The 71,340-nt window shown below is 51.4% G+C and overlaps 1 long non-coding RNA gene across 1 annotated transcript; it reads right to left on the bottom strand.

The window, feature by feature from the left end:
* Nucleotides 1–28,822: 28,822 nt before the first annotated feature.
* On the bottom strand, nucleotides 28,823–33,730 carry LOC111765291 (uncharacterized). The gene is made up of 3 exons (XR_002797678.2): nucleotides 33,497–33,730; nucleotides 29,713–29,947; nucleotides 28,823–29,215 (listed from the first exon to the last, which is right to left on the bottom strand). It is a non-coding gene; the product is annotated as an uncharacterized lncRNA (long non-coding RNA).
* Nucleotides 33,731–71,340: the final 37,610 nt, after the last annotated feature.

Here is a 71,340-nt window from a genome sequence, read left to right on the forward strand (position 1 = left end):
TCCACCGTCTGACCAGGCTGTGACCCTGCTTTGCATTGCAGCCCCGTTGGCAGCTCTGGGCAGCGTCTCGGGTAGTTCAGCCTGAAGTCTGTAGGTTTACCCGTTGCCCCGCACAGCACAGGGGGAGGGCCAGGGCCGGGCAGGCAGACCCTAAGCCCTCCTTAGGAAGGGGCAGTGAGGGCTGGGGGACCCTTACTCCTGCCCCCACCAGGGCGGAATCCTCTCTTCTCCGTAGGAGGGGCCCGGGGGCAGCTTCCCCTGGGCATCGCCTCAGAATGCAGTGCTCAGGGGCAGTGCCAGGCGTTCTGCCGGGGGCTGGAGGAAGAAGGCTCTCGCGACTGAGGCGCCTGCCGCCCCAAGCCTGGACGGTGTGGCCCACGGGGGTCCCTGCCTCCCCCGGGCTCTGGAACCTGGGCGTTGCACTTCCTGAGCGGCCCTGGGCCAGGCCCTTGCCAGGTGCTGGCAGCCCGGCTGGGTTCCCGCCCTCCTGGGGAGCAGACCACCAGGGCCTGAGCAGGGGGTGAGGCGGCCGGGGGCAAAAGGAGAGGCCAAGCTTGGGGGTCAGGGGCGCTTTCCACAGGAAGACGCACCGCGGGGAAGGGCAGGAGGAAGAGGAGAGGGAAGGAGCTGCAGGGGGAGGCACAGCCTGGGCAGGGGCCTGGAAGGAGGAAGGGGGTGGGTGCAAGGAGCTGGAAGTGCTCCCACCTCCCTCCACAGGTGCGGTTTTCCGAACAGTCGTGAGCTCCAGCTCCCTGGACCCCAGCACAACAGCCAGAGGAGAGCGCAGGAACTCCTCCCAGGTCACAGATGCGAGCCCAGCTCCAGGAGAGCGAAATGTCTGGCCTGGACTCGAGCCGCGTGTCCCGACTCCTGGCTTTGGTGGGAGAAACCGAAATGTGAAGCTGGGCCCAAAGCACCTGAGCGGTCACCCCACACCCCCCGGCCCCTTAAACTGCTCCCGCGAGCGCCAGGCCAGGGCCTGCTGTCACCTCCCATTGTACAGGCCTGCTGAGGCCCCGCCACGCGGGCAGCCAGTCCCTGTGACCGTCTCCGCGGGGGTGCTGAGATGCCTTTCCTAGGTGGAGCAGGAAACGGAGCCCGAACGGGTGGCTCCGGCTAAGGAAGGAGGGGGACCCGGACGGGTGGTGGGGAAAGGCCGAGAATGTGGGTGGGGATAGGGGTGGGCCTCACGAGGCCAGTCCCAGAGGGGCCCACAGCCCCAGGCAGCACCCCACCACTGGCCCCCAGGTGAGACCCTAACCATCCCGGAAGACACCCCTCCCCGCTGGGCGGGGAGAAGGACCACCGCCTGCTGGCTGCCCAATCAGATACATTCCCAGTCTGATGGTGGAGGCAGGCAGGGCGGGGAGGCTCCCAGGGCCTTCCCGGGGGAGCCCTCCCCACGCAGGGACCCGACCCGAGCCGGGGCCTCCCGCCGCCCGTGGCCCACCCCCAGCCTCATTAGCACCGAGGCTCGGAGTCCTCCCCTCGGTTTCCGGTGGCTCCAGAATTTAAAGGTTAAATCCTAACCTCGTCTCAGCAGTTTCTCCCGGCTTTGCCTACCCAGCGCCAGTTGCTGGTAATTATATGCATCTCCAAGCAGCCAATCAGCTGTCAGACTGACAGATACTGATCTTTTCGTTTTATTTTTAGCTCTGTGCTTCCCCCTCTAGTTGCAAAAAAAAATTCTGTTTGTTCTGTGTGCTGCTGCCTGGCTCCCAGCCCTGCAGCCGGCTCTCATCTCTGCCAGCCGGGGGAGCGCAGGAAGCTGGAGGGGCTGGAGCCTCTGTCCCTGCCTGAAAGGGAGGGCCAAATGTGCCCCGCCACCCCAGAGCTGCTCACGGCCCTGCCCGGTGCAGCCCTCCGGGCAGCAATGGGGAGGAGAGGAGACTGTGGCGCTGAGGGCAGAGGGGCTCTGGGATGCAGAGGGAGTGGAAATGGGGCTGTACTAGGCTTTGAGGGCCGCACATGCGAGGGAAGAAAGTCTGTACCTCTGGGCTGGAGGCAGGCGGAGAGACAGAGGTGCCCGAGAGACAGCAGAGCAGAGGCTAAGCAAGACTAAGAAAAGATAGACTAGGGGAGTGGGGGTTGGAGGAGACAAGCGAGTTGCCCCCTGAAGGTACTCCAGCCTGGGCCTGCAGGGCTCAGCCCCTCATCTGGCACGTGGAGTGGGGGGAAGTGTTCCTCAGAGTTCTTTTTTTTTTAAGGGGGAACCTGGGGTTGAACCCAGGACCCCGTACGTGGCAGGCCGGCACTCAACCACTTGAGCTACATCCACTCCCTTCAGAGTCCTTTGTGGGCCGTTCTGGGAAGGCTCTGGTGGCCTCCGTAACCTGTGCTCCAGAGTCTGGCTGGCTGGGGACCCAGCCGATGGGCAGCCCCGTCTTACACAGGGTCACTGGGAAGGAGAGTAGGAATCTGAATCTCCCAGAAAGTTCAGGGGCCTGATCGAGAAGAGCAGTCAGAGCTAAAGAAGGATGGAAATGACTACTACATTCTTTTCGGGCCTCTCAGCACTCTTTGGTTTGCATAAGCCCTTCCCCTCATCCCACAGGCCCTCTGTTCCTTCCCCAGGGCTAGCCCCCGGATGAACTGGGATGGGGCCGGGAGTCCTGGCTAGGCCACCTGGCCCTGGGTGGGGGGAGGCAGTGTCTCCCCCCGCTTGGGCATTGCAGTGCTACCGACCCGGGTGCAAGCCCCAGGGCTGCTGTGACCCTGAGCAAATGTCGTCCGCGCTCTGGGCCCCAGTCCCCCCTGCAGAGCAGGCCTGAGTCCCGCGCTCCACCTCACGAGGCTGTTCTGAGGAGTGAAGCCCCAGGGACAGGTGCCCGTCATGGCCCTGGCATCCGCAGGTCTCTGCTCTGTGGATGGGGAAACTGAGGTTCATGTGCCTTGTCACTGGCAGAACTGGGACTAGAACCTTCCTTTTTGGCTTTTTTTTTTTTTTTTTTCCTGACACCACAGATGGTGTCGAGAAAAAAGAGAACAGAGAGTGGGGAGAAGGGAATTAGGAGACCGAAGGAGATGGAGGGAGGCAGCAGCACCGCGATCAATTACTTGGGCTATAAATTTCTGCTGTTTTGCAAAGTGAGCACACAACCTCGGAGAAGCAGAACTTGCTGGATATGCTTCGGAGAAACCAAACAGCGGACACTTTGGATGGTGGAGCTGCAGAGGGGAAAGGGGTGAGGGTTCAAGGATGGGGTCAACAGACTGGGCAGCCCTGGCTGCAAGGACCCATGTGGCACAGGTCACAGAGGCCCAGAGAGCAGTGAGAGCGAGCCCGGGAACTGCCCGCAGCCTCCTCGCCTCTGCCCCACGGCAAGTGGGACACCCCTGCTGGGCAGCAGGAGCCTGCCTCCCACAACACACCTGCCTGGCCAGACCCCAGCAGGCAGCCTTCACAGCTGATCCTGGAGGCTGGGGGGCCTCTCTGAACCTCAACATCCTCATCTGTAAAGTGGAGATGAGGATGGCAACTGTCCTCAAGGGCCAGTGTGAGATCTAGGATATAATGACTTAGTATGGAGCCTGGCACACAGCCAGTAGAGCTAATATTATCATTACTATTATTCGGAAGATAACCAAAGCCTAAATGGTTTGACCACTGATATTTTGGAGACAATTTTGATTATTAAAAAAATAAAAAGGTGGGGGCCATCCTCCCTGTGAGTAAGAGTGGCAGAGAGGGTCTCCCACAGTGCTGGCATAATGAGCACCGACCCCTTCCTCAGTTGCCAGCAATAGAGGGGCTGGGGGCAGGGGCTGGGCTGAAGTTTGTGGTTGAGAAATGGGGCCAGAGCTAACCCGCCCAGGATCGCCGGGTCCTCGGCCTTCCTGCAGCCTTGCTGTAGCTCACTTAGGCCATGAGCCAAAGGCAGAGGCCAGCCTCTCTCCCTGGAATCCAAGTGCCCCAGTGTTTTAGTTTCCTTTCCGCTAAAACAAACACCGCACAATGGGTGGGCTTAACAGCAAGAATTTATTGGCATAAGTTTCCAGAGGCTAGAAGGCTTGCTTCCCTCCCGGTCGGTATCTTCTGGCCGGCAGTCCTCCGGCTCCTTGGCCTTTCCATCACAAGGCAGTGCACATCGCACGCCTTTCCCTTCTGGGGTCCCCTGACTTCCGGCTTCTGGATGCAGCCTGTGCTTCTCTTTCAGAAGCCGATTTCCCTTGCTTATGAGGTTTTCAGCCGTGTTGGACGAAGGTCCCCCCCCCCCCACATGTTCAGTTTGGACACGCCTTAGCTTTGAATTTCTTCAGACGTCCTATTTACAAATGGGTCCACACCCTCAGGGGTTGGGACCTGACAAGCCTTCATCAGAGCCATGGTCCAATCCCTAAAACCCAGGAGAATGGGAGTCTGCCAGCAACCCTCGGAGGGCCTTCCGGCCCCCACGTCGCCAAGACCATAGCGTTTCACAAGCCCCCCACCCCCATAGCGTGCTCACCCTCTGCTGGGTACGAGAACAGTTACCAGTTAGCCAGACCCCAGCCCCTGACCTCAAGGAGTTCCCAAGGAGCTATTTGTTGGGGGAGGAAAGCAAAGAGATATAGCTGAGTTCGAACCCTGGTCTCTGGACTCCAGACCATGGCCAAAGAAAATGAGAGGCCCAGGGATGAAACGAGAAGGCCATAGAGCACAGACAGGGTGAAATGGGGAAAGCTGGGGGGTCCTCGGGCCAAGGGCTGGACCCCAGATTTGCCACCGTCCCAGGGTCCTGGAGAAGATGCCTTGAAGGTCAGGCAGGCACCAGACACCAGGCCAGAGGTGGACACTCTCCAGCCTCAGGGACCCCAGCCTGAAGGCAGTGGAGGAGCTTGCCACTTTAAAGGGAACCTAAGATGGATTCCTTTCAAAATGAAAAGGGCCTCCCTTGGAGATAACAAAAACTTTGTATTTGTCAGGAGGGGCTATTGGATATAACAAAGAGCCCTCAAGTCAAAGTTCATATATTTTGCTCACGTTACAGTCTACAGGGGGCTGGTGGAGGGGAGGAACAAGGGTGCTGCTCCATACAGCTACTGGGAGACCCAGGCTCCTTTCTGTGGCTCTTTCATCTTCTGGTTCTTCTCCTCTGCAACCATCTCGTAGAAGGGGAAAGGGAGAGTATGGAGAGTGGCATGGGAGATTTTTAATGGACCAGGCTAAAATGGAGGCACATTTAGCCCACATCCCATCAGCCAGAATCAGTCACATGGCCACACCTAACTACAAGGGAAGCTGGGAAAGGTAGTCTAGCTGCATGCCCAAGAGGAATATGAGCTGGGGTTTGGTGGAAACATAGTAATTGCTCCCACAAATGCCAGACTTTTTGGGTGAATGAGCTGAAAGGAGCTGATGCTCATGAAGTACCCAGTATAGGATCTGGCCACTGAACTTCTGTGCTAAGGCTGGCTATATTTCTATTAAACTAGAGGCCACTCACATGAAGGTTGTTTCTAACCATGCTCCTGAAACTGAACAGTAATGCACCTGTGTGTGTGTGTGTGTGTATGTGTGTGTGTGAGAGAGAGAGAGAAAGAGAGAGAGAGAGCACATGGCTGGAGAGAGCATCCAAAACTTTCTCCAAATTCTCAGAAACTTGAGGCACAAGGTTTAAAGAGAGGTGGACACTGCTCTATTAAAGCAAGACCTTAGCTGTGCAAAGTCAATACCGTTTGGGACTTAGGAAGGTCTCAGTACCAATTTCACCAATTCCGTATGACCCTACCACACACGGCAGATGGTACAACCAAGGAGTCCCCAACTGCTATCTCATCTCTCCCACCAACCAGCCCACAGACCTCTGGAATCAGGGCAGAGAAGGCCGTACTTCATCCCCAACAGTGGACAGTCCAGTCCAAGTCTATTGTAATGGCCAAACCAACAATGGGGCCATGGGGTATCAGCCTTGGTGGAGATAGAGAAACTGAGTCCAGAGGGGGCCCATCTTACCCAAGGTCACACGTCGAGTTAGGGACAGAACCTGTGTTGGGAGTTGGTGTTTAATCACTCGGGTGTCTATGGTTGGAAGCAACAGAAACTGGCTGTTTGCCTTGACCAGAAAAGGAACTTCCTCACAGCCAGCCTGGGGGACCTCGGAGAATGGAAGGAAGCACAAGAGAAACCAGTAGGCCCCAGGGAGGGTGCAACCAGGGCCCATGTGGGAGCTGGGAAGGGGTCAGGGCCACTCTCTGTGACTGGCCACCGGGATGAGGAATGAGCTCCATCCTCAGCAAAGGAAGCTGGTGGCCCAGCTAGGACTACAGGCCTGTCCTTGGTGGGGAAGGGCAGGGGCATCTGGACTGACAGCCCAGCCCCCCCGGCGGCACACAGGGGGGCACTTCCCCATGAAGCAGTTAGGGAGCCCTTGCCAGAATGGGGGATGGGGGAGCAGGGGAACGATGCATGGGTGCTGGGCCGGCCAAAACAGCAGATGTCCACTCTGACCTCCTGCACCAGCGTTGTGCAATTGAAACAAAACAACCACGGGACCTGTTTCCTGCAGCCCCAAGCTGTGGCCTAACCAAGAATCCGGCTGTCAGAGCACTGCCAGGAGTCCAGGAAAACAGAGGCTCTCGGCGAGTCCACTCCGCAGAGCTGGAACCAATGCTGGTTCTGAGTTCTGCTGGCTCCGCTGGCAGCCGGCAGCTCCCTGAGGGCAGCGAGGCAGGTTGGTCCCTCCGTCCCAAGCTGGGCTCCCCCCGGGCTTGCCTGGGCCCATTCGTGGAGGTTTCGGAAGCAAGGCATGCGCCGCTGGAGGAGCAGCTAGGGCCAAGGGCCCAAGCTTCATCTCAGAGGGGCTGGGAGCCAAGAACAAGGAGAAAGCCCGGCAGGATCCGGGAGAACAACCTAGCTCGAGAGCCGAGACGACTGCTGCCCTCACGCCCCCTTGACGGGGCTGAGTGAGACTCAGTGTTCAAGCTGGAAGGGGCAGGAAACCTCAGGGGACAGGAGGGATGGTGCGCTCGTCAATTTCATGCATTGACGTGGCTAAACTACAGCCTCCAGTGAGCCAATCAAACACGACTCTAGGTGCTGCTTTGTAGATGAGATGAAAAGCCATCATCAGTTGGCTATGAGTAAGCGGGATGATACTAGGCAATCTGGGTGGGCCTGATTCAATCAGGTCAACAGTCTTAAGAGCACTGGGCAGGCTTCTCTGAAAAAGAAGATATTCTTCTGCGGACAGCCAGGGCGTTCCAGCCTGCCCTTCCTGGCAGCCTGTCCTACGCAGCTGGGGCCTGCCTTGCTAGCCCCCGCAATCACCTAAGCCAATTCCTTGCAGCCAATCTCTCCACGTCTATCTCCAAAGGCTGATACCGAGGGGGAGGGGAGGGGCCAGCACGGAGAAGGGCGTGGGTGGGAGGTGCCCAGAGGGTCCCAGGCCTCTCGCTGGGTAGGGGGATCCACGCCTTTACAAAGAAGCTGCTGAGAAACAGGGACAGCATCCCCAAGGGGTGGCACTGCTCAGAGAGCAGCTCTGGGGCAGGCCTGGCCGCGGCCTGGCTGTCCTTTACCCACCCCGCCTCGTGCGGTCCACACGTGCCCTGAGCTGCAGAGACTTGCTGCACATTCTTTCCCGGAGTCTCAGAATCCCGGGGAGGAGGCCAGCGCGTGGCCCTTGATGGACAGCAACGGGAAGCCTGCGATGCCCCCGCCTCTTTCAACGTGGACCCCGCCCAGGCCAGCCCACAGGTGCTGCAGGTGCGGGCCGAGGCCGAGGCACCTGCGCTCCCGGCCGCCCCCGGGGCTGCAGCAGGGGGTCTGAGCTGAGCCGCGGGCACCGAGGTGGAAGGCCGCCTGCCGCAGGCTTCCCATCCGCCCAGGCAGAAACGTGCCCCGCTCCAGCTGACCCTCCTCGGGGAAGGCAGGGACTTAACAGGAAAGAGGCCCCGTCAGTCTTTTCCCCCGAATTTGCTGGCCTTGGTCCGCCCACCCGTTAGCAGGAATCCACAGGCAGAGGCTTAGAAAGCACCCAGGCACCCACCTTCAGGCAGGGCCTTGGACCATCGCTAAGAGTGGGCACAGCGTAAAGTTCCCTCTGCGTCTTCCTCCTCCAGGTTTACGGGAGGTGGGGGTGGGGGGGAAGGGGAGGGAAAGTTTAAAGTTAGGAGAGATGAAGCACAGGCAGCTCCAACCCGGCCTGCAGATGCCTGGGGGACGCCCGTGGGTGGGGGGATGCCCACTCTTTATTTATGGGTCGATTGAACATGAATGTAGAACCCGTGGCACTCCAGTCTGTGCCAAGCACTGAGGGTCACGCGTTCCTTTAATCCTTGACCAGAGGAGGAGGGGCTGTGCTGTGAACTCCCCTGTCTCCACTTCATTTCTCAGAGGGGCCCAAGGCGGAGGCAAACACCTTGCTCAGGGCCACCCAGCCGGTGAGTGGAGGGCCCGCCCTCCTCACCAATTCCAGGGTCCAGCAAACCTCTCCTCTTTTGTCCTCAGAACAGTGAACTCTCCCCAAAAAGCCTCCCCTTAGAAGCAGAGGTGGCTCAAGTGATAGAGCTTCTGCCTACCACATGGGAGGAACTGGGTTCGATCCCTGGGGCCTCCTGGTGAAAAAGAAGAAAAGAAAGCATGCCCGTGTGGCAAGCCAGTGCCCACGTGGTAAGCCAGTGCCCTCACGGCAAGCCAGTGCCTGTGTGAGTGCCCACATGGTGAGCCAGTGCCCGTACAAGCGAGTCACGCAGCAAGATGATGACACAACAAAAGAGAGACAAGGGGAGAGTCAAGGTGAAGCGTAGCAGAGACCAGGAAGTGAGGTGGCACAGCTGCCAGGGCACCTCTCTCCACATCAGAGGTCCCCAGGATAGAATCCCAGTGAATCCTAGAGGAGAGAAAATGACAAGAGGAGACAACACAGACAGCAAAAATAGCAGGGTGGGAGGAGGGAAAGGGGGAAAAAAAGCCTCCCCCTTCTCAGACACCACCTAAAAACCCCATCTAGAACATTCTCTCTGTCTTCTGTCGTGGCACACGCCACCCTGGCCCCCCTGCCCGCCCTTCTCTTCCCCCATACACAGTCTCTCTCCTCACTGTTTGTTTGGTCTTTTGGGCTCCCGCCCCCATTATCAGAGCAATAAACACTCATGATGGAGAGTTTGGAAAGTACAGAGACCTCACACTGCCGGGTAACCATCTGCTCCCACAGCCCCGGCCCCCCACGCAGGGCCGCATCACCCTCAGGCCCCTCCTCGGGGCCCAGTCGAGGCACAGGGATCGTCTTGGGTTTGTTTTTATAGTCCGGGGCCGGGTTGGGGCCTGTCATCACTGGCCCCTGGGGATGGCTTCATCTTCCTAGGACCCTGGGATGTGCTGACTTTTCAGATGAGGAAACTGAGGCTCAGAGATGTTGGGAAATGTGTCCAAGGTCTTGAGTGTGTTGGGACTGCGCCCTGTGCTTTTCACGGGGGGGGAGGGGGGCTTGTCAACTGCCTCTGGTGTCCAGCACAGCCAGGCTCTGCCCCATACCTTACAGCGCTAACGGGGAAACAAGAGGCCTTAAGTCACTCCATAAAGCAACAGCAGCGTGCATGTTGGGGTGGGGTGGGGGTCACTGAGGGCGTGATGTGCGGAGCAGACCCTGAGGCTGAGCAAGTACCTTCATCTTCATCTCAACTGTGGTCCCAGCGACTCCCATAGACCTTGTTTGCCTAAAGCAAGGGAAGCAGGAATGAGCCCAGTCTGGGCAGTTTCCATGGAGCCCAGCTTGTGCGAAAACGACACGTAACTCTCCTGGAGAAGAGGGGCCATGGGCCACGCAGAGGAGGCACCTGCAGCATCCGGAGAGGCGCCTCGCCCCCCGGGCAGCATCAGCAGGACTTCTGGGCCCGTGGAAGATGCAGCAGGCAACGTGGCGCCCATGGGCACCATCCTCACTTGCCAAGCACCTGCCTGGTTGGGGGACGCACCTCTTACGCCACCCTCACCCCTGCCATCCCCTGGCTCGGCAGCAGTTCTGCCCAGTGAGTGCTCTGTACACTGAGATACATCTTGAGGCAGGAGAGGCCAAGAGACAGAATTTTACTGTGAAACAAGAAATTCCTCCAGGTCTCTAATTCATCCATCCATTCATTCAATCGTGCATTCACCACAAAGCCTTTAATTGTTGGGTCCTTTCTCATCATTGCCAGAAGGGTCCGGGGCAGCCAACCCGCTCCCCAAATCACCTAGACATCACTGACCCAGCTTCTCTCCAGGATTCACTGGGGCTGGGTGATGGTATGAAATGAGTCATACCCACACCACACTTTCGCTGTGCATCAGCTTCCATTAGACAATACCTTCAGTAAAAATAACAAGATCTAGGGAAGCTGGATTTGGCTCAACTGATAGAGCGTCTGCCTACCACATGGGAGGTCCAAGGTTCAAACCCAGAGCCTCCTGACCTGTGTGATGAGCTGGCCCACGCGCAGTGCTGATGCACGCAATGTGCATGCAGAGGTGTCCCCCGATGTAGGGGAGCCCCATGTGCAAGGAGTGCGCCCTGTAAGGAGAGTCGCCCAGTACACAAAAAAGCACAGCCTGCCCAGGAGTGGCACCGCACACACAGAGAGCTGACGCAGTAAGATGATGCAACAAAAAAAGACACAGATTCCCAGTGCCACTGACGAGAATACAAGTGGACACAGAAGAACACACAGTGAATGGACACAGAAAGCAGACACTGGTGGGTGGGTGGGAAAGGGGAGAGAAATTTTAAAAAATAAAATAAAATAAAAGATCTAGCCCAGCGTTCTTACCACATGCTCATATGTCACACATAATCCCATTTACAACCGCCCTAAGAAGTAGTGCTAGTATGATAAGACACTGTACTCGTTCATTCATTCTTCCAACAAACCCTTATTCAGCACAGACTCCATCCGCCACCCTAGGCCTGAGAGGACCTGCAGAAACGCAAAAGTGCGTACACAGGTGCTGGCTCCCGCGGAGCTCAAGGATGCGGTTGCCGGTTTCCAGAACGGCCCTTCTGGTGCCCACGCCCTTGGGCAATCTCCCCCACAGTGAGTCAGGCTGGTCCCCAGCCACTCTCCACCGACCAAGGCGCCATCTGCACCAGGCAGCTCTAGAGTGCAAGCAAAGGAAGCATCATTCATTCCTTTTTAAAAACTGAGATATAATTCACATATCAGAGAACGTGCCATTTTGGAATGTATAATTCAGTGGGTTTTAGTATATTCATGAGGTTGTACAGATATCACCACTGTCTAATTACAAAATATCTCCACGATCTAAAAAGAAACCCCATATTCCTTAGCAGTCACTTCCCATTTCCCCTCTCCCTAGCCCCCGGCACCACTTTGTTTCTCTATGGATTTGCCTATTCTGGACATTTCAAATAGATAGAATCATACAAAATGGGGCCTTTTGTGACTGGCTTCTTTCCTTTAGCATCATGTTGTAGCAGGTGTCAGTACTTCATTCTTCTTTGCTGCTGAATAATGTTCCAAAGTATGGCTATGTCACATTTTGTTCATCCATGCCTCAGTTGATGGACGTTAGGATTTGTTTCCACTTTTGGCTCTTATGATTAATGCCACTAGAAAAAAGCATGTATTAGTGTTTGCATGGACGTATGTCTTCAGGTCTCTTGGGTATGTACCTAAGAATGGTATTGCTGGGTCACGTGCTAAGTCTCTGTTCCACATTTTGAGGGATTTGAGAGACTGTTTGATGGCCTCCTTAGTTCTTTCAGCCGGCGTTGGTTGAAGGCCCACCACGAGACAGTCCTGGTGGGGCACTGAGGTTAAAATGGTGCCAAGGGGGTGGGGGGGATCAGAAGCTACGCCCCACTGGGAAAAAAATGTGGCCCTTGTTAAAGTTTGCACAATTTATTCAAACGAGTTCCAATGATTGAAAGAACAATATACATTTAAATTAATCAAGTAAAATGAAAATCTTCCTTGGTGAGAGAAAAGCAAAAAATGGTACCCAAGGTGGGCAGAGTCCCTCCCTTCATGGAGCATTTCTAGTCCAGCAGGGAGAGAGGCAGTGAAGCAATGAGTCACAGACTGTTTCCTCTTTCAAGAAACAGCTGTGCACTGGCTGTGGGCTTGGTGCTGTGCTAGGTGTGGGCACTCCGGTGTGAAGGAAACAGACCCAGGCGCGATTAAGTCCAGTGGGGGAGGTAGATGCTAAACAAGGTCACAGGTGAATGTCTGATTCCAGAAGAGAGGAGGGCCGGAAGAGGAGACCAGGGCGGCCTCGCTGAGGGCCATGCAACGGGCCGGAAGGATCTGTGGAAGCTGGCCCCGTGACGCCGGGGGGAGGCAGCATCCTAGGCCGGCGGCCCAGCCTGCACACAGGCCCGAGGTGGTGAGAACCCAGGGGGAGAAGACAAAGCTCACGCTCAGCGTCGTGGCAACAGAGAGGGCTGTGGGGTGTGGCTGGAAAGGTGGCACAGGCTTTGTGACGGCCAAGGCTTTTAGCCTGTGTGCTCAGCAGAATTTCTGCAGGGAAGATTGGGTGCGTGCCTGACTTCTTTCATCCTTACCAATGACAGAACACCTGACCCGGGGTGGCTTATACCACAAAGTTCACTCAACAAGGATAATTGAGGTAAGAAGTCCTGGGGTTGGTCCAGTGGATCAGCAGCCAAGAACCTGGGTGCCTTGCACCTTTTCATGCTGCCATCCTGGTTTATTTGTTGTTGTTGACCTCAGATTTTATCTCATCATCTTAAAATGACTGCCATAGCTCCAGACATCACATCTTCACGTGCCAGCATCTAGAATAGCTCTGTCTTGATTGGGTGTGGGGTGTGTGTGTGGGGGGGGTGGAGGGAATCTTCCCAGAAGTGCCCAACAGACTTCCCTTTCTATCTCATTGACTGGAATTGAGTCACGTGCTCACCCCTACTCCAATCACCAGCAAAGGGGAATAGATTGCCACGAACGGCTCGGACCTCCCGTGACTGATCCTTGTGACTGGCCTGAGTGTGGTCCAAACAAAACTGGGCTTCTGTGAGCAAAGAGAAGTGGCATGGTTACAAAACTGCGATGAGTGCCTTGAAAGAGAAGAACTGGCCTCTCCTAAACCCAGCACGCATTTGTTGAGAGCGGGCTGTGTCCAGTGCTGAGGGACAGCCTCAGGAAGCAGAGTGAGGCCCATCGAGACAGAGGCCATCAGCAGCCTGGGAGAACGAATCAGTCTTGAAACCCGGCCCGCCTCCGAGCAGCCGCTCCAGGACAGGAGGCAGACCCTCCATCACCCAGATGGCTTCTCCAGCCAGCCTCTTGTTCAGCAAGACCGGCGGGCGTTTCAGCGGCCCGGCCACTGGCCCTTGGCAGGCTGCCTGCTGCTCTCGTCTCAGCAGCTCAGCATGAGAGGAAACCCATGCTCTTATACTCCCAGATCTTCACTGGGCGCCTCGCTGCCTCCCACTGCCATGTCCCCGGCCTCTAAGGAAGCTCAGTTTCCTCTAGTATATGCTTGGAAGCCTCTTACAACCTGAAAACACCACTATGGCAGAGAGTAATCTCTGTTCTCTTCTTTTATAGTAATAAAATTTTGGGGGGGTCCACGATCATTCAACAAATGACCACATTTCCCAACCTCCCAATTAAGGTGTCCATGTGAGCAGATTCAGACCAGTGGGATGTGAATGGAAATGAGGTATGCAATATTCAGTAGTGCACATTATAGGAAGAGTGATCCTCTTTCTTTCCCCACTTTCCCGCTAGCTGGAATGAAGACACAGTGGCAGGAACCAGAGCAGCCATCTTAAATCACGAGGTGGAAGCTGTGTATTGAGGGCAGCAAAGCAGCAAGCAAGCATGAGTCTGGGTCCCCGTTACTGGGGAACCACCCTATCAACCCTGGGCTGCATACATTGGAACTTGTTTAGGTCACTGCTCTTCTGGATTTTGTTATAGCAGCTGAATTTGTATCATGTCATGCAGTCAGTGTAAAGAAATGAACTTAATCTCAGTTCAAGTCACAAATGTTTGTGTCATCCACATACCCAGCTCCAACTCAACTACTTGGGAGAGTGGGAGGCAGGATTACTCTCCTCAGGGGGTGTCCATACAGTTGAGAAGATAAAATAGGTGTGCAGCAATATGAGGGAGGCTGTGAGGTTTCCAGGAGGACACTGAGAGTGACAGGGGTTCTGAGAATGCACGAGAGTGGTGGGCAAGGGTCGCTTCCTGAGAAGAGGGATGGGCTAGCCAAACAAGGAAAAGGTGTTCCTGGGAGGAGAAACAGCCAGGGCAAAAGCCAGGGGTCTGAGATGCACGGAGTCAAGGAGCAGCAGAGCTCCAACCCCCATGGGCTCACCCCTCCCTTCCAGCTTGGCCAGCCTCCCACCCTGAGCAGCACCCTCAGGCTTCGGCATTTCTATGGGGAAAGCATGGGAACAAGCACAGTGCCTTTGTGCGGAGTGTTATAGGGAAATTCTGATGTTCACATGGTGACGAAACCCAGGTCTAAGCTCCCAGCCAGACGGTGGGAGTCCTAGCCATGCAGCCGAGGGTAGGGTTGCTGTCGTCTCTCGTGCCTCAGCTTCTCCATTTTGTAAATGGGATTTTTATACATATGATCATTTGCATATTTTAATACAATGAAGCACTCTACTTAAGTACAAAGCAGTTCCTCAGGATTTATACTTTGTCCGTGGACTTCATTTTTACTTAAAGGTGAACCATGATTTTATCACTGGGGCTAGACTTCCTCCTATCAATGAACAAAAGGCTTTTCCTTTTTAAATTTTCTAGTTTTCTGCTAGTATATAGAGACATAATTGGTTTTTATATATTGAATTTGTATCCTACAACCTAGCTAAATTCAGTTATTAGTTTTTATAGTTGATTTGTAGGTTCTTTAGGGTTTTCTATGCAGACAGTGATGTCATCTGTGAATAGACATAGTTTTACGCCTTTCTTTATGGTCTTTATGCCTTTTATTTCTTTTTCTTGCCTTATTGCATGTGCAAGGACTTTTCTTAGAATAATTAATAGAAGTGGTGAGATCAGGTCATTTTCCTGATCTAAGGGGGAAAGTGTTCAATATTTTAGCATTAAATATGATATTAGTTGTAGGTTTTTCATATAATGCTCTTTTAACAGATTTAGGAAAATATCTTCTGTTTCTAATTGATAAGAAATTTTTATTTTAAATCATGAATGAGCACTGAATTTTATAAAATACTTTTAAAAACCTTTTAAGATGATCACATGGCTTTTCTCCTTTATTTTGTGAATACAATGTATTGCATGGATTGATTTTTAAAAGGTTAAACCAATGTTACATTTCTTTTTTATTTTATTTTATTTCTCTCCCCTTCCCTCCCCTCCCCCCATACCAGTTGTCTGCTCTCTGTGTCCATTTTGTTGTGTGTCCTTCCGTGTCCGCTTATATTCTTGTCAGTGGCACCAGGAATCTGTGTCTCTTTTTGTTGCATCATATTGCTGCATCAGCTCTCCGTGTGTGCGGTGCCACTCCTGGGCAGGCTGCACTTTTTTCATGCTGGGCGGCTCTCCTTATGGAGTGCACTCCTTGTGCATGGGGCTCCCCTACACAGGGACACCCCCATGTGGCAGGGCACTCCTTGCACGCATCAGCACTGCACATGGGTCAGCTCATCACACGGGTCAGGAGGCCCTGGGTTTGAACCTTGGACCTCCCATGTAGGCGGACACTCTATCCATTGAGCCAATCCACTTCCCCAATGTTACATTTCTGAGATAAAACCTATTGGTGTTGATGTATTGTCCTTGTTATTTATTGCCAGATCAGATTTGCTAACATTTTGTTAGAAATGTTTTTATGTATGTTTATAAGGGATATTGGTCTATGAATTTTTTTTTCTTTGCATTGTCTTTGTCAAGTTTTGACATCAGGGTTATTCTAGCCTCATGAAACAAGTTGAGAAATATTTTCTCTCTCTGTTTCTTGAGTTTAGGTATGATTTTTTTCTTAAATGTTGTTTGATAGAAGTCATCAGTGAAATAATCTGGATGTAAGTTTCCTAATTTTTGGTCAATTTTTAAGCTACAAATTAAATTTATTTAATAGATATAGAAAATGGGTCAGAAAAAAATATCTCAAGTAGTAATGGTGAAAAATCTCCTAAATTTGATGAAAGACATAATTTATAGAATCAAAAATTTCAGCTAGCCCCAAGCAGGATAACTACAAAGAAAACCACACCTAGGCACACCATATTAAAACTGCTGAAAACCAAATATAAAGTGAAAATCTTGAAAGCAGTCAGAGAAAAGTGACATTTTACATAGAGAGGAACAATGAATCAGAAATTCTATGAACTTGTCAACAGAAACTGTGGGGGGTGAGAAGAAAGTGGAACATCAAAGTGCTGAAAGAAAAAAATGTTTCAAACTTCTGGTTCCAGACAGTGTAGTAGACACACTTCTTCCTACTCCTCTCACTAAGTAAAGCTAAAAACTATGGACACTATATGTAAAACAAGTACAAGAAGACTGAAAGGGGGGAGCAGAAGTAGCTTACCTGATAGAGCTTTCACCTACCATATGGAAGGTCCAGGGTTCGATACCCAGGGCCTTCTGGCCTGTGTGGCAAGCTGGCCCATGCAGAGTGATGCCTCATGTAAGGAGTACCGCCCCAGGCAGGGGTGCCTCCTGTGCAAGGAGTGCCAGCCTGCTCAGGAGTGGTGCCACACACACGGAGAGCTGACGCAGCAAGATGATGCAAAGAGAAAATAAGAGACACAATGAACTAGGGAGCTGAGGTGGTGCAAGAGAATAATCACCTCTCTCGCACTCCGGAAGGTCCCAGGATGGGTTCCTGGAACCACCTAATGAGAATACAACAGACACAGAAGAACACACAGCAAATGGACACAGAGAGCAGACAATGGGGGGGGGGGCGGGCGGAGGGGGGGAGAAACTTTTTTAAAGGGGGGATGGGGGAGAAATATTTTTAAAAAAGAACTCCTTTATTAAAAAAAAAAGAAGACTGAAAGGTAGAGAAAAGAAGGCAAACTGACTAAGTGACTCAGAACCCAAAGGAGCAGCATGATGGTGAGTTCTGGAGGTTTTCTTTTTGCTTCATATGTCCCTGGATATGTGGAGGATGGAGACAACTGCTACCCAGAAACACCAAAAGACACAGATGAATAAAAGCCCAGGAGACACCTGCTTTCTATAGCCAAAGTACCAGGCAAGGGACACTCTAGAAGGACAGGCTTTCAGACAAAAACCACCCTACTCCAAGCATCATAGAAAATCTGTGGCAGAGTGGAGAGCTGAGACTTCCACCTTCCCGAGGCTATAAAAAAGAGCCCTCTCACCCCGACTCCCTGCCAGGACTTTCTTCCCGCCAGGCAACAATGAGTCAAGTCTCCTTCTCCCCGCAACACTCCAGTGTCAGTAAAAATCACACTTCGGAATCCTGGATTTGCACCCCCATTTTGGTAGGTAAGCCCCTTCCCGTCTCCACTGGAGTGATACCAGAAGAAGCCTTGTGGAGAATCAGGACTTTGACCACCTCCCACCAGTAAGGAGCTCCCCCATTTCCCATGACATCAGTGGAAGCCACAGAAGGAGCGGTCACCACCGGTTCCTTCCCCCAGCCATGGCGGTGTTAGTGGAAGCATGGTGGGGAGCCTAAATTCCACCACCCCACCCAGCAGTAACAGGCATCTCCGTCCCCCCAGACTATCGAAGAGGCGGAGTGGGGACCTTGGACTTTCAGCCGCATTTGGCGGAAATAAGGCAGGGCCCTCTTCGCCCTGCTAATGTGGTGTCAGGGGAGGCATGCTGAAACAGAAGATTTAAATAACATCCAGAGTTTCATAATATCATACCCAAGATGTCCAAAATGCCATTGGAAATCACTCACATACCAGGAAGAAGAGAATTAACAGATGCCAACACCAAGATAATACAAAAGTTGGAATTATATGGCAAGGATTTTAAAGCAGCTATCATAAAAATGCTTCAACAGGCAATTATGAACAATTGAAACAGATGAAAAAAATTAGAAAGTCAGCAAAGACAGAGATATAAGGAGGAGCCAAATGGAAATTTTAGAACTTAAAAATATAATAACTGAAATTACAAACTCATTGGATGGGCTCAACAACAGAATGGGGAGAACAGAAGAGATAACAGTGAGGTTGAAGGTAGAACAAGGGAAATTACATAGAGTAACAGAAAAAATATTAACAGAGCCTTAGGGGCTTAGGACACAAAGATCTAATATTTGTGTCATTGAAGTCCCAGAAGGAGAGGAGAAAGAGAGTGTGATTGAAAAAGTATTAGAAATAATGGATGAAAACCTCCCAAATTTGGCATAAGACAAATCTAGAGATTTAAGAAGGGGAATATTGGAAGGAATCTTGGAACAACCAGAGAGAAGAACATCCAGAAGAGTAAAAATATGGGTAAACACAAAAGAATTTCCTTTTCCTTTTGAGTTTTCTAAATTATGTTTGACGGTTGAAGCAAAAATCATCATAACATTGTCTGATGTGATTCGCAACGGATATAGAGGAAATATTTAAGATAATTATATAACACAAAGGGGAGGGTATAGAGACCTAAATGGAGGCAAGCTTTCTATACTCCACCCAAACTGGCCAAACATCAAAACTAGTATACTGTGATAAATTATGGATGTGTAGTGTAAGGCTTAAAGTAGTCACTAAAAAAATCTACACCAAGAAATACAATAAAAAATACTAGAAATGGTGATGATGGACCATCCCCAGCCCAAAAGGAAGGAGGATATTCAACCATAAGCAAAACAATTCCTTTCCTCTGCCCTATGATATCTGTGTCCCTTCTCAGCCTTAAGTATTCAAAATGGACATGGTCCCAAATCCCACAAGATTAGATATGAATAAAAATAAGGGGGGAGTGTAAAAAAGAATATCACTTAGTATAATTCATATTATAAACATATTAAAGCAGAAAATATGATTAAAATATTATGGATAAATCAAAATGGAATTTTTAAAAGTGTTCAAGTAATCCCACAGGAAGGCAGGGAAAAAAAAAAACAGAAAAACAAAAAACAGAAGGAACAAATATAAAACTAAAAACAAAATGGTAGACTTACGTCCTAATATACCACTAATTACATTAATTCAAATGGTCTAAATGCAACAATTAAATTACAGAGATTGGCAGAGTGGATCAAAAATATAACCCAACTCTATGCTGTTTGCAAGAAACTTACTTCAAATATAACAATATAGGTAGGTTGAAAGTAAAAGGATGGAAAAAGATATATCATGTAAAAATTAATCATAGGAAAGCAGAGGTAGTTATATTAATATTAGATAAAGTGGATTTCAGAGCAAAGAAAATTACCAGAGACAAAGAGGGGCATTATATAATGAGAGAAGGGTCAAAACACGAAGAAGACATAACAATTTTAAATGTTATGCACCAAAAAATAGAGCTATGAAATACACAAAGCAAAACTGATAGAACTGAAAGGAGAAGTAGGCAAGTCACAATTACAGTTGGGTACTTCAACTCTACTCTCTCAAAAGTGTGTAGAACTAGAAGGAAAATCAGCAAAGATATAGAAGACTTAATAGCACCTCAACCATCAGGATTGAATCAATATTCATAGAACACTCCACCCGATGACAGCAGAATACATATTTTTTTCAAATGCTCACAGAATGTTTACTAAGATAAGCCATATTCTGAGCCATAAAACAAATCTCAACTGACTTAAAAGAAGTTAAACATGCAGAGTGTGTTCTCCGACCATATAGAATCAAATTAGAAACATAACAAGGAAACTCTACAACACATGGAAACTAAACAACACAATTTAAATAACCTGTAGGTCAAAGGGGAAATCTTGAAGGAAATAGAAAAAATATATATAAGTGAATGAAAACAAAAATGCAGCATACCAAAACTTGTGGAATGCAGCTAAAGAAGTGCTAAGAGGGAAATTTATAGCACTAAATGCTTACTTTAGAAGATAGGAAAACAGATGTAGCTCAAGCATTTGGGTTTCCTCTATGATATAGGAGGTCCAGGGTTCGATTCCTGAGACCTCCTGGTGAAGGCAAGCTGGCCTATGCGGTAGCTGGCCTGTGTGGCAAGTTGACCCAAACAGAGAGCTGGTCTGCATGGAGTGTTGACCCACGTGGTGTGCTGGCCCATTCAGGATTGCTGGCCTGCATGGAGAGCTAGCGTAGCAAGGTGACACAACAAAAAGAGACACAGAGGAGAGACAATAAGAGATGCATCAGACTACCAGGGAGCTGAGGTGGAACAAGAGATTGAGTGCCTCTTTTCCACTCCAGAAGATCCCAGGATAGGTTCCCAAGTGCCACCTTAAGAGAAGACAGGCAGACACAGAAGAACACACAGTGAATGGACACAGAAAGCAGACAGCAAGTGCAAAAACAATGAGGTCGGGGGCGGGGAGAGAAATAAATAAATCTTTTAGAAAAGAGAGAGGGAGAGAAAAGGTCTCAAACTACTAATCTAATCTTCCATGGTAAAGAAGAAAAGGATGTGCAGAATAACCCCAAAGGAAACAGAAGGAAGGAAATAATAAATATAAAAACTGAAATCAGAAACACAAGAAAGTCAATGAAACAAAAAGCTGGTTCTTTGAAATGATCAATACAATTGAGAAACTTTTAATAATAAGACTGACAAAATAAAAAAGAGGGAAGACACAAATTAACCAATATCAGGAATTAAACAGTGGATATCACTACAGATCCTGCAGACATCAAAAAGACAATAGGGAATAAAATAAATATCTCTAACATAAATTTGACAACTTAGATGAAATGGACCAATTGCTTAAAAAGTAAAAATTACCAAAACTCACTAAATATGATATAAATAATTTGAACAACTCTGTAACTATTAAAGAGGTGGTATTCATAATTAAAGCCCTCCTAAAAAAAAAGAAATTGCCAAAAAGAAGAGAAGAAAAAAACTTCCCAATTCACTTTATCAGGCCAGTATTACCAATATCAAAACTGGAAAAGTACAAAAAAAAAAGGAAACTATAGAGCAATATCCCTAATGGATATAGATACAAACATCCCTAACAAAATATTAGCAAATAGAATTCAGCAATACATAAAAGGAATTATGCATCATGACCAAGTGGAGTTTTATTCTAGGGATGAAAGACTGGTTCAATATTTGAGCATCACTCAATGTAATCATCATATTAACAGGCTGAAGAAGAAAACCACTTGATCATATCAATTGATGCAGAAAAAACATTTGACAAAATTTAACACCCATTCATCAAAAAATTCCCAAGAAAACTGGGAGTAGAGAGGAGTTTCCCCAACTTGATAAAGAACAACCACAAAAAATCCTGCTAAAAGTGGGAACAAGGCAAGCTCTCACAACTCCTATTCAACATAGTATTGGAAGAGCTAGTCAGTGCAACAAGGCAAAGAAAAGGGAATAAAAGATATATAGATCAGAAAGGAAGAAACAACTGCCCCTATTTGCAGATGACATGATTATATTGAAAATCCCAGGGAATCTACCAAAAGAACTCCCATTACTAAAAATGAGTTCTGGGAAGCAGATGTGGCTCAAGAAGTTGTGTACCTGCCTACCACATGGGATGTCCCAGGTTCAGTTCCCAGTGCCTCCTAAAGAAGATGAACAAGACAGCAAGCTGACGTGATGGGCTGGCATGCGAAGCTGACACAACTAAAAGACACAAGGAGGAAAACACAATGAGAGACACAACAAGCAGGGAGCAGAGGTGGCTTAAGAGATTGGGCATCTCCCTCCCACATGGGAGATCCTGGGTTCAGTTCCCAGTGCCTCCTAAAAAAAGAAGGTGAACACAAAACGAACAGACACAGAGAGAAGATAGCAAACACAACAATGGGGGTGGGTAATAACTAAATCTTTTTAAAAATGCATTCAGCAAGGTCACAGGATACGAGATCCATAACAAAGATCAAGTGTATATCTACATACTAGCAATGAACATGTGGAAACTGAAATTAAAAGTATAATACCATTTATAATTGTTTAAAAAATGGAATACTTAAGCATAAATCTAACAAAATATGTATAGTACTTGTATGCTGAAAACTACAAAATGCTGATTTAAAAAAAATTTTTTTAAAGATCTAAATAAATAGAGATATACCATGTTCATGGATTGGAAGAATCAATGTAGTAAAGATGTCAATGCCCCCTAAACTGGTACATAAGTTTAACATAATTCCTATCAAAATCTCAGCAAGATAATTTTTACATATAGACAAGACTATTGTCTATATCTAAAGACAAATGAAAGGCAAATAATGGAAAGGCAAATTAATTAGAATATCTGAAACCATTTTGAAAAATAATAATAAAATGGGAGAAATCACTCTACCCAATTTAAAAACTTATTATGGGGAAGCAGATTTGGCTCAATGGATAGTGTGTCCACCTACCACATGGGAGGTCCAAGGTTCAAATCCAGGGCCTCCTGACCTGTGTGGTGACATTGGCCCACATGCAGTGCTGATGTGGGCAAGGAGTGTTGAGCCATGCAGGGGTGTCCCTCATGTAGGGGAGCCCCACGTGCAAGGAGTGCACCCCATAAGGAGAGCTGCCCTGCGTGAAAAAAGTGCAGCCTGCCCAGGAGTGGCGCCACACACACGGAGAGCTGACGTAGCAAGATGATGCAACAAAAGAGACACATTCCTGGTGCCACTGACAAGAATACAAGTGGACACAGAAGCATACACAGTGAATGGACACAGAGAGCAGGCAACTGGGGGCAGGGAGGGAAGGGGAGAGAAATAAAAAATAAATCTTAAAAAAAAAACTTAAGTCATGTAGCCCCAGTAATCAAGACTGTGTGTGGTGTTAGTGGAGGGATAGACAAATAGATCAGTGGAATAGAATAAAAACCCAGAAAAAAAGACCCACACAAATATAGCAACTGAATTTTTTACAAAGATGCAAAAGTAATTCAATGGAGAAAGGATAGTATTTTAAGAAATTATGCCCAGAGCAAGATATAGGCAAAAAAATTGAACCTCAAACTAAATCTCACACCTTATACAAAAATTAACTCAAAACAGATTGCTGATTATTAAGTGTAAAATGGAAAATTATAAAACTTTTAGAAAAAAACATAGGAAACAATCTTCAGTATCTAAGGACAGGCAGAGAGTTCTTAGACTTAACACCAAAAGCATAGTCCATAATAGAAAAAAAATTGATAAATTGGACCTCATTAAAATTTAAAACTTTTACTCTGCCAAAGATACTGTTACGAGGAGGAACAGATAAACTACAGACTAGGAGAAAATATTTACAAATCACCTATTTGACAAAAAACTTATATCTAGATTATATAAAGAAGTCTCAAAATGCAGCAGTGAAAAACCAAACAATCCAACTAGAAAATGGGCAAAAGACTCTGAAAGCCATTTCACTGACAGGGATAAACAGATGACAAATGAGCACATTAAAATGCTCAACATCACTAGCCATTAGGGAAATGCAAATTAAGACCACGATGAGACATCACTACACTCGTATCAGCACAACTCAAAAACAGAAAGTGACAACACCAAAGGATACAGAGAAACTGGGTCACTCATATATTGTAAAACGGTACAGCCATTCTGGAAAACAGTTTGGTAGTTTCTTTTAAAAATTAAACATACACTTACTGTAGCAGTTTGATATGGTTATGAATTCCAAAAATAGATACTGGATTATGTTTGTAATCTGGTCTGTACCTGGGCATGATTAGGGCTTTGATTGGCCACGTCCTTAGGGTGTTAAGTCCCCACTCCTTTTATCACAGATAAAAGGCATGGCAAAGGACAGAGTTGAGGGTTCCTGATGCTGGAGTTTTGATGTTGGAGTGTGATGCTTGAAGCCTTAAGCTGGAGCCCCAGGAAGTCAGCACACAGAGGAAAGAGAAGCAAGCCCCAGGAAGAGAGGACCTGAGCCAGGAGAAGAACACAGAGGACTAGAGGCAGCTCCTTACACACGGCAGAAACCCCAGGGAGAGAGACAGAGTTGTTCACCTGAGAGTCTAGAGCTGACCTTGTGAAGAGAGGCAAAGCCTAGAGAGCCTTATAGTCTACAGCTGACCTCGTGGAGAAAACAGAGTAGCTGAGCCCTGAGGAACCCAGGAAGCCTGAACCCACGCAGATGTCGGCAGCCTTCTTGCTCCAACATGTGAAAATAGACTTTGGTGAGGGAAGTAACTTATGCTTTATGGCCTGGTATCTGTAAGCTCCTACCCCAAATAAATACCCTTTATAAAAACCAACCAATTTCTGGTATTTTGCCTCAGCATCCTTTTGGCTGACTAACACACTTATCATATGATACAGCAATCACATCCCTGGGCATTTATCACACAAAAAAATGAGAACTTACGTCCATACAAAAACCTTTACATGAATGTTCATGGTAGTAAATTTGTAATAGCCCAAATGTCCTTAGTAAGTGAAAGGTTAAACTGTGGAATACTACTCAGTAATGAAAAGGTACAGGCTATTAATATACGCAGCTTCGATAGATCTCAAGGGCATTTTGCTGTATAATTTCATTTATATGAATTATTTAAATGACAAAATTATAGAAACAGAGAACAAATGAGTGGTTGCTGGGGGATAGGAAAGGCGGGGCAGGGGCTTGAGTGAGTCTATAAAGAGGTACTAGAGGGAGATCTTTGTGGGGATGGAATATTCTGTAATTTGATTACTATGGTGGTTACAGGAATCTATGCATGTGATAAAATAGCATAAAAATTACATACACAATGTCAATTTTCTGGTTTTGATATTGTACCAGTAGGTAAGATGCAATCACTAGGAGAAACTAGGTGAGGACATCTGGACCTTGCTGTACATTTTTTGCAACTCCCATGAATTTGTAATTATTTCAAAATAAAAAGTTGAAAAAAAGAAAAGGAAGAGGAAAAAAATACTTCACCCCAAGAATTTTACATCCAGCAAAAATATCCTTCAAAAAGGAAGATAAAATGGTTATTTTCAGATTAAAAGACAAACAAAAAACATGAACATGAGGATTCTTTGCCAGAAGGCATGCACTACAAGAAAGGTTAAAAGAAAAATCTTTAAACTGAAGGGAAATCGTGCCAGAAGGAAATTCACATCTCCAGGAAGAGGATTGGAAAGGATAAATATGTGGATTATTAGAAAAGACTATTTTTCCTCCTACTTTCTCGAAAACATTAGAACTTTCTAATGCAAAAATTATGAACACTGTCTTGTGAAGTTTATAACATATGCAACGTGATACAATATGTGATAACTGCCGCATAAAAGATGGTGAGTGTGGGAGCAAATGAACCTATGCACTTGCAAGGATTCTAGAATTAATGTGAAGTGGTTTGATAGTAACTCTAAGTTAAGTGTGGAAGTTTAGGGATGTATATTTTAAACCTTTAGCAAAAACAAAACAAAAACAAACAAACAAAAAGACAGAAGCAACCACAAAAATGATGATGACGATGCAGCAAAGAAGGTAGGAAAGAAGATACAGAGGAACCAAAAACAAGCTTGCACTTTAAATATGACGACATAGGTAGGTTGGAAGTAAATGGATGGGAAAAGATAAACATGCTAACAGTAAGCCTAAGAAGGCTGGAGGTTTATATAAATATCAGACAAGGAAAGCTCTGCTCCCAGGTATTCTCAAGACCAGCTCCCTAACTTTCCTCCCAACCCCGCTCCAGTGTCAGCTCCCTGGATGGGGCCTCCCTGCCTACCTGTGGGAGGTGGGAAGGGCGCAGTGCTGGGCCCTGGGGGCAGGGGCTGGGTGGGAACCCCTGCTCTGCCTCAACCGCTGCACACTGCAAGCGGATGGCTCCCATCTCCGGCCTGCCCAGGCTTGCTCCAGAGGTCAGAGGACAGCAGCCCTTTGCAAAGCCAGAAGTGGCGCCTGCAGACCAGATGGGTGATGTAAGGCCAGGCGGGGTCTTCCTCGCACATCTTTCCACAGTCTCAGAAAAAAGACTGGGTGTGACGGGGATGCAGGTGGAGCTTGCTAAGGATTTGTCCCATTTTATTGCTTCTTGGGTGACCTCTTCAAAGACTGTGGTTACTTTTGTCTACCGGCTCTTGGCCAGGGCCTGGCAAGGGGAGGGAGGGATTCAGGCAATGTTAATCGAGTTCATGCGTCCACAAATACTCACTGAACACCTACTGTGTGCCATGTCCTGGGATACATCAGCAAGCAAAACAAAACCAGACCCTCACCCCCAGGAGCTCACATTCTAGTGGTGGGTTAGGCGTCAGGGGAAGACAGTAAACAAGAAAAGTCATAAAAAGTAAGTGATAAAGTGCATTAGAAGGAGGTTAGCGCTACTGAGAAAAGTTGGGCAGCGTGGAGGTGGGGAGTGCAGGTGGGAGCTGGGCAGGTAGCTCCGGGTAGGCGTCTTGTGAAGATTTTGAGTGAAGCCTTGCAGGAGGGGAGCAAGGAAGCCCCCCGATGCCTGGGGGAAGAGTTCCAGGAGGAGGCAACCAAGACGTGGAGGCTGGAGGGGGCCAGGAGCAGATCGGGGGCCATGGCCAGCCGCCCAGCTCAGGGGAGTGGACGCACCTGCTACTCACGTGCCCAAAGGCCAGACCCAGTCTCTGTGCCTCAACTTCCCAAAGTAGGGGTGACCCACCAGGAGACCCGCAGGTTCCCAGAGACCCTCTCACTTTGCGGGAGGCCAGGGTTGGGGGTGGGGGGTGAGGCTGGGGTCAGAGACAGACAGGATGCGTTGGGGACCCCTGGCCCTGTTGCCTGTCATTTCAGGCTGTCCTCTGGGCCTGGCTGCCAGAGCCCAGAAAACCAGGACCCCTTTGCCTTCCCCACTGCCTGGAACACGGCCCTCAGGTGTCCCCACAAGGGTTCTGGAAAATCTTTTCTCCAGGGCTGGTCCTCAGGCACGTCTGTTCCCAAACCCTCCTTCATCAGCCTCGAAGGAGCCCACGGTCTCGCCAGGCCCTCGATGCGCCCAAGTCCAGACGTCCTTCTCCTCCCAGCAATGCCCAGCCTGGCTATCGGGCAGCCTTCATCGATTTACCTCCTTCCTCACTTATTAATGGGCCTTTCCCCCTCCAGAGACCCCCTTCCACCGCATCGCTAACATCTGCCTTATCCCCTTGCCCCCTTTGGCTGGTATTAGCAAACCCCATTAAGAAGCATTCCGTATTATGGCAGTACTTGATATTCCAAATAAAACCTCAGCAGCCCCCATGAACCATCTTCACTGCCGAAATGCCCACAGGACTGTGGATTAGAAGCGCTACAGCACATGTGAAATGAGGGGATTTTATTTAGTGTTTAGGATTTATACATGTATATGGGGTGGGGGGGGGGGGAGGGAAGTTTTGTGCCCAAATATGTATTTAAATCAAGTAACTTAATCCACAGAGTTCAAGGCTAAAACCACCATAGGAAAAGGGTATTTGCATATATTAATCTCTTAACATCCAAAAGGGGGGGAGGTGTGGGAGAAAGTGGAGCAGCCTGGAATTGGAGGATCCCAGAGAAATCCTTAGGTATTTGCTTTCTGTTCTCACCTGCTCAGTGCTTGTCTCCCTGACCCTTCCACCCCCAGGCTGGAAAGAGGCTCACAGGGCAAGGGCCGGTGTCTCCTTCAGCACTGAATTTCCCAGCGCCTAGCTCTGGTCCAGGAATGTGCTTTTTTGTTGAATGAACATGTGAGTGAATGAATGATGCAGGCACCGTAAGAATGATGCTTTCAGCGAAAATGAGAGTTTATCATGCAGTTCACTTATTCTTTCAACAGGAACCGAGGGCTTCTGGGTGCCGGCCTCTGCCCAGTTGGGGGACACAGTAGAACCAGTGATAAGGACCTGGCCTAGAGGAGGTTCTATTAAGGTTAGGGAAAAACAACCAAGGGGCTGAGGGCGCCGGGTGGGGGTGGGGTGGGGGAGAGGAGACCCCGTGTCCAGGGAAATCTCTGTAGGGAGGCTGGAAGCAAGAGGTGGGAGCAGCAGGGAGGGGAGCGGGAGCTCAGGTGGAGGCACAGGCCTGTGAGGAGGAGGGCGTTGGGGGCATTTGAGGAGGTGAGGGATGGTCATGGGGCTGGGGAAAAGGACAGGCGAGCGTCATGGGCAGGAGCCAGCTGGGGGGGTGTGTGGATTTTATTCCAAGTACATGCTGGCAGGGACAGGGACGACAATTTAGGAAAATAAAGGCACCTTTCTGGAGCAAGGACAGGTGCTCTTCCCCCAGCCAGGTGATGAACCTCAACATGTGAGGCCCCCAACTACAGCCTAAGCCTCCTCTCTCCCTCCCACTCTCTCCCTCTCTCTCTCTCCCCCACACTCTCTCCCACTCTCTCTCCCTCTCTCTCTCTCTCATACACACACACACACCAGCATCCTCCTCGACAGCAGGCAGCAGCCGGGGAGACAGGAGAGCCTCCAGGCTCAGCAAGAAGGCAGGTCGCCGGGAAGCCCAGCCTCTGGCTGACCTTGACCATGGCCTGCTGGGCTGGAGAGGCAGTTTCCCCTTCTCAGCAGCTGCGCTGGCTGCTGGCTCGAGCTCCCTGCAGAGGAGCCTCTGCCCTGGAGACAGAGCACTGCCTGCGACGACGCCCGCAGACCCCTCCGGGCACAGGGCTCCTGATCCACTCAGCCAAGGCCGCCCAGGTAAAAGGTGGCCACACCCTGTCCCTAATCACCTTCCTCATCGCCGCCTCCTCAGCAGCTGGCCCTGCTTTAAGGACCTTGATGTCCAACCTCATTTGACCCCCACCAGTGAGTGCTACTTATTCCCTCTCTGGGGGCTGGATTCGAGCCCCTCTCTGACTGCCCAGCCCCCGCCCCTTCTCAATTACCAGCCCCTTCCCTGCTCCACAATTAGGTTCAGCAGAGTCACGCATTCAAAGCCTCTTTAATTCAGAGTCCCTGAGCAGTGGGAGAGTCTCCTTGACGTCAACCGTGGAGGGAAATAGGGTTTACTGAATAAATGAAGTGCAGAAGCAAAATTGATGGGGAAACAGTTAACTTGGGAGAACAGACTGTTGGAAAACTTCAGGCACACACATGAGTTCACACAATCAGTGTGCCCATCAGAAAGACTCTTGGTTAAGGCAGCCGATGCTTCCGCGGTGGCCCCCTGTCCACACCGCAGGGCAGCGCTGGGACTGCTGGAGGAAGATCTGTGCTCAGTTTCCAGCAGTGGGACCCGGGGCCAGGCGCACCCCCTCTCTGAGCCTCAGTTTCCCACGGAAAGTGTAGGAAATTATGCCTTCTCCACAGGGCCATTGCAAGAGCTGATGTGGATAAAGACTTAGCGTGAGGGGGGTGGGAAGTGGGTTTTATGGGAACCGCTTATGTTTTTTATGTTTTTTAATGTAACATTCCTTGTGATCTATTAACTTTAATTTAAAAAAAGAAAAAAAAAGACTTACTGTGAAGCTTGGCACACAGTAGGTGCTCAGTAAATCACAGCTGTTTTGCAAGAAGTGAAAAGCACCTCTTGAATCAAACAGCCTGCCTCTCAGTCAGTGGGGAATATCCAGCCCCTGCCTTGTGGCAGGTTCTCTGCTGAGGACTGGGCATATGGCAGTGACCTACAGACAAGGTCTTGCCAGCAGGGGCTCCTGGTCTAGCAACTGAGCTTGCCCGGCAAGGGGACAAAGAATGGTGGGAAGTAGTAGGGTTTCCAGATTAAATACAGGATGCCCAGTTACATTCAAATTTGATTTAGACAAAAATAGATAAATTTCTAGTATACATATAGCTCATTCAACATTTGGGGCATACTTACACTAAAATGTTATTTGTTGGTCGTCTGAAATTCAAATGTAACTGTGCGGTGTTTTTATTTGCTGCATCTGGCCATCCTCTGAAGCAGGCCTTTCAGCACCTAGCACAGTTACCCAGACCCTCCCCGGAGCAACTAGGCTCTGGGGGCTCTGGGATAAAAGGGGACAAGCCCACAAGATTATCACATAGAGTGGTCTGGGGAGGCCCCTCGGACAAGGTGCGCTCAGGCCTGAAGTCTGGAAAGAAAGAGAAAAAGTGTTACACTCCACGAAAGCTGGGGGGAAAGGGAGGAGACCCTGGTGAGGAGACACCGAAAGCCACTGGCTAGGAGGGGAGGGCATGGGGGGCTCCACGGAGGAGGCGGCTCTGAGCCGGGCCTTGAGGCACGAGCACCAGTTAGCTGGACAGAGGAGCGGTGGTGCCGAGGGGCCCTGCTTTGGGAAGAGGATGGGCTCCCTGGCCTGGCCCCCATGGCAGAAGGTGCCTGCGGCTTTGTGGATTGCCCGCTCCAGGCCCAGCTCTTACAAGGGTCTTAGTACCCGGGGAAGCACACGCAGTAAAATGCCGAGGGAAGAACACAAATACAACACAGGTGGCACCCGGCCGTGTGGGGTTCAAGGAGACCCCCTGACCTAGCATACAGCAGGCATTCAGTAATCGGGGGCTAAACCGAACCATGCTTTCCCTGCTGCAGACAAGCTCAGGAGGAGAGGCATCTCCAAGGTGTTCTTCCTGTAATTTTGAGAGCATTTCATTGAATGAATGAATGAACGAACGAACGAATGAACGAACAAACATATGTGAGGTTAATATGACTTCATCCAGAAAACACTTGTCCCAGACTCAGAAGGTAATAAAATAACAAGAGAAGACAAAACCTGTCTCCTGGTCCCTGACGGGAGCCAGTGCCCTTGAACCCATGATAATTAGTGAGTTTCCTCCTGAGCCAGCCGGGTCTGTGAGGCCTCCTGCCAACTCCCTGCTCAGTGGCTTCCCACACCCCAGCCCCTGAATTCTCCGCCACTGGACCCAAAGGGAATGTAAAGTCCTGGCTCCCTGGAGGCCCGTGCTGCGGCAGGGGACTCTGGGACTCTGGGACTCTGGGGACACAGACAGAATGGAAGTCTTGCTTCACCAACCTCTCCCTGTGTGTCCCAAGGCAAGTAGCTTCACCTCTCTGAGCCTTGGTGTCCTTATCTGTAAAATGGGTGGGTCATAAGGATGCCGCCCTCCATTCGTTCACAGAGGTTTGGGGAGAACCTGTTCCACATCAGGCAGCGGGCGGTGGCACTCCTGGCTCACATTTCCAACTTGGAGGTGCCAGGCAATAAATAGGGGCATCAGCCCACAAGATAGCCATGTAGGATGGTCTGGGGAGGCCCCTCCAACAAGGGAACGTTTGAGCTCAGACCTAAAGCCGGGAAGGAAAAGACAAGACCCCTCCCTTCCAGGCTGATGGGAGGAAGGGACCTGGCAACCACTCCTGCTTGATCAAAGGACCCCCCCCCTTTCCCGAATAGTCAACTACCTTGCTTAAAAGGCCCCTATCGATCCCTCCAGCTTTTAAGGCATTTTATTATTAATAATCACACACAGGTAATGTTTATTGACACTTACTCTGTGCCAGACTCCATGCTAAGAACGCCAAGGCGCTGAGGGTTAACATGCTCAAAACCACAGAAGCCAGCTCAGCCCTTCGTCGTATGACACGGGCACGCCCAATGTCACGCTGGGACCTGAGTGTTGGCACCTCTCTTAAGAGGGCATGGGGGCTGAGGTGCAGGCGGGACACCCGGGCAGGCAAGACCCCTTCCCACCACCCCCTACCAGATCCCGGGGCTCGTCGGGGCACCCGGCCCCACCCCTTCCGTTTGCAGAAGAGGAGCTGAGGCTCCCAGGAGACTCTGGTTTCCTGACACCTACTCCAGTGCTCCCTGCACACCACCGGGCCATGCCTCGGACTCCCCAAACCCTCTCCTCCACAGTTACCCATCCTGCTGCCCCCTCCCCAAAGTGCTGCCAGATCCCGGGCAGGAAGGAGCCAGGAGGAGGGGTGCCCATCAGGGGCCCTGGAGAACCAGGCCAGAGGGCAGCCACCACCCCTCCCTCCATGCCCCCGTGCACTGGAAGAATGCAAGGTGTCACTGTGCCCGGGGTTGTGCTGGCAGCTTAATTTATAACCCCTGGACTTCTGGGGGGGCAGCCAAGGGGCGGCAAGTGGGAGGGGCTACCTGGTCAAACAAGATCCCGGCAGGCCTGATGGGGGAGGGGAGGGACGCAGAGCCGGTGAGGCTGTTCCAGACTCACGTAGTGACCTTGGCAGCTGCTCCTTCCGAGGCCAGCACCCCCTCCCCCACTCCTGGGCCCCCTTCTGCCCCCCAGTCCCCACCATCACCAACATGCTCCCATTTCTCCACATCCCTCCCCTTCTGAGTGCCTGGGACTCAATAACCAGAGGTGACATGACAATCACTAGCCCCTCACAACCTGATGGTGAAGTGAAGCAGAACTGTCAGACTGGGTGCCCGCTCCCTGCCTCGCTGGCTGTGTGACCTTGGGCGGGTCGCTGGCCTTCTCTGAGCCTCGGCTTCCTCTCCTGTAGAATGGGGTAACCTTAGCACAGTTGAAGGCACTGGGCACAGACCGGGCCATCAGCACCCACACTAAGCGCACACCTTTGGAGGCTCATGAGCACCCACCCTGTGCCAGCCCCCCTCCAGACACTGGGGTATCAGAAAACGCTTTCAGGGTCTGCCCATTTGTTCACATCTTACTTCCTCTGCCAGGCTCGAGGCAGCTGCCCGCAGGCCTGTCAGGGTGGCCGGGCACGGTCCCAGCCGGCCGCCCTGCATCACCAGGGAACTCCTTGCAGTCCACCCCAGACCTACTGATTCAGAAACTTTGGGGTGCAGACAGCAATCTGAGTTTTCACAAACCCTCCGGGTGGCTCCGATGCCCCCTCAGGTTTGAGAACCAGCAGGGGCAGAGCATGTGGTGGTGGAGGGTGGGCAACGCCTCTTACCCCCCACATACTCACTTCTACCAGCTCTGGCCTAAACACTTGTCTGTAACCCCTCAATACACCCCTTCGCCCACCGGTCAGCCATCTGGGGGCCCCGGTTCTTCCAAGCGTGGCCCCCAGAGCACCCGCTTCAGAACCCCGGGGAGCCTGACAAAACGCAAGGAGACTGGGCGCACCCCAGGTCAGACCTACCAGTGCGGCTTTCTAAAATGAGCCGGGGATTGGCGTTTGTCCTCCTCCCCCCTGATTCTAAGGCTCCCTGAAGGCTGAGAGCAGTGTGGATGGATGGTGGGGTATGGGAAAAGCCAGGCCCTGAGGGTGAGAGAGTGGAAAGAAAATTTTAAAAACGAGTCTTCAGTCCCTAGTCAAAGGCACTGGCTGCCTCCCCAGACTCAGTGCAAACGAGGGGCTTCCCAGCAGGTCCAGACACCGCCCCCGGCAGGTCAGCCATGGGCGGATACCACTTGAGGGGCTGAAATAAGGCAAGGATGAAATTTTATGAAAAAATGATACTCCCTCCTCTAGCCCACAGTGGAAACCTAGACAATAAGCAAGAAGAGTTGCAATAAAGGTGCCTGAAGCTATGTGACCCCTGCCCCACCCTGCCCCTTCCTCCCACTCCTCATGTAATTCCAAACACCTTTCCTTCTGCCCGTGGCAAGTCAGTGGGCTTCAAAGTCACCACGTGGCCAGCCCTCGGGGGCAGGCAGCGGCTTCCACAGCCCCTTTGGGTGAAGGGCAGGGGTGGGGTCTCAGTTCCTACCTGTACCTGGGCTGGCAGGCAGGGAGAAGAAAGGCAAGCACCTGCCGCGCCCCAGAGGGGCAGCAAGAGAGAGGGGAGCTGGGCGGTTCCCACTCCCTGCTGATCAGAGCCGACCACAGCTCCGCTGGTGTCCCGGGCCATCTCTCCCTGCACCTCACCCTCCCAGGTTGGGACAGGCCTGGGAGAGGCAGCCAGGAGAGGCCCCAGGCCAATTCCGTTGTCCTGCAGAGGAAGCGAGAGGCTGCCCAAGGTGCACAAAGACTGTCACGACTGGGAGCTCAGGGGGCAGGAGGGGCGGCGCTGCTGCGGAGGAGGCAAGAGCACCGGATAAGGAAGCCTGCAAGGAAAGAGGGCTAGACCATGTGGCCAGGCCGGCGTCCTTGGCGCAGGAGGTGGACATGTCGGGAAAGCTGCCTCAACAGCCCAAATGTGCTTCTCCACGTCCACCTTCACCTGGGTTTCCATTGTAAACTGTGGAGTGGGCCTCACCAGGCACCGGACAAGCTGGCAAGGGGCAGGAGAGGGTTCAGGGAGCGCTGGTAGGGCCCAAGCACCCCCTGCCAAGTGTCCTAGCATCTGCAGTTTCCTTTTCCATGTGAGCAAACTATACCGCAAATGTCAAATGTGTCTGCTGATTAACGAATTACAAGAGTGAAACTCCACCTATGGGTCTGTCTACCCTCCAGGGGGTAGACGTGCCTTTACCATGTTCTACTCTATCTGAATCTCAACCAATCTATTATTTGCTTAGTATTTTCTTTAAACGAATTCACTATTTTTACTTAAATAAATGTACTTTTAAGGGAACTTCATGTGACTTCTATAAGCGGAAAACTAAGATCACCTGGCATAAATAGAAGGCAAAAGTAAAAACAAATATAGTTGAAATGAAAATAGTATTGGGGAGGGAAGCAGATGTGGCTCAAGTAATGAAGCATCTGCCTGCCATATGGGAGGACCTGGGTTCGATCCCTGGGGCCTCCTGGTGAAAAAGAAGAGAAAGCATGCCTGCGCGGTGAGCCAGTGCCCGCGTGGCAAGCCAGTGCCCGTGTGGTGAGCCGAGTGCCTGCGCTGCGAGTTGAGTGCCCGTGCAGGGAGCCAGTGCCTGCCCAAGAGTCGCACAGCAGATAATGATGCAACAAAAAAGAGACAAAGGGGAGCGTCAACGTGGAGCGCAGCAGAGACCAGGAACGGAGGTGGCGCAATTCACAAGGAACCTCTCTCCACATCAGGGGTCCCCTGGATCAAATCCTGGTGAATCCTAGAGGAGAAAGATGAGAAGACAAAAAGAGAAACAGATACAGAAGATGACACAGTGAATGGGCACAGACAGCACAAGCGGTGGGGGAGGGGGAAGGGAAGGAAAACCATTATTGGGAAGTGAATATGGCTCAAGCACTTGAGGGCCTGGGAGCTGAGTGACATGGGAGGTCCTGGGTTCAGTTTCCAGTGCCTCCTAAAAACAAAAGCAAACAACAAGGGAAGCGGCTGTGGCCCAATCAGTTGGGCTCCCGTCTACCATATGGGAGGCTCTGGGCTCACGTCCCCGGGCCTCCTTGTGAAGGCAGGCTCGCCCGCACGCCGCAGAGAGCCGCCAGCCCGCACGCCCTGCAGAGAGCCGACTCAGCAAGGTGACGCAACAAAAAGGGAGACAAGCAAAAACGCAGAACACGCAGCAAATGGACACAGAGAGCAGACAGCAAACAAGCCACAAGCAGGGGCTGGGGTTAAATAAGTAAAAAATAAAATACAGACACAGATGAATGCACAGCGAATGAACACAGAAAAGCAGACAGCAAGCAAAAAGCCACGAGGGGGGGGGGGTGGATAAAAAAACAAAAATGAAAAAACTAACTTGGGGAGCCGATGTGGCTCAGTGATTGAGCACCGGCTTCCCACATGCAAGCTCTGGGGTTTAATCCCCAGTCCCTTTACCTCAAAAACATACACAGACATATATATATATTAAATTCCAGCTGGCTATTGTTGCCAGCCAACAGCTCTTTGTTATAAAAAGGGCTTGGGAATTTTCTCCACGAGCCTGCAGCAAACCAGAAGGATGGCGAGAATCAAGAAGGGCACCACCTTTGTGCTACGTGAGTGTGTGACCCCAAAAATCACCTGTATCGCCAGGGGTGTCCACCCCCCACTTGGAAAACCCTGATTTAGTCACCAGTGGGAACACCTCCAGGTGAGCGAACCGGGGGATATAGGGACGAGATTTAACACTGGCGGCTACTATTATTACCTCAAGGTCATGGCCCCCTGGACGGATGAGGACACAGAGGCTGGGAGAGGCGGACTGGTGGCCTGCCGGAAGTGAGCAGCCACAGCCCTCTGCTCTGCTAGGTGGTCAGTCTGTTTTCTACAAACGCCGCGCGTTCTGTGCAGCCCCCACACCTTCCCCCCCGGCCCGCCCCCGGGGAGACCCCCTCCTCCAGCCCGCGGCAGCCTGTCCCCACGGCCTCTCGCCTGGCACCATCCCACCGCGGACGGTGGTGTCTGCTCTCTGAAAACCGGGCCAGAGGGAGAGGGAGGGGGCGGCCGCACCCCAAATCCTCACAGACAGCCTCCTCGACTTCGAAGTGAAACAGGTGAATTGGATCACAAACATCCCACATGCTAATAATTTCCTTTATGAAAAATGCAATTATAAGTCTCAGAAAGAAACGTGTGAATTAAAACGGGCAGTCGTGAAGAAGCAGGAAGAAACTCATGTGGGTGCCAGAGCAGTCCCCAAAAGGGCCTCTGGGCGGGAGGCCGCGAGGAACTGGGGTGACGTTTTGCCCGCCCAAAGATGGGCAGCTGTCTTGTCCACCAAACAGCGGCTGAGCAGAGCTGCGCTCTGCTGGCTGGCCCTGCCAGGGGCCACAGACAGGCTGGTGGCATCTGTCACAGGTGGCAAATCTGTCACTCAGCCTCAGGGCAGCCAAAAGTGTTCTCTGCATGCAAGTGGTGCCAGGGCCGGCTCTGTCCACACAGGCGCGGCCAGCTTCTGAAGCCCGTGGCTTCCTGACCCTACGCCAACCACGTCCCTGGCTCCCCTCGAGGGTGAGGAGAGGAGGGTGCACACACGCGGCTGGAGACCCTCTCACTTGTTCTGTCTGAGACCCCAGAGCAGCCTCCTCCCTGACAGAGTGTGATGAGCCCTGGGTGGGGGAGAAGGCAAAGCAGAGGGGTTCATAGCAGTGACCAAGTCCCGCTGGAACCAGGGGCCCTCCGGCTAGTCTGGGGCAGGGTCTGCCCTTGGACCTGACCTTCAGCATTAATGAGGGGGACCCAGCCCTCTGCAGCTCACCCTCAGCCCAGGAGGAGGCTGGGGCAGTGACTCTGGAAGCAGAGGCAGGGGCTGGAGGTGGATAGGAACAGACCCCACAGCCCCCTTCAGGCACCGAGAAATGCACGGTCCCAGAGGCCCACCTGAGGTCCCAGGGCTGTCCTGCTCTGCTCCAAGGGGTGGGGAGAGCACGGGTGGTTGGCAGGGGCAGGCTCCTGGGCATCCCAGCCAGCCCTCAGGTCGCCGGTGGGCTCACCGCCTTGACTCAGCTCAGCCCCAAATCACCCAAGGGGTCACGTCCAAGCCACGAAACAGGAAACTCCTTCCAGAAGGAGGTCTCCAAATGTTCCAGGGCGGACCTCCTAAAACCCAAGAGCAAGCACCATAAAATGCCAACTGGAAAGCATCCTTCTGAAACATCAGAATGATGCGGGGCTAACCAGGAGACAGCAGAGAGGGCAGGCAGAGCTGGGGCTTGGGCGCTGCCCAGGCCCAGGGTCCCACTTGTGCACCTCCCTGCACCAGCTGTGACTTTGGGCAAGTAACTTCACGTGTCCCAGCCTTAGTGTCCTCATCTGTAAAACAGGCGTGATAAGAATACCACCAAACCAGGCGCAGGTTGTCTGTGGATTTTCATACATCAGTAGAGAAAGTGCACAACGCCTGGGATATCTAAAATTTGTATAAGTAGTGGTCCTAATTATTATTGAATTTTTTTTCAAGATTTATTTCTCTCCCTTTCCCCACCCCCCACCCCCAGTTGTCTGCTCCCTGTGTCCATTCACTGTGTGTTCTTCTGTGTCCGCTTGTATTCTTGTCAGCAGCACCTGGAATCTGTGTCTCTTTTTGTTGCGTCATCTTGCTGGGTCAGCTCTCTGTGTGTGCGATGCCACTCCTGGGCAGGCTGGATTTTCTTTTGCGCTGGGCGGCTCTCCTTACAGGGCACACTCCTTGCATGTGGGGCTCCCCTATGTGGGGACACCCCTGTGTGGCACGGCACTCCTTGCGTGCATCAGCACTGCGCGTGGGCCAGCTCATCACACGGGTCAGGAGGCCCTGGGTTTGAACCCTGGACCTCCCATGTGGTAGGCGGACGCCCTATCTTTTGAGCCAAATCTGCTTCCCTATTATTGAATTTTGTGTACAGACGAGTATTGGCTGTTGTTAATCATATAAAAAGATTGTAAGTTAAAAAGAAAAAGTTAAAACTGCAACAGTTCTGTGCATTAAATCAATGCAGTCTATGGACTGGGAACAGATCCCTGCCATTCTATTCAGCTTAGCTGCTAGAACACTGGCCTGTCTCTAAGCCTTTCTCTGCCACCCCACCACCCCAGATGGCTCCCTCATCTGATTGCCCGTTGTGTTTGATCGTTTTCTTTTGCTTGTTGTCTGCTCGTTATCTGTCTGTTCTTTCTTTAGGAGGCACCAAGAACTGAACCTGGGCCCTCCCATGTGGGAAGTGGGCACTCAGCTGCTCCCTGCTCATTGTCTCTTTGTCGTTTTTTCTCATCTGTTCATTGTTTGATTGTCTTCTTTAGGAGGCACAGGGAACTGAACCTGGGACCTCCCATGTGGGAGGCAGGCGTTCAACTGCTTGAGCCACATCTGCTCTCCTGTCAGCCTTTCTAATGTTCTTAGTCCACCTCTCTCCAAGCCTGACACTGCCTAGCCCACCCTCCCTCGCTTAGATGATGGTCCCTGCTTCCTCATGGGCTCCCAGCATCCCGTCCTTCTCCTTCTACGCACAGGTCTTTCTAAACAGTGAATCTGACCTTGTCGTCCCTGCTCAGTACCTCTCCTTGGCTCCGAGCTGCTGTGGTGCTCTCACTGGCCTCTCCAGCACCACTGCTCATGTGCAATCCAGACTTTGTCAGGTTTCCCGGCGTTCCATGGTCCCTTTTCTGCCTGCTCGCCTTCACATATGCTGTTCCCTCTTCCCTTTCACTCCCCCCAGCTTAAAGGCCCTCCCTGCGGGCAACTTGCCAGCCTGCTGGGCTCCTGCCGTGGCACTGTGGCATACTGTTCGGTCATCTTTCTCCCTGGGGATTCTACTGCACCTGAACCCAAAGGCCTGTGAGGGACCCGCAGTGCCAGCTTCACCCACAGGGCAACTCCGTGCTTTTCATTACGTATCAAACTCAAAGGCCCACACAGTGTCTTGTTTCTGTTTTTAGTTGGACCCCACCGTCTTAGAACCAGAAGGGATTTTAAGGCTCCACGGGTACACTATCCAATTTACAGGTGAGGAAATGGTGACCCTGGAGCAGCAAGGTGTGGCTGGCAGGGCAGCTACTGTGCTCAGTCAGGGGTGGGCAGTCGGTGAATTTTCTGAACATTTGAAACCGGATCTTCACATTTCTTTCCACACTGAACCTGGACTGAGCGGGACCTGCGACCCCGGGGCCACAGCCCACAGCTGGGTAACAGCGTAAACCCCCATCCTCCGCATTCACTTGGGAGGCTGGTTCCAGGCAGGCACCAGCTAAGCGGAACTGAAAGGGAGGCGCTTTCGGCGGGACCCTCCTCCCCCACCCCCCTCTCACACCCCTCCCCCTGCCCCTCCCATCTCTACTCCTGTCCCCACACCATCTGGCTGTGCTCCCTCCACTCCTAGGAGGGCAGTGAAGAGCTTGGGCTCTGGGGTCTGAGAAGTCCAGGTTCAAATCTCCAGGGCCCCTCGCCTGCTGTGTGACCTTGGGCAGGCAGCTCCTCACTTGTCAAAGAGGCCCAACGGAAGTGCCACTTCCCAGGGCTGTTGCAAAGATGGGCTGGGGTGGTGTGCCTGGTACATATAGTAGGTTCTCACTGAGGGAGCCCCCCTGTCCCCCGGCCTGTAAGTCCAGCCAGCGAGGTCCTGACCCCTCAGCTCTCAGCAGCTCAGGCTGACCACTGAGCCGTGGGAAGTTTGCACAGTCTCCAGGACCACAGCTCTGGAGAGAATTCCCTGGCAGGACTCTTTGGGGTCCCCTAAGCTATTTTCCGGGAAGCAGGTGAGCCTGCTCCCTGTTGCTGATACAAAGCAGTTTGACCCTGCTGGAAAGGGCAGGGGTGCTGATCCAGAAGGGGTGGGTGCAAAGCAAAATGGTGGTGACGGGAAACAGAGACTCACGGCTAAAGACCATTTGACAGTTCACCTCCGAAAATAATTCTTCCAGAAGTGTGAGCATCCTTCCGGAACAAGAATTAACGTGCAAACTCTGCCCAGGAAGGAGCCAGAGGGTCCCAGCTCTAAGCCCAGGCCTGCCCGCCCCTACAATATGAACTTCAGCGGTGTAGTTGGCTTTAAATGGTATGATGCAGATGTGCAAAGTGAGAAGCCAGGCTTGTGGCTCTGGGCTGAAGAGCATGCTGTATCGGCTGCTTGAATCCCTGTACCCACACTCTCAGCCTGGAACAAATGGCCTCCCCATTCCTCAAAGCAGAGACCAGGAGCCCGAGGGCCCTACTCCGGGCTGCCAGTTTTCTGTGCAAGTCTAAGATTTCCAGCATTGGGCTGGCTTGAAGAGGGATGCAGCCAGAGTGGCGGCCCAGCTTCTGTGCCCGCAGCCCTGCGTCCACCCGTGGGGGGAGGTGAAGGGGCGGCCCAGCCCCCCCTCTCTGCCGTAGCTGGGGGGAGACCCCCAGAGGGCCCAGCCCCAGGGGGATGACCAGGATGATACAGGGAGATTCGCACAGATCGGTGGGCACAGCAGAAACTCGCTTCTGGGGCACCCCCTCTGCTGAGGAGAGCTGGCAAGCAGCACGAACAGCTCCTGAGGGGAAGCGAGGCCCGTGGCCGGGTGCAGGCCCGGGCCAGCGCCGACACGCAGCGCTCGGGCTGTGCTCCAGTGGGCCGGGCGGAGCCGCCCAGGGAAGGCGCAGTCACCCACCAGTCCACGCATTCGTCAAATAGTTACCGGTGCATGGCCTCAGTGCTAGTCACTGTGTGGGTGGACGGCCCTGCCCTCGAGGGACCCACAACCAGGTCAGCAAGGTGACCGGGACGCCGGATCCTGTCGGGCAGGCTGGTAGGCTGTGGCGAGGACTTTGGATCTTCCTCTGTGCCATGAGAAGCCACTGGAGGATTCTGAGCCGACAAGAGACATGATTTGACTTGCATTTTAAAAGGATCATTTTGGCTTCTGTGCTTAGAATACACTGGAGGGGGACAAGGGCGAAGCAGGGAGACAGTCTGGAAACTGCTGAGATAAAACAGGAGCAAGGAGGGCGGCTGGCCTGGGAGGCACGGGAGACCTGCAGAGGGGCCAGGCTCTGGGTGTGCTTTGAAGGAAGAGCTGACAAGATTTGCTGGTTTGGATGTGGATGTGAGAGAACGACAGGGGTCAAGGACGACCCCAAGACCTGCTCGGGTGCCAGGGCTCAGCAGATAGCACCCTGGAGCTGGGTTTCGCAGGGTGAAGATGAGGAGGGAGAGGGCAGGGTGGCTGAGGGTGTATGCCACAGAGCGATTCAGGTGGGTCTTAGACTGTGACCTGAGAGAAGTGAGGTAGGGGAGGGTGAAGGACAAGGGAAAGCGGTGGGGTCAAAGATGGCAGGGGCAAAGAATTGATTGGAGCTGGGGTCACAGAGGGAGCACATGGAGATACAGGAGGTGGTGGTCATAGAAGGGCATGCTTGAAATGGAGATCACAGAGGGGACCGGGACAGCTACTGGCAAAGGCAAGATCCAAGGGAGGCCATGGACCTGGAGGCTGAGATCAGGCCAGACAGGACCTACGGAGAAGAAGCTTCAGGAACCAAGAGGCAAGGCCAGACGAGGGCAGGACGAGGGCAGGGAGGGCTCTGGGGCAGCCCTGTTCCTCCCGGGGATCTCTGACCTCTCTGTGGCACAGGGGAGTGCCCCTGGCGCCGGGCTTCCTGAGCACCCTCTGCCCCCCAGGCAAGGACATCCTGGCTGGCAGCTTCTGGCCAAGGCAATCATCGAAGTCCATTGACCAGCATTATCTTATTTGGTGAAACGAGGCCATCTCAGGAGGAAGGGACAGCTGGAGTGGGGCAAGGAGGTTGAAAGCTGGCAGGGTTGGGGGCAGAAACGGCCAGGCAAGTGACATGTTTAGCTGAAGGGCAGGCATATGATCAGAGATTCGGCTGGCACTGTGGTTGGGTGAGGGTAAGCACGGAGCCTCCGCTGCCGCGGGAGGGGCCTGGACAAGGGGAGCTACCAGAGGGTTTGAGCAGCAGAGAGACAGAACCCCTGACAAGGACACAGTATCCTTAGGTGAGGGGTGCAGGGCGGCTGGAGCAGAAGAGATGAGAGGCTGGGAAACCAGAGAGGAGATGCGTAGCGCAGTCCAGGAAAGGAGAGGGCCCCGCAGAGTGGCTCCCACCACTGTCACCACCAACGGCCCTGACGCCTCGCAGCGGGCCCCCCAGCCGAGCGAGCCCTTACCACCATCATCTTGGGGCACTCTCACAGCAGTCTGGTCAGGGTGCACATCGTTACCCATTTTATAGATGAGAAAACTCAGGCTCAGAGAACATAAGTAACTTGCCGAAGACCTTAAATCCGGTAAGCAGCAGCGTTGTGACAGACCCCCATCTGTTTTCCATAATTCCCTGTGCATCTATTCAGCGCCTAGACAATGTGGTCTATTTGAAACAAAATTCCTTGCTCTTAACAGCTCTTAATTGGCCCAAAAAGTGATCAACCTCCAAGCTGCACTAAGACAAGTGGCTAGGATGCCTGAAGGTAACTCACCAGGGCATGGAGAAATTGGAAAACAGCTGGCTAAGCCACTTGAGCTATGTTCATCCCCCAACATGGAATCTGCTAGGTGTGGGGGGCTGATTGCAAACATAAGAGGGGAGGGAGGAGTCCCAGGAAATTACAGATCATCCACAGCTTCCCCTCCTCACGAGACAAGCTGATCACCATGAATCCGAATGATGCAAGTCTACGAAACAGGACAGCTTCGATCATGTGCAACTGCAATTTTGTAGTTCAAAAATGGTCAAATATTCGCAATTTCATATGGTTCAACCTAACAAAAAATGCTATCATGTTGCTTTCACTGGCCTGCATTCATGCATTCAACATTTTGTGGGTTTCCACCAAGCGTCAGCAGTGGGGACACAACAGGGAACAAAGCAGACACACTTCCTGTCCTCATGGAGCTTGTAGCCTGTTGAAGGTCACAGAAGTACGTGTGGTCCCAAGTAGGATGGGTGCTGGGGAAGACTTTAGGGCATCCTTAAAGTGGGAGGTTAAGGCTTCCCCGATGAAGTGTAGTCCACGCTGAGACCCAAAGCATGAGTAGGAATTGCCCATGCAAGGGGGCAGAAACAGGCTGCCACAGAGGAAGAAAACAGGTGCCAAGAGGCAGAAGGAGAGCTCGAGGACTGGGGGTCTGACATGGAAGTTTGGCTAGGGGTTGCTGAGGGGTGAAGAGGCTAGTCAATGAAGGGAGGCCAGGGTTCCATCTGTTCAGACTTTCAGATGTCAAGGCAAACAGGGTTCAACATCAAAAACATCTTAACAGACAGAATTTTTAAAACATTTCCTGCATGTTTCCCCTTTTGCTAATTCTGAAGAAGAAACATCTGGATAAGTTTGGGGCTTCCAAGGGCATTCAGGCTGGTGCCCACAACCCCAGGATGTGTCCTGAGGAGAACAAAAGTCTCGCAGAGCGCCACGTTGGACAGGTGCCACAGCCCACGTGAAGGCTGTGGCGGTTGGGGTGGGGGGCTGAGGATGGTCTCACAGAGACACTCACTCCATCTTGAGTGGAGGAAGCCCCATTGCCGAGAGGATCCAGGATGGAAAGAAGCTTGACTCTAAGATGAGAAGGTCACAGAGTATGGGGCAAAGCAAGGACCATAATCATCATCACCAAGTGCCAACACGATGCCCAGGGACCAGTCCAGGCCACAGCCACACCTGAGCAGGTACAGTGAGCGCAGGTAGGTCAAGACACTCCTTCCTCAACCCTCTAGGCCATGGAAACTCCTCCACGCAACCAGACACCATCTGCAAGAAGAAAAGGATGGCGAGAGGCTCCTTGAATGCAGAGAAGCCACCCTTAAAAGAGTTAGGACTTTGAGTTGACCAAATACTTGCCTGAAAAAGACTGATCTTCAGTCTTTATCACTCCCATTTCCTCCATTAACAAGACCTCAGCAGGAAACAGGCACCAGGGCACAATGAGATCAATTCTAGAACATTGAGGTTTTTGCACATCTTAGTCTGAGAATGTGCATTTCACTCCACTCCACTAGGTTTTACAAATAGACTCCATGGAAGTGAGGCACCTCTTTAAGCACAGATAGAGGAGATGCTCAGAGGCAAGGAACTGGGGTAGGGCAAATGAGTACATCTCCAGATAGGGTAATCCAATTTATCATGAGGATGTTCACTGGAGCATGACTTATAAAAGCAAAATGTTGGAAGCAACCTAGATATTCAACCACATGGGACTGGGTTAACAAATAATTATGATGGACTACCATGCAACTATTAAAATCATACTGTCAAATTTTTTTAATAATATGAGGAAACGGTTGTGACAAAATGCCAACCAAAAATAATAAATCAACCTAAAAAGAGACTGAAAACATACCACATCTTCAATATGATTCCAATATTTACCAGGCTGCTTTATTTATTTTATTTACATCAGGCTGCTTTAGCAAACAATTCCAGAGTTCAATGACTTAACACAAGAAAGGTCTATTTCACCCTCATGATGCTATCAGATTTGGAGTAGGCCCTGAATATCTTAAGGGAAGTCTCTACTCTACTGGGTCATTCTGGAATCCAGGCTCCTACCAATTAGTGGCTTGGCTGTCCCCTAATGTCTTGGAGTCTTTCACTGGTTCCTTCCCATCCAGCGAACTGGCAAGAGAAGATAAAGAGCATGGAGGATCTAGTAGAAGATTTTATGTGTCTGGCTCTGAAGTGGGTGACATCACTTCCTCCCTCATTCCATTGGCCAGAACTAGTCACATGTCTTCTACCCGCAGAGGAGGCTGGGGAATGCTGTCTAGCTATGCGCGGGGAGAACCGAAACTGGATTTGCTGAACATACAGCATTATATCTGCCCCAGTTAATATGCATAGAAAAAACACTGCCAAGAAATCACAGTGATTATTTTAACAGTAATTATTTCTGGGTGGCAAAATTATAAGCATTTAAAATTTTGTTTCATTTTTATGTACTTCAAATTGTCCAAATCTTCCAAAGTATTTTTATGGGAAGAAAAAAAATGTTACTCAATAATATACAAAATGGTCTCCAGGCGTCCTTAGGAATTGGGGCAAGCTTATTCCGCAGTCCAGCTTTGGTGTCAGACATATATACAGTCACCTTCCTAATTCTTAAAAAGTCTCCATATCTATAAAATGGAAAATAAAAATACGTGCCAAATAGAATTGTACAGAGAAGTAAATGAGAAAATGCGTGGAACACCGTTAGCGCACGGGAAGCCGGCGAGGGGCGGGCGGTAGCTGTTATTATTTATGGTGATCAGACTACTTCTTGGTCTGTCCACTTTCCCCTCTCCGAGGTTAGCATTCCATGCCTTCCCTTGGCTCCTCAGACCAACACCATCTCCTCCAGCCCTCTCTTGAGTGGTGACTTTGTTTCCTATTTCAAAGGAACAGAACAGGAAGAAGAATACCTAGGAGCAGCTGCCACCACGCCTATAGCTCCCGCACCTGGCCTGTTTCCCCTGCCCCTTTCTGCTTCCAGAAAGGGATACAGATGCTCTCAAATCAACCTTCTCAGAGGGCACCAGATCGCTCTCAGCCCCTCAAGGACATGCTCCGGCCACCCTCCCCTCTCTGCCCTGCACCATCAAATTTCCCCTCCCTGCTGGGTAATTCTCACAGGCATAAAAATGTGCTCTCATCCTTCCCTCCTCTACCAAACCTCTGGACTGTGCATCTCTCTCCAGCCACCACCCCATTTCTCCACACCTCTTTATTACGAATTTCCCATTCTCCCAGAACCTACTCCAAACAGGTTTTCATCCCCTCCGCTCCACCTACATTTCTTTTGTCAAGGTCACCAATGACCTTCCTGTTGCTAACCAAATGTTCAGTCTCTGGGCCTCCTCCCCTTCTTGACCCATAGTAGTCCTTGACCTTGGCCATCATGCCCTCCTCCTTGATATGCCTTCACACATTTCACTCCTTCCTTCTATAGACTGACCAGGCATTTTCCTGATTTCCCTCCCACCTCATGGCCACTCCTCCTCAACCTCCTTTGCTGGTTCCACCTCATGTCTCTGACCTCAATGTTAAAATGACCAAGACTCAGTCTTTCCTAGGTGATCCCATCCAGTCTCATGGCTATGAATACCTTCTATAATAACGGATCCCATATTCACATCCCCACCCAGTCCTCTCCTCTGAGCTCCAGACTTATCTTGCCAACTGCCTACCTGGTTGTCTAACAGGCCTCCCAAGTGTAACATGCCTAAAACAGAATCTCTGTTCTTTCCCTAAAGCTTGCTTTCCCATCTCAGTCAATGGCTCCTGCCCAGCAAGAAACTTGGACCCAAAACTCTGGAATCATCCTTGACTCCCCCTTTTCTCATAAACCCCCATCCAACACATCAGCTAATGCTGGCAGCTCTACCTTCAAAATAGAGCCCAAACCCTTCTTCTCATCTAGCCCTTCCACCCTGGCCTGGGCTCTTGCACTAGCTGGTCTCCCTGTTTCCATCCTCCCCACCACCTGCAGTCTATAGTATTCACAGCAGAGCAGCCAGAAGGATCCTTTTCAAATGTAACTCAGATCATGCTCTTCTCAAAATCCTCCAACAGCTTCCCATCTCTCTTCTAGTAAAAGCCAAAGTCCCTAAGTGGCTGAGAAGGTCCACGTGGTCCTCCCCTCCCTAATCCCCCAAAGTCATGACTCTTCCTCTCACTTTTGCCACTCTGGCCACACTGAAACCTTTGCACTTACTGTTCCCTGGTGGGAACACCCTTCCCCCAGATGGCTGCATGGTTTGTCATTCACTCCTTCAAATCTTGGCTCGAATGTCACTTTTCCCAGGAAGTCTCTGGTCCCCTTATTTAACATCACAAATCACTTCCCCAACACTCCTGTCTCTCCCCCACATTTTTTTCTGCAGTATTTATCATCGCTAATAAAGTGTATAATGTACATTTAGCATATTGTCCATCTCCCTTCGCTAGAATATAAGCCTCATTATGGCAGGAATTTTTGTCTCCTGTAGGATCTCAGTGCCTAGAACACAGTCTGACACAGAGTACGTGTTTAGGAGGTATTTGTTGAACGAATGAACGAACGAACGAATGAATGAATGAATGGATTTCCTTGTTAATGCATATTTTTTTCATTGTCAATTTCAAGACTAGGAGGAAGCTGGATGAGATGAGGGGCACAAGGGAGCACCCTTTCTTGCCTAGAAGTTGAATTTAGAGTTTTCCCAATAGGACTTAGGGTCATTTCAGAGCCCACTGAACTGACTTTTGATGAGGGTTGGAGGGGAAGTCTGTTGAGGGTTGTTTCTCTCTCCGTTCAATATCCAAAACTACCTGCTCTGGTCTATAGTCCCTGGTCCTACCCGATGCCTTCCCACTCACTGGATTGAACAAGGCATCCCCCAGTCTAAACTCTAGCCCCTGTAATTATTCCCTGGACTAATTCTGGTCCTTTCTCTATCCCATTTTACATTCTGTGATTGTTAGGCTAATGTGTCAATTCAGCCAGGTAATGATGTCTGGTTGTTTGGTCAAGCAAGCACTGGGCTAACTGTAATACAAGGGCATTTCATGGACTTAATCATCAGTGAGTTGATTGCATAGGTGGCTGGTTACATCTATAATCAACTGAAGAGACTTCCATAAGTGATGAGTGACCCAATCAATTGAAGGCCTTAAAAGGAGACGTGATTTCAGCATTCAGAGAGAGAATCCCCATCTCTGCCTTGGACAGCCAGTGTCTCCTGGGAAATTCAGTGAGGATCTTCACTTGAGTCCCTTTGCAACCTGCCATATGGAGTTTGGACTTGTGCATCCCCACAGTCACGTGAGACAATTTTATAAAATCTCATACTATTTACAGATACCTTCTGTCGGTTCTTTTTCCCTAGAGAACCCTGACTAATACACATGCCTTTCTCAGTCTCAGCCTGGCAACACCACTTACCAGTGACATGACACAGCATCTCCAAGCCTCAGTGTCTTCATCTGTAAAATGGAAAAACCAATGGTCCCTACCTCATAAGATTGTTCCAAGATATACATGAGATTTGACTATCCATGCTCAGTACAGTGCCTCGAATTTAGGGATCACTCTCTAAGTGTTGCCTAGTTTTTAAGTTATCATCATTGTGGATGTGTCGCTCCAAATGCTTACCTTTCTACATCCATCACCTATGGTTGCCCCATTAAGGTTTTTTAATTGTATGATTTATTGGTAATAATGGTGACCACAATGGCCCGGTTCCTGTTTACTAAGCACTTACTGTGTGCTGAGCCATCTGCTTGCACCACCCAGCATCTCCCAAAGCCCCTAGAGTACTTCAGCCCACCTGCCTTCTCCTGTATATTTTCCTCCTCTAAGAGCCCATCACTTGGACTCACCATGCTTCTTTTTTTTCTTGCCCCCAGTGTCCAGGATGCCAACTAAACCCACCTCCTAGGACTCAGGGATTTCTGAGGAGCCTGCCCTGGGTTCAGCCTGCAGATATGATTGATGGAGTTACAGGAAAAATTAAACCTGCCCCTGAGACCTGGAAACTTACCTGTAGTCAAGGGGAAAGGATTTGCCCCCAGAACTACCAGGGAAAAATTCAAGGCAAAGGAAGTTGTGTCAGTCTGAGATTATTTATGAATACCACAGAGATATTATGTTTGTAAACTGGTCTGTTCCTCTGGGCATGATACCCTTTGATTGTATTGGATTCAGCTGAGATGTCTTTGGTTCAGTTATGTTAAGATTAGGGCTTTCAGTAGGGTGTAACTCAGGTTAAGTCCCTGCCCCTTTGGTGGGCTGATATGAACAGGCACTTACTCAAGAAGACACAGAAGAAAATACATGGGAAGAGAGAACTTTGTCATGACACAGAAGAGGAGAAAACTTTGATCCTGTGGCCCCGGAAAGAAAAGCCCTATGTCAGCCTGCAGCCGAGAGAGAGGAAAGCTGAACCCTCGCACAGATCGGCAACCATCTTGCTTCAACATGTGGCAACTGACTTTGGTAAGAAATCAACCCTGAGCTGGATTCTTTAGGGCCTTGTAACTGTAAGCTTTTACCCCAAATAAATAGACTTTATAAAAGCCAATAGATTCTGGTGCTTTGTTCCAGCACCCCTTTGGCTGACTAATACAGAAGTGGACAGAATTTACACTGGAAGTGGTGAGATTTCCTGTTGGTTGTTCCATCAGAGGCCAAGCCTGCCCCTGGCCAAGGTGACAGCAAAGATTCATTCCCTGGGACCTGAGGATCTGTTGCCTCCTTCCTCCTCTTCCTCCTGCATGGGGGATAAATGCTTCTGGGAAGACCAGGGGGCAAAGGTGGGACTAGAGACCTGGTCCATACCTTTTGCCAGAGGGTGGGCCAGACAGAGGTACTGATTCTGAAGATGTCCAGGGCTGTGGGTGAAGCCCAGCAGACCTTATCCACCCTCCTAAATTTATGGAGGGAAATTTCTGAGGTGAAGTAACTTCCCCAAGGTCATAGAGAAAGTCAGTGGCAGGGCTGAGACCCAGACATGTGTCTCCTGGCCTCCTGTTCAGCCCTCTGTCCACGGTAGCATTGAGAGGGGCCATCGTGTAGAGCAAAGAAGACGACTTCGGAGATTTTATTTTTGATGGTGCCCAAGGTGCTATGCTAAAGACTTTCCAACATCACTTTCTTGACTCCTCACATAGCACTGAGGAGGGCACTATTTCATCCCCAATTGTCAGAAGAGGAAGCTCGATGACATGTAGCAGTTTGCCCAAGATCACACAGCAGTAAGGAGCACAGCCCATTTGGAGTCCAACTCCCAGCACATGCCTGCGCTGCACCTTAGCATGAGAAGCTGATCGGGTTTTTCAACACGCTTCATGAAAGGAGCAGGCTGTCTCTCTCCTCAAGGCTGTTTCCACATTGAATGAGGATGCATGGGACCTGGCCCACGGGAGGTGCTCGGGACACGGCAAATGTGCAATGGGCAGCTAATCCCTAAGAAGTCCAACAAACGGACACGGACTTGGCCCAGTGGTTAGGGCGTCCGTCTACCACATGGGAGGTCCGCGGTTCAAACCCCGGGGCCTCCTTGACCCGTGTGGAGCTGGCCCACGTGCAGTGCTGATGCGCGCAAGGAGTGCCCTGCCACGCAGGGGTGTCCCCGCGTAGGGGAGCCCCATGCGCAAGGAGTGTGCTCCGTAAGGAGAGCCGCCCAGCATGAAAGAAAGTGCAGCCTGCCCAGGAATGGCGCCGCCCACATGGAAACCTGACACAACAAGATGACGCAACAAAAAGAGACACAGATTCCAGTGCCGCTGATAAGAATAGATGCAGACACAGAAGAACACACAGCGAATGGACACAGAGAGCAGACAATGGGGGTGGGGAGGAAGGGAGAGAAATAAATAAAAATAAATCTTTAAAAAAAGAAGTCCAACAAACAGTCCAACCCAGGAAGCTGGCCTCTGAGGGGCCAGGCCCACCTCACAGAGGACCAGGCCAGCCACAAACCTCCCTGCCCGTGGAGGAGCCACCTCCTTGACGAATGGGTTGGGCGCACGCCAGCTGCATCCTCCGCCAGCTTCCACCACCCTTCCAAGCGGGATGGAACCACTCAGCCACATTCCTGGTTCCAGAGCTCCTCAAAAGCCTCTCCTTAACCTCATGAGCCTTAGGGTTCTCATCTATAAAATGGGGAGGTGGATAACAGTGTGTCTCCTAAATCTGCTTTGAGAATTGGTTGCTAACACACATGTGAATCACTGAGAAGATGCCCAGTATGGAGCAGCCTTCGGCGTTAGCTGCCGGTTGTTGTGTTGTTGCTGTTTTTATTATTCCACCCCAACAGCCAGAAATGGAGCAAATTTCCTCCTGAGCCACAGGAATTTTATTCTTTTTCTTTCCCAAACAGCCAAGCCGGTCTCCTCACCACCCCCAGACCAAGCCCTGGGATTTAATTCAATCGTATTCCCCAAGCACCTACCATGAGACAAGCGAGAAGCCGTCCCACCCTGCGAGATCAGGAAGCAGATCTGGGTTTGGATCTCTTTGAGCTCCTGTGGTCAGCTGTAAGCACATTTAGGTTCTGGGTAGGACAAAGAAGGGATCCTTAATTAGACCTAGGCATCAGGGAAGGCTTTCTGGAGATGAATAAAGATGGGAAGGACATCCCAGAGAATAGGAACCACGCAGTGAAAGGGTGGGAGACATCAAATGCTATGGGTTAGAAAGAGAACTAGAGGAGATTTAGTGTTAGGAAAGCAAAAGCAAAGGTGTAAGGCAGGGAGAGGGAGAAGATGGGCCTGGAGGTCCAGAGGTGGTACACAGAATAACAGAATAACCCCCCAAAAAGATTTCTCCATGCTAATCCCTGGAACCATAGATTTGGTATGTTACAGAGCAGAGGAGAGTTAAGGTTGCAGATGGAATTAAAGTGGCCAATCAGATGGCTTTAAGATGGAGAGAGTATCCTGGATTATCCACGTGGGACCCAATGGAATCACAAGCGTCCTTAAATGTGGAAAAGGGAAGCAGAAGGGTCAGCAGCAAAGTGATGTGACGTGGGAAAGCCTCAGCTAGCCATTGCTGGCTTTGGAGATGGAGGAAGGGACTGTGGGCCAAGGACTGCAGGAGGTCTCTAGAAAGTGGAAAAGGCAAGGAAACAGATTCTCCCCTCGAGCCTCCAGAAAGGAGTGCAGCGCTGCTGACGCTTTGATTTTAACCCTGTGAGAACCATGTCAGACTTCTGACCTCCGGAACTGTAAGATAATAAATTTGTGTTAAGCCACTAAATTTGCAGTAATTTGTTACAGCAGCCATAGGAAACTGATACAACTGGTTGTGTTGGAGGAGACTGGGGAAGGGGTCTGAAGGACATGTGGCTTGGTGGCTGGGAGGCTGGCAATGCCACCAACCCATTAGAGGCTGCAGGAGGACAAACATGTGGACCAGAGATCCACAGTTCGCTGGTCTACCTAGTCTACCACGATCCAATGCGAGTCCAGAGTCCAGTGATCCCCAGGGAAGGAGGAGGGGCAAATAGGGGTGCAGTGGTATTGTAGGTTGAATGACCGGATGGCAAGATCCCTCACAATTCCTTGAGTCTCATTTTCCAAGTATGTAAACAACCACATTTGTTAAGCATTCGCTTCCAGAGCAAGCCAGAGAAACAGGATTTAAACCTCAAGGACTGAGGTCAAGGAGAAGTTAAAGGCCCAGGACCAGGAGGCGTACGTAGGAGCACTGTGGCTCAGGGCATAAAAGAGGAGGTTGCTGTTTTGTTGTTTTGTTTTTCCTGGAGGAGAGAGAGCAGGTGGGACTGGCTGGAATCCTCTCCCACATCACTTTCCCCAGCGATTCCTCCCACCCCCACAACCCCACCCCTTCAAAATAAAAATAAAAAAAGAGAGAGGGTGCCTGGTCCAGGAGAAGCGTGGGGCTCATCCCCGCTGGGCCGCGCTGGCCCCTCCTCCAGCCTTCGTTCCCCGCCTCCCCCGTCCCTTTGTCTTTGCTCCCGCGCTGCCGTGCACGTGGTCGCCTGTCAAATTCCCGGCAGCTCCGGGGAACACGTGTCGGGAAGCTGGAGGTTTTGTCCTCCTGCGTAACCATGGAAACTGCAGCCAATCGGAGACCTGCGCTGCCCACTAGGGCGGGCCCGAGTGCTCCCGGGAGCTGGCGGGGCCTGGAGGGCGAGGGGCGGGGCCTGGAGGACGAGGGGCGGGGCCTTGGGAGGGGTGGGGCCTGGGGAGGGGCGGGGCCGGGAAGCCCGAAAACCGGCCGCCCCCGGAGCATTCCGCAGCCCTCGGCCGGCCTTGGGCGCCCTGGACTCTCTTGATTGAAGTGCCGAAAGTGGCCACCACCAGGTCGTTATCTGCACCGCATATTTTTGGTAAAATTTTGACAACGTTTCCCTGGCGCTCCTGGGATTTTCTCTATGAAATATAAGGTTCAGAGTGAAAAATAGGGAGTCGGATCCCAGCAGCAACACTTACAAGCCGCGTGGTTTGTGCAAGTGACTGAACTTTTCTGTGCCTCAGTTTCTTCATCTGGTAAATGGGTTAGCTGAGAGGCTCCTTCGAGATGACCGTGATTAGCCCACGGCTGACACCAGCAGGCGCCCAATAAATAGCAGAGACCCTTAGGGCTAAGATCCTTGTCCTGCCGGTCAGGAAAGAAGGGGGTGAAGAGGCCACCCTCTCAGTGGGGGGTTTCTGGGGTGCTGACCTCTCACTCGCCGTCCAAGGCTGGTTCCAACCCCAGCCTCAGCATGCCCATCAGCAAAATGGGAAGATGGCACTCCTATCGGGATCTGTCCTGGGACAGGGCGCTGTGCACCTTCATCCAGGGGCGGGACACCAGGAAACGGGGTCCTGGGACTGCCACTGACCAGCAGCCCCCGACCCACACAAGCAAGCTTACCCCTCTGGACAAAGGCATCTTGTACAACAGTGCGGGTGATACCTGCCAGCTTCCCACTCGGCCTGTTGGAGAATCTGAAATGAGGAAATGGACTCGCAAAACCTCTGTTTAGTTCCAAGTAAGCCTAGGAGAGTGTGTGCAGCAGGGGCTTCCTGGCGGAAGGGACCAGGCTCTCTCAGGCCCGGCTTCCCCAGCGCCCAGTGCAGGGCCTGGGACAAGCGTCCCCTCACCGAGAGCTTCTATTAGCTGGAATGTTTCTTTTGCTTTTATGAAGAAGTTGAGGACGTAGTCATTCACTCACTCGCTCACCAGTTTTCTACGGGTCTGCGTGGGCCAGGGACTGTGCTGTGTTACTAGGGCTACAGCAGTGAACAAAACACAGTCCCTGCCCTGAAAGAGGTCACCGTCTGGCTGGGGAGACAGACGCTAAAGAAATAAACATGCAAACAAACACGTGGCCACAAATATTCATAAAGGCTCTGAAAGGAAAGCTCGGGGAGCCGTGAGCACGAAGGAAGAGATGAGACCGAGGGCGGAGCAGGGGGCAGGACTGAACAGGAGTCAGCCTGGCGAGGAGTGGAGGGAAACTCAAAGCAACAGCAGACCAGGAGCCCTGAGGCCGGAAGGTGCACCCCCTGAAAAGAGAGAGTGTGTGCCCCAGAAGCCAGCAAGAGGACCATCGTCAGGCGAGATCATAGAAAAGGGCCATAAAATGGGCCCAGGGGGGTGTAGATGAAGACTGCACCCCTCGTTTTCAAAGTTATCCCCTGGATTCAGCTCATTTTCAATCTGGTCTCACCTGCCTCCAACTCTTCCAGTCCGAATTGAATGATCTGAAATCAGAAGTTAGGTTCATTTTTACTTAGCATGCCTCACTGACTAAGACAGAAAAAGAGACATTTATTGAAAGACTGTTAACACAAAGTTTAGAAAGAATGTTAGGGTTGGGGTTGGGGTTAGGATTGGGTTTGGGGTTAGGGTTGACATTAGGGTTGAGACTGGGGTTAGGGTTAGAGTTGGGGTTTGAATTAGAATTGGATTTAGTGTTGGGATTAGAGTTAGGTTTGGGTTTAGGGTTGGGGCTGGGATTAGGATTGGGTTTAGGACTGGGTTGGGTGTTAGGACTGGAGGTGGGGACTGTGAGCTCCATGAATCTACTTAAGTCATTAATGCCCCAAAGAATATCTGGTATAGATGTAGTGTCCAATTTATATTTTTTAATGAATGAATAACTATAGGTCACTGTTAATCAGAAAAAGTAAAGTGACCAAGCAACCTCAAATTTCTCTCAAAATTCTGGCTATTTCTCTGGGCCTGGCCCTAAGCATGAACAGGCTGCTAAAACTCACCTGTGCACTGGTAATTATATCGTCTTTCTCTAAGACAACTGAAAAGCATACCAAGGTAGAAAACAAGAGCGAAATAGTCTGTGCATGTCAAATGGGTGGCCAAGGATGGGAAGCGGGGAGCCCAGGAGACAAAATACCTCCGAGCAGTCAAGGTGTGACCAGGCAATGGTCACAAGGGCCGGGAAAGCCAAGAGGTCGGAAGACCTGGATCAGGTTGGAAACTGGAGTTTAGATGAGGAGAGGGGGGAGAGAGAAGGTGAAGCGGTGAGTCGTAAAGCTAGAGGACTGGGCAGACAGTGGATCCTGAAAAGCCTGGTGAGCCGTGTCAGAGGAGCCCTGCAACTCCGGGGCCCGTGTGGCTTCTGCAAAGAAGCCCAGGGCGACAATCAGTTATGTACAGGGATTGCCACTGTGTACGGTGTCTTGCAAAGACTATTACGTGGGGTCCAATTTATGCCCCTCAGCAACACTGCTCAATCCCACACCATTCCCTCCAAGGCTCAGGAAGCACGTCTTCAGCGGAGCCCCTCACTTGCAGACTCCCTGCACGTGCCATTCCTGCCCTCTCCCTGCTCGCTCAGTTCTTCATTACGCAGCCCAATTTACCCTTGGTGACGTCAGGTTTTGTTTCCCTTCTGTCTTCATCTCACAGAGTTCCCACCCCCACCCCCCATCAAAACAGCCCAGAACGGTACACTTCTCTGCCGCTTCCCTCCTGCCCAGCTTCTGCCTCTCCCTACCCAGCCGCATGGCTCGCCTGAGAACGGTTCTGTGTTCAGGCGGTGGGAGCCAGAACTCCCCGTGGATGACAGGGCAGAAGAAAGAGCCGAACACACCAGAACAAGATTCTCTATTGTGAGGCCTAAGTGAAGTGGGTGAAGTGGGGAACATTCCCATGTCTTGGCCCTGTTAGAATAAAAAGCTGGCACCATCTCCAGTCGGCAGTAGGGGGACCTGGGAGGGCTGGAGCCCAGAACGAAGCTGTCAGATTTGTGCACTCCTTGAGCTTCAGTGAGTGATCCTCCACCAGCACCCAGAAGAGGCTGATTAAATATGAGAACTGAAGAGGTCAGTGGAGAATGAATGGGTTATTGAGCTGCGTAAGCTTTCTGGATTTTCATGCAGGCTCAAGGACCCCAGGACAATTGCACTCTCACCAGTCTCTCTAAGTCCTCGGTCCTCACCTCTGTGCCAGTCAGCCGGGGGCTTGCCAACAACGCTCTCCAGGCTGACAGGGGCAGCGGGGTGGGTGCCCAGGGTCCCTCACCCACACAGTCGGCTCCACCAGTCTGCTGGGAACGGCCCACGCTCCCCTGGGCAAGACCCACGGTGCCCGGGAAACCTCCCGGCGCTTTTGGCTCTCGCTGTAACTCTGGTTTCCAGCAACACATAAAAATAGCCTCAAGGACATACAGGGGTTGGGAAGGAGGGAGGCCTGGTCCCCCATCTCTCCCTCTCCAAGACACCCCCCACCAGCCACCCATGTGATTCAGGATTTGAACCTGGGTCTGTACCTCTGTGGCCCACAGGCCCAAACTCTCAAAGCTTGGTAGCCCACGGCCCCCATCACCCCGCTTCAGGGCAGAGAGGCAGATGTAGAAGTCGTGCAGAAAAAGCGTCTGAAATCCCTCCCACTGCCAGTTCTGAGCACGACTCCTGCAGGGCCCCAGTGCCTGACGGGAGAACAGAAGAGGCTGCAGTCCAGAGCCGAGCCCGGGGAGCCTGCAGGAGAGCCGGGGAGCTGGGCAGAGCAGGGGGCTGCCTGGACACTCGGGGGCTTGCAAGGCTCTGCCAGGTCTCCTGGGCTTTGATTCCTCAGACAGTGGGGAGGTAAATCATGTGCCCCCGCCCACCTCCAGGCCCTCCAGAGCCCACCCTGAGGCTGGTGAAACCCCCGCGACAGGCAGAGCCCCCAACTGGGAGTGGGAGGCAGACAGGGGGCACAATCAAAAGAGGCCCATGTATGAGTGCTGATTGTGTGCCTGCATCTTCTCCTGGACCCCTCAAAGCCCCATGAGAGTTACCATGACTTGTCTCCATCACAAAGACGAACAGAGTGAGGCTCAGGGAGTGACAGGGCCGACCACAAGGCACACGGCGTGGACAGGGCCCACGGCCAGCAGAGGCGGCGCCAGGGTTTGAACCCGGGGCAGGGGGAGGGGGATGTCACCTGGGAGCCCGCGCTCTGCCTACACCAAAGGGATGGGTTGAGGGTGGGCGCTAAGGGCTGGGGTCCATTTTCTTCCCTAGGCTGTCCTGGTGGAGGTCTCCTCCCCTCAGCTTCACAGATACCCGCTTTCCCAGGCTGAACCCAGGGCGGGGCTCCCAGGAGCGAACCCCAGCAGTACCTATTTCTGGCTGCAGCCTGGGCTCGGCCACAAGTGGCTTTCTGTGGTGGCCTCGGCCACAGCCCGCAGCCCCGGCCCAGACCCCGTCCAGGCCTCCAAAGGGCTCATTGTCCGGCTGCCTCGGACGCTGAGCCTGGCTCCCGGGCATCCGGACTGGGGGGCAGAAGGTGACCTGGGGCAGAGGTGGAGGGACTCGGGGTAGACTAAGAGGGCTGTGTGAGAGCCGCAGGCGACGCTGAGGATATGCCAGCACCTACTGTGCCCTCGCAGTACAGAAAACAGACGCCACCTCAGGTCAGGCCTGGGAGCAGCCCCCAGAGACACAGACCCAGCTGAGGCCGACGCCCTCCCCCCAGAGGTGACCACTGCGGCAACAGCCGGCTCGTCCACAGGCAAGCGTGGAGGTGGGAAGCCGGCCCTGGGAGCCAGCAGGTCGGGATTCCAGCGCTGGCTCCTCCAATGCTCTCCGAGCCTCAGTTTCCTCATCTGTACTAGGGGAGAGATAGCACTCCCATTCTATAGATGTGTAAACCTAGGTTCAGAGAGGTGACTGGCGAGGCCACACAGGCAGGAGCATTTTACATTGAGAAGTTAATTAGGCACCCCACGGAAAGCCCTTCAGCTGGTAAAAGGAATGGCATTCTGATACGAGCGATGACATGGATGAGCCCCGAAGACATCACGTGGAGCCAAACAGGCCAGAAGCAAAAAGGACAAATATTGTATGATCTCGCTGAAATGCGGTAATGAGAGTAAGTCAACCCACAGAGTTAGAGTCTAGAATAGAGGTTGCCAGGGGACAGGGTGGGGACAGAGAATAGGGAGTTAAGGCTTCAAGCGTCTGGAAATGCTGTGGTAATAGACGTTGGTGGTGGTAGCGCGTAGGGGATGTGACTACCAGCACTGAAGATGATCACGCTGCTGAATGGGGGTGGGGGATGGTCAGCCCCAGAAGAAAGCGCTATCCCCTCCCCCTGCACAAACATCCTTGCTCTTTATTTTTTTTAATAACTTTTTTTTAACATTTATTTTATTTATTTCTCTCCCCTCCCCACCCCCACCCCCTCCCCATTGTCTGCTTTCTTGTGTCCATTTGCCATGTGTTCTTCTGTGTCCATTTGCATTCTTGGTGGCACCGGGAATCTGTCTCTTTTTTTGTTGCTTCATCTTGTTGTGTCAGCTCTCTGTGTGTAAGGTGCCACTCCTGGGCAGGCTGCACATTTTTCGTGCAGGGTGGCTCTCCTTGTGGGGTGCACTCCTTACACCTGGGGCTCCTCTACGTGGGGCACAGCCCTTTGTGACATGGCACTCCTTGCGCGCAGCAGCCCTGCACATGGGCCAGCTCACCACACAGACCAGGAGGTCCTGGGTTTGAATTCTGAGCCTCTTATACAGTAGGCGGGCGCTCTATCCGTTGAGCCCTGTCAGCTTCCCCATCCTTGCTCCATAGAGATCACTCAGTGAGGCACAATGACTGTCGAGGGCCTCGGTCGGGCCCTCTGAGGCCCCCATCAGTGCTCAGTCCCCTGCAGTTCTTCTTCCCGTCTCCCGCTCCTCCCTTCCCACTCTGAGGCACAATGCTCCATGGAAATAGGAAGTGGGAGCAGTTGATACCCAAACAGGTAAGACGGAGAAGGCAGACAAGCAGGCGCAGCTGGGTGGGGAGGTCAAGAGCACAGACCTGGGAGCCCCATCGCAGGTTCGAGTCTCTCCCCCACCCCCACTCTGTACCAACGGGGTGACCTTGGGTAAGTCACTTCAGCTCCCCGAGAGTGAGTTTCCCTCTCTGTAAAATGGAGAGAGTGGCAAAACCTACCGTGAGGGTGCCAGGGGACCACGGTCTATCCACTGAGATAGAGCACATTCTGGCACTCTGTAAATGCCAGCGATTATTTTTTTGTTATTGTGCTCACTCCTTTCACCACCGTTTATAATACTGCTGCTGCTGTGCCAGTGGCTGTATCAGCAGCTCCAGGGGAGACACGGCCTTCGTGAATGTTTAACCCCTGTTTGGTGATTCCGTGTAGCCCAAGACCACCGCGCTCCTGTGCACACTGCACCCTTCCCCTCTCTTGCCTTGCTTCCTCCAGCAGGGCAAATGCTTCCTTAGCTCCTAAGGCACTCCTGGGCTCCAGAGGCCGAGTCTCATGCCAGGCCCTCCGGAGATTCTCATGGAGCCCTCACCACAGCCTAGGAAGGGATGACCACTGTCATCCCCACTGGACAGGAGAGAAGGCTGAGACTCAGAGAAACTGGGCGACTCGTCTGAGGTCACACAGCTAATAAGGGATTTGAATCCGGGTCATTGCCCTCACCTCCTGGGCTATACCTTACTCCTAGCTTCTAGCCCAGTTGGAGATTTCAAGAAGTCACCTTGGAGTAAGGGAGATGGGATCCAAAACTGCCTCCACCCCGCGCCCCTAGGAACGTCCCAGCTGGGATGACAGGGTTCAGACCTGGGCGGCAGAGCTCAGGCTGGGGCACTCCCTTGAGCCCTGAGGCTACGGGTCTGAACGCAAGCAGCCCCAGAGACGCTGCCCCAGCTGCTGCCCCAGCGGCTTCCAGATGACCGCGGTTAGCCTCTCATCCTTCAGCCGACTTGTGGAGCCAAAATGCAGAACTTCACATTTCCTTTTGCAAGTTGTGGACGCCAGGGAAATCTTTGTGAATCTTCATTCCACCCAAACAGGGACCCAGCGCCTCCCCCAAGCTCTGGGTTCTGCAGAGCTGATAACCATCCCAAGACCCTGTCTCCAGCTTCTTGGAGTGGAGGCTAACCTACAATCTGGGTCATTTGCTCCTTGTTCTTCCCTCCACAAAATCACTCACCTCTGGGGATAATGGGGGGTGGGGGTGGGAAGTTCCTAAGCAACAAAAACAATAGCTGAGGACAATGCCTCTAGCCCCGTTTCTCTATCTTGTAAATCTCTCATTCAAGCATTCAGCAGATTTACTGCCCAGGCTGTGCCAGGCGCTGTGGGGATTCAGGATCCAGGTCCCTGCATCAAGGAGCTCCCCATCAGGGGTGGGGATGAGGGGGTGGGGTGGGGGTGACACAAGCCACCGTTGTAAAGCCTCTACGCTGCAGGAGCTGTGTGCCTGGTAGTGTGGGTAACTCTCACACTGAAAGTATGTCTAATCACCAATTTATGGGCAAATGTATGTTTTTCATCTAACAAATTTCCATTGAGTATCTACTAAGTGCCTGCCGTGTGCAAGGGAGCAGGGCTACAAAGATGACCAAGTTCCATGGGTCCCTGCTCCCTTGGAAGATGCTCCTCAGCAGAAAAGTCCGATTTTTTTTTTTTTAAGATTTATTTATTTATTTATTTATTTCTCTCCCCTTCCCCCCAACCCCCCACCCCCATTGTCTGTTCTCTGTGTCTATTTGCTGCGTTGTCTTCTTTGTCCGCTTCTGTTGTAGTCAGTGGCATGGGAATCTGTGTTTCTTTTTGCTGCGTCATCTTGTGTGTCAGCTCTACATGTGTGCAGTGCCATTCCTGGGCAGGCTGCACTTTCTTTCACGCTGAGTGGCTCTCCTTACGGGGTGCACTCCTTGCGCATGGGGCTCCCCTACGCGGGGGACACCCCTGCGTGGTAGGTCACTCCCTGCGTGCATCAGCACTGCGCATGGGCCAGCTCCACACGGGTCAAGGAGGCCCGGGGTTTGAACCGCGGACCTCCCATGTGGTAGATGGACGCCCTAACCACTGGGCCAAGTCCGCCGGAAAAGGCCAATCTTGAACAAGAAAAAAAAACAAAGAAAATAGAGGAGAGAAAAATAACAAGAAGGACCCATTATTGAGGAGGAAACATTTAAAAGAAGTAACATTTAAACTGAGACCTAAAGGTTGAGAAGAGACCAGCCATGCAGAATGCATGGAAAAGCTTTTCAGGTAGTGGAACCACCCGCACAAAACCCTGAGGTGGGGGCCAGCTTGGTGAGTTGGAGGGACAGACAAAAGGCCAATGTGGTTGGAGGGGTACCGCATAAGCAAAGGCAGAGAGCCAGGAAGGGACATGGCAGGGCATATCCTCAGGAAGATAATAAATAAAATCTAGTAAGTTCCATCATCCCTGTGAGATCTAAGCCCCCTCTTGATATAGAGGTGGAGTGGACATCACCATCCCAGAGTCCACAAGATGGAGGAATAAAATATGGATTAGAGTGGACTTACTGGTATTCTACTATAGAACTACTGTGACTAGTAATGGAAGAAACTGTAGCATTGATGTGGAGAAAGTGGCCATGGTAGTTGCCGAGGGCAGAGAGAGGGAAGAAGAGATGTGATGTGGGGGCATTTTCGGGATTTTGAGTTTCCTAAATAGAGCAGGGGCAGATGCTGGACATTATATATCCTGCCATAACCCACTGAATGGACTAGGGAAGAGTGTAAACTACAATGTAAACTGCTATCCATGTGGTGCAGCAGTGCTCCAAATGTATTCACCAAATGCAATAAATGTGCCACAATGATGGAAGAGGTTGTTGATGTGGGAGGAGTGGGGTGGGGTGGGGGTGGGGGGTATATGGGAATCTCTTATATTTTTTAATGTAATATTTTTTGTGATCTATCTTTAAAAAAATACCATTAAAAAAATGATGGGGTGGGGAGTGGAGAGTGGGGTATATGGGAACCTCTTATGTTTTTTAATGTACCATTTTGTGTGATCTATTAACTTTTAAAAAAGATAATTTAAAAATCTATTAAGAATGTCCATTTCAGTTGAGAGTTAGGAGGTAGGTTCCCAAAGAGCCAGAACAACAGACAATGTCAGAGCAAGAGTGAGAAGTCATCCATCCATCCATCCATCCACCCATCCGGATATCCAACAAATACTGACTGAGCTCAGAGTCTAACGGTGGTGACAGAGAGGGAAGCAGGTAATCACAGTCCATTGTGATCAATGCTGTAACAGGGAAGACACAGGGGACCTTAGGAGTGCAAAGGAGGCACCTTACCCAGCAAAGGGATGAGATGGGGCAATCAGGGAAGACTTTCTGGAGGAGGTGATGTCCAACCTGAGACATAGAGAACAAGCAGGACTTAGCTAGACCAAGAGGTGGGGAAAGGCAACTCAGCCTGAAGTAACCAAACAGCACCTGCCAGACCCAGAGTTAAGTGGCCTGTGGGGATCAGAGCAGCTCAGTGTGGCAGAGGCAGAGAGACCCAGGGCTGCATGGTGAGAAGTGAGCTTGCAGAGCAGGGGGGCCAGGGGCAAATCTTCCAGGACCTTGGGAGGCACAGTCTAAAGAGCAAGATCTGTATTTGGAGGGCAATAGGAGCGCATCAAGACTTCTAAGAGGAGAAGCGCTATGATCACATTTTCTGCTTAGAAAGATAACTCAGATTTCTGGTGATGGTTGAATGGGTTATTCTAACCAGCTTTCCAGCTGAAGACAACTAAAAAAGTTGAAATAGCTCTATCATGTAGTGATAGAGATAGCGATATATTTGCAAAAGCATTAAAAGCTTACAAAGAAAACAAGATATTTCCAGACAAAATCTGAAGGGAGTACAGGAACCCCTTGGAGAAGGGAGCATGCACGGAAGTCACTTTTGCCTAAAGAGCACTTTCCAAGCCCAACAGAGTCTTCCCGTTTCCAGCTGTGAAGAGCAAGCAGGACAGAGAGGAAAGCCCAAGGCCCACAGAACGTAGGAAGCATCATCCCCGCAGGGATCTGGGACACAAGGGGCTGCATCCTCAAGGAGAGGGTGGTCGTCGTGGCCCGTCCCTCCCGAGGAAGTACTGCCTGGCTTTGGCTTTGACAAGGAACCGTAAGGCTTAATGTGAGCCCAGACAGGTAATATCTGTAAGTGCCTAATAGAAGCCAGCAAAAATCCTCTCTGGAGAAAGTTACCTTCATTCCAGTCCTCAAATTATTCTTGCACTTAAATTTTCAAATACTATGACCAGCACACAAAGAAAACTAGGCACAAAGAAAATAGGACACCAAGAGGAAAAGCAAACAAAAACATTAGAAACATACCTGCTAAGTTTTCTGATCTTGGAATTAGCAGACACAGACTATGTTTACTACATTTTAGAAAATAAAAAGACATGCTTGAAATATCACAAGGGAACATAAAACTGTAACAAGTGACATGCAAAATCTATAAAAGAAGCAAATAGAAATGAACATTACATTAACTGAAAATAAAACTCAAAGGCTTTATTTCTTGACCTGCTGGTGATGGTGCTACAGATGTTTAGCTTATAATCATTCATTAAACCACATATTTATTTTTCACTCTTCTGCAAATCTGTATATGTTATGCATTGATAAAGTATTTTTATACGTGCATGTTATATTTCAAAAGAATAAAGAATAAAAAACACTCAACTGATAAGTTTGATAATGGATTCAATGCAGCCAAAGAAAGAATTAGGTCAAAAGAAAATAACCAGAAGGCAATGTAGAGAGACACAAAAATGGAAAAAAAGGAGGAGAGCTGGTAAGAGACAGAGAAGATAGAAAAGACAAGAGTTTAAGTGAAGTCTTAGGAGAAAGAAAAAAGGGACCAGAAGCGATTTTTAAGAGATAATGGCTGATATTTCCCCAAACTGATGAAAGATGCCAAGCCATAGATTCAAGACACCCAAAGAATCCCAATAAAGATAAATAAAAAGAGTCTACACCCCAACCCATCAGAGGGAAACTGCAGAAGACCAAAGGCAAGGAGAGAACATACCTAAAAGCAGCCAGAGAAAAAGCCAGATTCACTTTCCAGGGCTCTCGGGTTAGACTGACAGCTGACTTCTCAGCACAACAATGGGAGACAGAAGACACAGGAAATACTGCCAGCCTAGATTGTGAGCCACAGTGAAAGATCACTCCAGCTGCTGAACACAAAATGGAGCGAAGGGGCCAGACCAGAAGCTGAGAAACGAGCCAGGAGCTGAGACAAGGGTAGCCTGGCCCAGGTCAGCGACAGTGGGGAAGGAGAAAAGTGGACGGGTTCTGAGAGACACTGAGGAAATAGAACTGGAGGGACTCAGTGTTTGTTTGGGGGGGATAAGGTGAGGGAAGCAGCAAGAGCAAAGCCCAGGTTCTGGTGTGAATGGAGGGCCCCCCACCAAGATGTGACCCAAGAGGAAGAACAAGTTTAGGTGGAGGTGAGCTTAGTGCTGGGTGTCATGGTCACACAAGATCAAGGCCACTGAGTCCCCAAAGGAAGGGAGAATCTCCTGGGCAAGGGAGCCAGAGAGGTTTCCTAGAAGAGGAGGAAGTATAGCTGGGCCTTAAGGGTGGGTAGCCTGTGTGGAGCTGGCCATGCGCAGTGCTAAGGTGCGCAAGGAGTGCTGCGCCACGCAGGGGTGTCCCCCACGTAGGGGAGCCCCACGCGCAAGGAGTGCGCCCCGTAAGGAGAACTGCCCAGCGCAAAAGAAAGTGCAGCCTGCCCAGGAATGGCGCCGCACACACGGAGAGCTGACACAAGATGACGCAACAAAAAGAAACACAGATTCCCAGTGCCACTGATAAGGATAGAAGCGGTCACAGAAGAACACACAGCAAATGGACACAGAGAGCAGACAACCGGGGGGGCGGGGGGGAGGGGGAGGAAGGGGAGAGAAATTTTTAAAATAATCTTAAAAAAAAAAAAAAAGCATTACCAAGAATTTAAAAAAAGAAGGGGGTGGGTAGCAAGAGGGCAAGATGGCAGGTCCGCAGAGCAAAGCACAGCCCTAGAGAGCAGCCAGAGTGAAGGCAGGCATGGGAGAGAGTGCCGGCTGAGCAGGAGACTGGACTAAACTGCTCTTGCCTCCCAGAGCCCCCGGAACCAGCAAAGAGCTTGGCTGATGGCAGGTGCTCAGCAAACACTTGTGTTTTTTTGTTTTAAGATTTATTTATACTTATTTCTCTTCCCTCCCCCGCCCCCCAGTTGTCTGCTCTCTGTGTCCATTCGTTGTGTGTTCTTCTGTGTCCACTTGCATTCTGTCAGCAGCACCGGGAATCTGCGTCTCTTTTTGTTGTGTCATCTTGCTGCATCAGCTCCCTGTGTGCGCGGTGCCATTCCTGGGCAGGCTGTGCTTTTTTCACATGGGGCGGCTCTCCTTGCAGGGCGCACTCTTTGCGTGTGGGGCTCCCCTACATGGGGGACACCGCTGTGTGGCACCACATCCTTGCGTGCATCAGCACTGCGCGTGGGCCAGCTCACCACACAGGTCAGGAGGCCCTGGGTTTGAACCCTGGACCTCCCATGCGGTAGGCGGACGCTCTATCAGTTGAGTCAAATCTGCTTCCCTCAGCAAACACTTGTTGAAAATAAAAAGAGATAATGCCCTGCACGTAGGAGGTGATTGCAGGGGAGGCGATGGGGAGCCAGATCTTCCTCCAGTTTCCCTTTTCCATCCAGGTGCAGAGAATGAGGCCTGCTCACCTGTCATCTTCCCTTTGATCTGCAATTCCCAAATCATGATTATGCCTCCTGCAAATTCTGCTGGGTGTAGCACCAAGTTGGGAAACTGAGGCAGCCAGGGGCAAAGATTGCCTGGCAGGGCTTTAAAAAATAATTTTTTTTTTAGAGGAAGAAACCAAGCACCCGCCTCCATTCCGCAAAGGGCTCCCTCAGAGGAGGGAGGTGCGTGTGTCCCCATCTCTCCCTGTCGCAAGCCAGAAGAGTCATCGGTTCAGTCTTGTTGGCGTCCTCAGGGCTCCCACCTCCAGAGCTAAACGCACGGCATTAAGGACGCAGAGACCCTTTCCTCCAGGGGAGTGGAGAACCCCCAGGGGTCCTTGAAGTCTGCGAAATTAGGGGAGCTGAAGCTTCTCGGGCCCTCCTGCTCCCGCCTCGCGGCTGTTCATTTCTGCAGAATCTGTGGGCTGAGGCTCGGGCGCATGACTCACCTCCCTCCCTCCCTTCCTCTTTCTGAGTAAATGTCAAGTAACATTAGTTATCCCAGCTCCCTCAGCAGCCGCCCCCTCCCCATTTTTGGCAGTGCTGTTTACTTCGGCTGGATCAATCAGCGTTCAGGGAGAAAATAGAAACCCTTTTAGATCCAATTAATGAAAATTGGGCAGCAGGAATGTGCCTGTTTAAAATTTCACTACCTGGGCAGGGAATGGACCAGAGATGCACAGAGGCAGGCTAGAAACAGGTCTGGAGCCCTTTGCGTCGAGCCCCAGGACTCTTCTAGCATTCAGAAGACAAACCTCAATTTCTGAGGCGGGGAGAGCCGGAGGGTCCCCAAACTGGCTCCTGGTCAAACACTGCGTGAGTAAGAGCTAGAAGCAGCCTCTCGGTGGGTTCCTGGGAGGGCGTGTGGGGACGTGAAGGACTAGGGGCCCGGGGGCTGGGTGGGGGTGGGATTGTCAGGTCAGGTGCAGCCACGTCAGGGTTCTGGGAAAAAAGCTTTTGGGCGTCTTGAGGGCCAGCGGCTGATTAAATGACTCCCACCCAGGAGGGGGACCCTTGCTTCTGGCTTCCCTTTGCCTCCGGGATCCCCACTCACGCGTGGGGCTCGTACAGGCAGAAGACAGTAGAGCCCAAGGACATACGTGTCACTCGTTAATCCACCGTGTGGGGAGCTAAGCTGCATGCGGGGGCCTCCAGGCAGGGTAAGGCCAGCAAGGTCCCAGTGATGGTCAAGGGCAAACAGACCGGGCTCTAACTGAGGCCCAGCCGTGGCCCTGCTGCTCCACCTTGGGTGGGGGGGTGATACTTCCAAGCCTTACACTCTTCTGCAAATGTGCGTGCTTCATAGGGTGCCTGGGAGGAGGAAACGAGAGGTCTAAGGCCTTAGCATAAGGCCTGACCCCACCAGCACCCCCCACCCACGGCTCCCACCCCTGCGGCAGAGCCTGCCTTTCCCCAGCCCCAGGACTCCCAGGCTCCCCCTCTCTCAGCCAAGATCCGCACCACTGGGGAGTTCCCCTCCCCGTTGGCGTTGGCGGCCTGGTGGGCCTCGGGGCGCGGGGCTTGAGACCCCGCTCTCCGCTCTCCCGGGGCAGCCCTGTGGGGCGAAGCCCGCACCTCACCCGAGGAGACAGAGACAGGTACCAGGCTCCTATGCCGAGGCCCCGCCCAGCCAGGACGGCACCCGGTCCACCTGACCCAGGCACCCGCCCTCCCTTCTCCTAGGAACCACAGCACCCCGGCGGTCAGGAGCACCCAACGCGCCTGTCCACAGGACCCTAAGCCCCTGGGGCGGGGATGAGAGCTTCTCACTCATTTGGGCTCATTGGGGATATTCTTGGAAAGGATGAAAGAATAAATCTTAGCGTCTTCAAAGTGCTTGCACAGATATTAAGTGAGAGTTTGAACTCGTACAAGTGATTTCCCCTCCCTGGGCCTCAGTTTACTTGGATGTAAAGTGGGGACTGAATCAGATGTCCCTTGTGCCTGCTTCACGTCCCTTCAGCCTCAACTCTGCTTCCAAGTTCAGCTCCGGGGGATGGCTCCAGACAGGCTTAGACTCAGCACCTCCCTGGTGAACTTCACAGCCTACCCCCCACCCCACCCCTGGCAACTTTCCACAGTGGGGCCGAGCTCTTCCAGGGGCTGGACAGCTTTGCACATGCTCCTCAGAGGGTCGCAGCAGGGATGGAGCCCCAACTGTCTGCAGCAGGGACCAACCGGTGACACCCCCTTGGGCGGGCTTCTCCTCCCTCTCCCTGCTCCCTCACATGCTGCCTCGGAGCCCTTCCAAATAAACTATCTGCACCCAAGTCCTTGTCTCGGGCTCTGCTTTTGGGGGCAACCTAGTCTAGGAGAGGGACCCTGACCTTATAAGCACATTGTGATGGTCACATTAGATCACGCATGGAGACAGCGTGTACGTGACAGGCCCAGACGCTCAGTATGCAGTTGCAGCCTGCCCAGGGCAGTGCGACTGTCTTTTCATTCACTCCATGCACCTTCCAGAGAACATCCATCTCGAGCCAACCCAGCCAACCTTTGAGGCTCACATTATTGTAGGGCAGACAGACAATTCAACTGAGGGGCACAAAGCAAAGTGGCAGGGATCCTGGCAAGGGAGGAGCAGAGCGTGTCGGTGGAAGGAAGGAGAACGCCCACTGCACACCTGCATGAGGGGCAGAGGACGGTGCCCAGGCGTGGGGAAGGATGCAGGAGGGCTTACCAGGCTGACGGGGCAGGAGAGGTGCTCCTGGCAGAGGGAACAGCTTGAGCAAAGGTCCAGAGGCAGAAGATGGCATCAGGCAGTGGGAGAAAGTAGAGGGCATTGGGCAGAAATGAGTCCGGGGAGGCCCAGAGCCACAAGCTCCCAGCAGACCAAGTCCCTGTCAACCAGGCCTTCACTGGCCTATGGGTGATACTTGGCTTCTGGCCCTGGCAGAAGCACCCGGGCTGGTGGAGCACAGATGTCCCTCCATCCTGCCAGCGGCAGCTGGGGCTTTTGTTGAAGTATCTGGCTCCAGAGGGGTGTACACGGAAGGAACCCCAGCTGTGGCCAGGTTCTGTGTATCTCTGCCAGGTTCAGAGAAGAGAGGTTCCCTTGTGCCAGCCTAGAGCTGAGGGCCTTGCCAAAGACCTGGCTTGGACAAGCGGTCACATCAGCAATGGCCAGGACATCCTTTGCTTGTGGCTCCATCTTGCTCAGGCTGTTCCAGAAAGGAATGATTGTGTACCTCCCAGGTATTCTGCATTGGGCTGGGGGTGTGAGGAAGTGTTCATCTAACCCCTCACACTCGGTCGGTGGGTCATGTGGAGGTGGAGAGCGTTGTGTTAGTCAGGCAATGCTAGACTTTGCTGCAAAAACAAACAGCTCCCAAATCTCAGTGGTTAGCACAACAGAAGTTCATCTCTCACTAACACAGGGCCACTGTTCTGCTCCACTGTCTCTCAGGGACCCAGGCCAGGGGAGGTTCTGCCATCTTGCAATTCCCCACCTGAACCATGAGGTTGATGTCCTGGTCAACACAGTAAGGAAGGGACAACAGAGAAGTCAGCTTTGGTCCTTCTGTGCTGCAACCCAGAGGAGATCCATGTCACGTCATCTCTTAGCCTGTTGCTCAGAGCTGTGAGGGGCTGGAAAGTGTGAGAGCACAGACAGAAGTTTGAGGAGCAGGACCACTGCTGCCACAAGCAGCCATGTGAATTCTTTGGGTGGGAGTCCCAGGTCTACGTGGCTCTGGGCATGGAACTTGACCTTTTAGAGTCTCAATCTTCTCACCTGTGAAATAGGGAGAAGGAGGATCTCTACCTACCTCACTGGGTTTGAGTAAGGCTTTCAGAGGTGATATACGTAAAGTACTTCCCACCACATCAGCTCACAACAGTTGTCCCTGTTTGTGGTTCCACATATGTTATTGAATTTTCTCTTATTATTGAAAAATGGAAGGGCAAAACCAAGAGCAAAATGGGCAGGTCTCATCACTGAACTTGACTGAGGGCAGACATCAGGAGACCCACCAAAAGCTACATATCTTCACCCTCCTTGGGTGTGCCCTGGACATAATCAGGATGACTGGGTGGGAAACTAAAAGGGACAACAACGGACCTTGAAGTTCAGCTTCCCACCAGCTATTTCCAAACCCTTTCTTCTATCTGCCTTCTGATGGAGCCTAAATAAGCCTTATGCTTGTTTTCCCAGCCTCTCTTGCAGCTAGGAGAGGCCCTTTGGCCCTGTGTGGCCAATGATACATAAGACAAAGGCTTCTGGAGCCTTCAGTGAGAGATATTTTCCTCCCTGGTAAAAGAGGAGAGACCCAGGAGGAGAGCACTCTCGAGCTACCCTCATTGTGCCTTCCCTCTCTTACTCACACCCTCTCACTTCCCACTTGGGAATGTGGTCCAATGAAAACAAGGAGCCTGAAGTTGTGGCAGCCATCTTGCCACCATGAGGTTGACGTCTGGAGCTGAGTGGCCATCTTGTGACCATAAAGGATGGGCCAAGAGAATCACAGAGAGGTCAACCCAGTGCCCTGATCTTGGCCCTGCAAGCTGAATAAATACCACCTCTGGTTTCCTTTTTCAGTAAACTTTAAATGGCCTTATGGTTTAAGCCTCTGGGAATCAGGTTTTCTGATATCCACAGCTAAAGTTCTTCCTAAGAGCTACAAGGTCATGCCCAAAATGGAGCTCCCAACAATGAGCCCCCAGCAGACTTTGCTTCTGCAAGTCATTTCAGGAAAGTGAGCAAATTCCCATTTAGGCAAAGAATGTTTTTATTACATTGCCTAAAATCAGAACGAAGAATGTTCCTAAATAACATCAGTCTAAATGCACCTGGGAGCCCAGGTCCACCCCCTTAAGCCTCACTGTCCTGCACCCTCTCCACCACCCCTGCTGTGCTTCAGTTCACCAAATGACCTATGGTTTCTTAATCAAACTAAGCTGGGCCCCAACGCCAAGCTTTTGTTCATGATGGTGCCTCTGCCTGCTGTGCCTGATCACAACCCTCCCAGCCCCAAACCTAGTCTACTTGGGCACCAACTTCTCATCATCCAGGATACGTTTGAACAGCACGTCCTTTCTGAAGGCTCCCATTGTACTCTCAATAAGCCCTCGGAGAGCTCCTGCTGCAGGCTGGGTGCTGTTCTTGTCCCTGGTGCTACAGCTGTGCAAGACACAGTGCTCACAGCCAGCAGGGAGACAAACATAAACTCAGCAAGCACAATTCATTAACTATTTAATTACAAGAGTGACAAATGCCATGAAAAAAAACACAGAATGCCAAGAAAGTATGTAACAGGGGACCCATCCTGGGGGGGTCATAGGGACTTCAACAAAAAGGGATTTCTAAGCTGCGACCCAAAGGATGAGTGTAAGGCTGGTCGCACCGAACCCTGGACTTTCTCCCAAGAGCAATGGACAGTCACTATTTGTCAACCCTTTCTCCACCCCATACTCCCATCCATACCCTCTCTAGACCTTTATTACAGCATCTAAAACATTCTGTTGGGAGTATTTGTTCACATGTCTGTTTTCCCCACCAAACTGAGCTCCTAAGGGTAGGGCCTAGGACTGACTTGGTCTTTTATACCCAGCTTCCAGTTCCAGGACCCAGCACAGCAAGGGGCTCAGCATGTCTTTGTTGAAGAATAACATATGGATGGGTGAAATGAGGGGATAAATGAGTGGGTGTATGGATGAATAGGTGTGAGGATGGTGGATGGATGGATAGATGAGTGATGGCTAGGTGAGTGAATGGACAGATGAGTACATGGATAGATGAGTGAATGGATGGATGATGAATAGATGGGTGAGGGGGAGTGAGTGTTTGCATGTATGTGAGGATGGGGGTGTGGAAAGCACCTCTCACGCTACATAGAGTCCTGACCAAGATAACCAGAGATTAGCTCCAAAAGGGGGTATAGACTGTAATTTAATAGTGTCTG

This window comes from Dasypus novemcinctus, chromosome 8 (assembly GCF_030445035.2).
Source record: "Dasypus novemcinctus isolate mDasNov1 chromosome 8, mDasNov1.1.hap2, whole genome shotgun sequence".
Taxonomy (NCBI): Eukaryota; Metazoa; Chordata; class Mammalia; order Cingulata; family Dasypodidae; genus Dasypus; species Dasypus novemcinctus.